The sequence below is a fragment of the Leptonychotes weddellii genome, chromosome 5 (genome assembly GCF_054177405.1).
Source record: "Leptonychotes weddellii isolate Sample4059 chromosome 5, ASM5417740v2, whole genome shotgun sequence".
NCBI classification, from domain to species: domain Eukaryota; kingdom Metazoa; phylum Chordata; class Mammalia; order Carnivora; family Phocidae; genus Leptonychotes; species Leptonychotes weddellii.
This window is the reverse complement of record NC_138373.1, coordinates 151,659,307-151,728,708: the sequence shown is the minus strand read 5'-3', so window position 1 is coordinate 151,728,708 and position 69,402 is coordinate 151,659,307. Positions and strand designations below refer to the sequence as shown.

The window sequence follows — 69,402 nt, the reverse complement described above, 5'->3', positions numbered from 1 at the left end:
CCCCTCCTCTCAGATGTCACCATCGCTTCAGTAGGGGAGTCAGTGTCCTTGCCAACTTGGCACAGCCTCAACTCCGGCCCTTGCTGGAAAGGTCTGCCATTCTAGCCACAGCAGACTACCAAACACAGTTTCCACCACCATATTTGCTTATTCTTGCCCATCTGCCTGGCAAGCTTTTCTCACTTGAGGCAGTCCTCAAACATCCCCTTTTCTACAGCCACCCATGATTCTCCTACCACCACCCAACTTCAGGCAGAATCCTGTCCTCATCCCCATCTCCAAGGGTCTTTATATGGCCCTCTAGTACGGAGCTGCTTTCACTGGGATTACTTCCTGTTGATCTCCACATTAGACTGACTCCCCTGATGGACCATATCATTCACCTTTATCCCAAGGCCTGCCAGAATGCCAGGGCCATAGAAGGCCCTCTGGAAAAGTTGCTGAAATAGATATACTCATTAGGTTAGAGCGGGACTTCTTGAGAACACTGCTATCAGGAGTAAACAGAGCTAACATACCACCTACTAAGCACCATTCCAAATGCTGTGTGTGCACGGTCTCATTTAATTTTCAAAATAACTGGACAAAGAAGGTACCATTCTCTCCACTTTACAAATGAGGAAATGGAGGCCTGGAAAAGTCTAGTGATTTACCCTAAGTCCCACAGCTATTAGCAGCAGTGCTGGGATTTGAACCCAGACACGGTCCTTTGCAGTCTACACACTATGCTTGCTTTATAGACTGTGCTGTAACAGAATCTAGTTATGTCTGGAGAATATGATCTGACCCACAAGGTAACTGAATCCACTGGAGAATGAGCCAGCCTAGAACTGAGCTCTAATAGTTTTAACCATTATCTTTTCTAACATTTTCGTATGTAAAATGTTCCATGAAATAAGATGGTGATAATAATTCTGTTCTGGTGGGGCTTGAAACTCAGGGCCTATTTTTTCTCAATAAGGAAACCTACTTCTGTTAACGTCTGTATTTCCTCCATTGATTTCTAGTGACTATGGTTCCCCTCTCCTGGTCCCCTACATCCAAAAAAAAAAAGAAACCTATAGGATTGTCTACCTACCTTAGGTTTCTTACTGCATCTGTGAGGTAGGAATGGGAAAGAGCAGGAGTGTCTACGGAAGACACCTTTGTTCTCTTTCCCTTGGAATTAGGATGAGAAGGGAAAGGAGGGGATCCTAAATAATGCCCCCCAATTTGCTGTGGAGGAAGACCAGGCCCTTTTCCAGCTGCCTCTCCCGGGCCTCAGGATCCTCTAGCTTCTGATTTTTCCGGAACTCACGGCGTATGGAGGCAAGGTAGAAGTCTCGGTCAGTGTAGCGAAGCTCTCGACCCTGGCGCAGCAGGGCCCGGTAGAGACTGAGCACCGCCTCTCGGCTCCATGGGGCCATGGGGGACAGGCAGGGGCTGGGCGTCAAGCTATAAGCAGAAGGGAAAAAACAGAAGCCTAGAATCAGAATTCATGATGGAAGGGGCCATAGAGACTATCTAAAATTCAGGAGTTCTTAATCTGGGTCTCAGAGACCCACCAAGGTCACACTATGACTTAGCGGCAGGTCTAGGAGTAGACCCCAGCCTCTCAATCCCCTCTTCTGGGAAAATACAGGTTATGTTGACGGGCCAGGGTTTCAATCTTGGCTCTGCATTTACCAGCCATATGACTTTGGGCAAAGTACTTAACCCTTCTGAGCACCAGCTTCCTCAGTTGTAAAATGGAGATGATATTATGTTAGAGTACCTACCTACCGCTTATGGTTATTTTGAGAACTGCGTGAGATAACCCATGTAAAGCATCTGTAATAGAACTTCACCACAAGGGGTGGTCTAGAGTGGTTGAAGGCAAGGACTCTCAGCCATACTTGAATCCTGGCACCACCACGCATGATGATTACCTTGAGCAAGTTTCTTAACCTCTGTGCTTACCTCAGTTCTCCATCTATAAAATGAGGATTAAGACTGTATTCTGCCCACATGGTTGGCATGAAAATTAAATAAGTTAATGTATATAAATGTGTTTAGAATAGTACTTGGTACATACTAAGCACTCGATCAGGGTTAGCTATTTCTAGTGGGGCCTAGCCTGGTTTGTAAGTACTCAATAAATACTAGATTTAGTTATACATAAACTGCCACCATCTCCTTTCAGTAACAATGAACCTTTACACAGGTACAGAGTGTCTTTTATAAAACGCTTTGTCATCCATTACTACATTTAAATTAAGGAACCCATGAGGTGGTCAGGGGTCCAAACAATGACAATGAACACTGACTGAGTGTATACTATATACCATTCAAGTTCCAAGCACATCCCACAGAATGTCCCATCTCACTCTATCAACAAACCCAGTGTCATTATCCCCATTTTAAGTGGAGGAAATTGAAGCTCCCAGAGGGAAGTAACTTGCCCACGGGCACACAGCTGGAAAGGAGGAGAGCTGCATTCCTGACCCCAACTCTGCCTGCCTCTCTAGGGATAGTTACCATTTGCTCGGGCCTTACCATGTAGAGCATGGGTGCTCTACAAACTTTCCCAGCACATATAAGGGCCCCCCAAAATAAGCTGGAGGAAAGAAACAACGTCCCTATGTGGAAGCAATGATCACCTCTATTTCAGATATAAAAAAATGAGACTGAATGGGGGAGGTCTTTGGTAAAAAGATCTGAACTTTGGGCCCAAAGTCAGTTAGCCATCAGCGTCTGGCCTAACTTCCTGCGCGAGCCTGAGCAAGCCACCGTCCCTGTCCTTTTTCCCTCAACTATAGAGGGGCTCCTCTCGGCCCCAAGGGCCCCCCGGAGTGGGGAGAGATGAATCCAGAAATCAACAGGAAAAGTGCTTTACGAGGTTTGAGGCGACTGTCACGCGAAGGCTGTTACTACAAGGTCGCTCGGCAATTGAGCGACTGAGCCCTGGTCGGTTCCCAGTTCCTGCCTCGACTCTGCGGGACGAGGCCGAGGCGGGATGGGGAGACCCCGGGCTAGGTGAGGCCGGATCGGGGGCCCCGGGAAGCCTCCGGAGGCTGGGGCGGGGCCACAGAGCGGCATTCCGGGGGAAAACCAGAGCGGTCTGGGGCGAGACCCCCGGTGGCCAGGTTGGGGGGCGCCGGCCGCGGCCCTGAGCGGAGGCTCGGCGAGCCCCGGGCCCCTGGCCCCGCTCCTCCCCTCACTCACCCGCGGACTGCGCGCGCTACCACTCCTCGGGATTCGCCTCTCGCCCGGTACCTCTCCCGGGGTCACCCACCAACATGGCCCCTTCACTTCCGGGACACGACCTTGCGCACGGAGTTGAGGGGAGGGACTGAAGGGAGCGTGGGGGCGGGCGGAGGCGGGAGGACTTCCGTTCTTCCCTGCGGCGACCTCTCTCGGGGCGGGGCCTGGAGTTTCATCGGGCCGCGCCCCCTCAGGCGGAGTCCGTCCCGCCTCCGTGCGTGACGTCACCAAGGACCGGCCTGCGGAGGCCGTTCGGGCCCTGCTCAACCGGAGAGCCGCGGTGCGGTGGGCGGGAGTGGACGGAGGGTCGAAGGACCCGGGTTGGCCGCTCAGTCCCGCGAGCCCGCTGTGTGGGGTAGGCCTCCACCTTCTGCCGGCCTCGTGGTCTGTCGGGGGGTCAGGCGAGACCCCAGCACCGACTGCCGAGCTCGGGCTGGGGCCGTGGGGCTACCTGGGGGATTCTGACACTAATAATATCCTCCGTCTTGGCTTTCACAGCTCCCCCAAATCCAGATCGCTTTCTCAGCTCGCTTTCTTTTTTCATCCCTCCGTGCTCTTCCTGCTCCCCAGGCCCTTTGGCTCCTGACAGACTCCTGCCCTTGAAGGTCCACCTCAAATATACCGTCCGGAAGTCATCAGGTGTCCGACAAGGGCGCCTCCTTAGGGCCGCGCAGAAATGTCTGCACACTGCCATTGGGGCTCCTAAGCCTTTCGATGACAAAATGTATTTATTGGCACCAGTTATTTGGGGCACTGTTACTTAATTTATCCATTTGCTTTTCTATCTCTCACTAGATTCGAGGGCAGAACCCATGTCTTACGGAATCCTTAAGTCCCCTCCCCACCGCATCTCCATGGTGCCCAGGGAGGCCAGGCAAGCAAGGTTTGGAGTCCGGCGCCGGGGGGCTCCCAGTTCCAGCTCCACCGCTTAAGGACTGCCCTCCGCCAAGTTCCCTAACCTCAGCCGGGGACTCTGAGAATTAAAAAGTATGTAGAGGAGCAGGTGGGCACTTAGGGAGCAATTGCCCAGCCACTTTATTGATTCCTGCAGCAAATCCTTATCAGGGGTCTCTAATGGGCCAGGCACTGCCTCAGGTATTGCGGGGCAAGGAATGATGGGGCCCTGTCTTCTAGCCAGGGCTGACACAGGAGGTGAGACCAGCTAGGAGGACCGCCGCTGGGTGACAGGATGGGGTGAGGGGAGTGTGGTGGGGCGGAGGGGGTGGCTGTCCTACATGGCGTGGGTGACATGTGGATCTTCCCTTTTTCTTGTGGCCGTGGACACCATTCAGTGCTGCCTTCTTGACCTTCAAAGCCTTTGCTATGGCTTCCACTTTAGGAGAACCAGGAGCTGTCTTCACTTTCAGCTCCATCTTCGTGCAAAGGGTCCCCGAGTTGCATTGCCAGAGGATCAGTCTGGCTGGAGGAGGACTGAATGCACCAAGGGCTAAAGCAGGGAGACTGGTCAGAAAGCTGTGGCAGAACCCTGGGGGGGACAGGATAGGGGCTCAAACCAGGGAGACGGCAGCGGAGGGAAGGAGTGGTCAGATCCTGGAAGTCTTTGGAGGGAAAGCCACTGCTTGTGTGGGGTGTGAGAGAGAAGGGTCACCGTGGCTTTGGGGTTCCACCTGAGCAACTGCCCTGCTGCCTCCCTCCACCAGCTTAGTTAGGAGCATATTCCAAGTGTTCCAAATTGCCAGCAGAAGGCTGTTTTCCAGGGGCCTCAGGTCTCCGCTTAGATAAGGGGCGACTTCCCTGTGTTGTAGGGAGCCCGGCAGCACTGGAGAGGCGGTGAACCCCTAGGGCTTCCGGGAAAGGGAGGGCCCAGTTGGGGGCCTCAAGGAGGGAGGCTTAAGACTTAGGAGCAATGATGGTGTGGAGTCAGGGCTCTTAGGCTAGGATCCCCCGGGGCCAGCTTGGCATGGGGAGACCAGGATGAGATTCAGCAATTCTCTCCCCTCACACTCACAGTGTGGGAGCACTGGGCACATACAGCCGCCTTTATGAAGCACTTCTTGTGTGTCAGACATCGGGACTGAATGCTTTACAAACATTGTATTATGTCTAATCCCAGCGGTCCTGCTTGGTAGGCATCTTTATCCCCATTTTATAGATGGGAAATCCAAGACTGAGAGAGGTTTGCCCATTTCTCTGACACTGAGCTAGGCAACTGAGAAACTCCCAGTAGAACTCATGTCTGTCTTACCCCAAAACGTGTGTTCTTTCCACCCTTCTGGGCTGCCCTACTTTGCTTGATAAAGAAATGTTTGTGACCCAAATAAATCTAATTGGTAACATTTCCAGCTGAAAGACCAGGTGACCTTTCATAGCCCTCCTGACCCTCCTGCTCTATAAAATATTATTTTTAGGAGGGGAGAGGCTCCCTGCGGGCCTGCCTTTCAGATCAGCTCCCCCTAGACTCTTCTGGGTCTTCTCTTTACTTCCAGACTCACAGCACTCATTCCTGCTCTCAGTCTCCCATGACAATGGGGGAGGGCAGTGAGGCAGGCATCTGGGACCCACGTACATCCATGGTGCCTTTGTAGGCCCAAGACCCCTGGCAAGGAGCACTGACCCAAATATCAGGGCCCCGCCGGGTTGATGAGACAAGGGGCCCTCTGGGATCTCTCAGATACTGCAGCTTTGACATAATCTGGACGTTGGCAATGGCGTCTTCTGGGGTCATGGATAGAGGGTGAGTGGGAAGCCCTTGTTCACCAGAGCGGTGACTCACACCAGTATTAAGTATTTAATTATGGAATGAGTGAACAAACAAATGAATGAATGAATGAATATTTCCCAGAAAGACAGGGCCTGGAAAAGTGGGACCATTTCCCCGAGTCAGGCCAGTCAAATCCAGTTGAATTGAAAGAGGCAGTGGGATGGTGGTGGGCATGGGGCAAGTGATTTAAGCTTCACGTGCCTTGGTTTCCTCATCTGTGAGCTGGAGATGGAGTTAAAGGAACTGCCTCCTTGGGCTGTTGAGGATTAAATGTGAGAGGGCGTGCAAGGGATCATCGGGAGCCTGACACCTGGTGAACGCACAGTAAGCAGAGACTTGTGTTATTATGAGGTCTCTCTCTCTCTCTATCTCTCTCTTTCTCGTGTGTGGATAGGGACATCGGAATATTGGCTCACAAACAGACTTTGAAAACGCAGGACACCAGTTCCAGGGCAGAAACTCGGGGAAGTCTCAAGCTATGGCTTTCTGGCCCTGGAAAGCCTCAGTGGTCAGGGGTCTGGGCCCCAGAGGGTGAAGGCAGGATACTGGAATGAAATGAACAAAAATATGAGCCATGAGGATTAACACTGTTGCTCCCAAGCAGTCTGTCGTTCAGCATGTAGTGAGCACCTAGCGTGAGCCAGGACTAGAGTGGGGAATGTAGAGGAAAACACACAGTTCCTGTCCTCAAGAGGGCCAGGGTCGGGGTGGGGGGGCAGACAGGTGCACAGACAGTCGCTTGGAGAGGAGCCTTCGCCAGTGCAGAACCAGGGTTGCATGGGCACCAGCTGGATAGGGAGGCGAAGGGATGAGACCCAAAGCTGGACGGCGAGCATGCCAAGGTTTCCCAGGGACGAGGTGATAGTCCGCAAGGTGTGCTCTGGGCTGTTAGACCTTCAGCAAGTTTCTGAACAGCTCTGAGTCTTGGTTTAAATGGGGATTAATTAAAGTACCTAAGCAATCTGACCTTGAAATTCACTCATGCTAACTAAGATAGAGGGAGAGTGAAGCAGTGTATATCGGTGTATGTATTAAGGGTATATCTGTAATGAGAAATAAAACTATGGCTGAGGCCTTAGGGAGTTCAGGTGATGGTATGGGGGCAGGAGTGGTCCCGGCAGAGGATGGGGTCTCTGCCCATTGCAGAGTTCAAAGAATGAGAGCGGGAGAACTCAGGAAGGAGAGGCCCGAGATGAGACTGGGGAGGAAGGCAGGGCCTAGCAGGCCACAGCCAGGACTTTGACCCTGAGCCAACAGCAAGAGGGAAGTTCGAGCTAGGCTCAGACTTCGTCTGGGAAAGAGATTCTTGGTCCCTTTACAGGGACTAGACTGATGGGCTGAGACCTGCAGGAGATCGGTCCCCAGGTCACTGTGGCGCCCCTTGAGAGCCATCAGCAGACAGCAGGAGTGAGCATGGCTCTTTGTGTGTTGACACTTGCACATACAGTCGCCTGACCCTCATCACAGCCATGTGGGGATAAGACTGTCACTGTCCCTGTTACATCCATCCAAGGAGGCAGGACCTCGAAGAGCCATAAGCGGCAGGACTAGGATCTGAACTCCGCTCTGGGGATTGAAGGGTCCCCTGGGATAGATGAAGTCACTCGGGGCAAGGGTGGAGAAGAGGACACGGAAGGGGAGATCTGGGGACACTGATGTCTAAGGCCGAGGAAGCAGAAGACACCGCAGGAGACAGGGGTGTCCTGGAGGCTTGGGGAGAGGAGGGTGTGGCCACAGAGGCCGGTGCTCCAGCCAGTCTGAGACCAGCTTTGCCCAATTAGGGGCTGGTCCCAGACTCTCTCACTTCAGTGAGAGCCCAGGGGTGAAAGAGTACACGCGAAGGTGGAAAGGGAGACAGTGACTTTGCTGGGAGGGGAAAGGGTGAGAGGAGAGGCCAGATGGAGGGAGGAAAAGTGGGCAGGGTGGGGTGGCGGTGGGCTGGTACGTGTTCCAGCCTGAGGAGGGGAGGAGAGGAGCCAGTCCAGGCAGAGGAGTTAAAAGCCCCAGAGACAGTGAGCGAAGTCACTTCACTGGAGTGAAGTCACAGATGCTGCTCACCCAGGGGGCAGGGGGAGGGAAAGCCCCAGGCTTCCCGACAAAAGGCAGAGAAGGTGAGTCCCTGCGACCAGGGTCTGACAAGTCTCATGCCCTTTACTCTGCCCAGCAGGATGCCTTATAAAATTGAGACCCTTTTACCTGGGCTGATGGAGTAATGGAGGAGTTGGCTGTAACCGGATCAGCAAAGCTCCGGGATGTGAGCTGGCCAGGGACCTGGAAATCACTCTCAGAGTGAGCGCCTCCCTCCTAATGGAGTTTGCTGTCATCTGAGGTCATCGATCCTGTATTCACCAGGCTAAAACCTGATATCCCTGGACAGGAGTGAGGTTCCCCCATTAGCCTGTGAATGCTTTGCTGCCCACGTTGTGCCAGGTGGTGCTGAACAGAGCGGAGGGTATTCAGTGAGCTCATTCACTGAATACCCTCCCTCTGGCAGGTGCAGGAGCGGGGCTCAGGGCTGGCAGATGCACAGGGGCTCTACCTCTGCCCATGTGTGCCCCCTCTGGGAGTACAGTGCCCTGCCCAGAGCAGTCACTCAGTGAATGTCCGTCATTGTCTCTTTCCGTCCTTTATTTATACCCACTGATCCCTACTACAGTCCTGCGAGGGCTGGGTAGCAGGGTACCCACTTTACAGATGAGGCAGCTCCACTCAGGCTGATTATAGCCTCCACCTCCTCTAGGGGTAAACTGGAGGCCTCCATGCTGGACTGGACCAAGAACTGTTCTCTTCACTCCACAAAGAGCTTTCCAAGACCCAGAAAATTATAAAAGACAGCTTTCCAGCTTTGCTCAAATATTCAATGATCTGGCAGCACTGGGTTCCCCACTTATGCTAAGGAGCAGCCACCACCTTTGGACAGAGTTTGAGCTCCCCAGTTCACCCCAATCCCCACCATGCCCTATTGTCTCATCCACTGGTGCTCCCTCATGTACATTACATTACCCATTGGGCTCCTGTGGTCTGCTGAGTCTGCTAAGACCTGAGGCCTCGTGAGGGTCACAGCTGTTAGACACTTGAGAGTTTATCCAGTTCAGCCCCTCCGTGCTGGTCCCAGGGTGCACGCACACATGTGCGCATACACACACACACACACACACACACACACACACACACCCGTACAGACACCCAGAGAGAGAAGAGACTGGCCAAATCATACTTCTTAAAAAATTTATAACTTTGGTGTATTCATCTGGAATTCACTCTGGTGTAAGGAGTGAGGTAGGGATTGTAGTCTTTCTTCTCAATGGCTGTCAGATATTTATGAAATAATCTTTCCTTCCCCCGGTATCATCTATATCATATACTAAATTCCTGTGTGTATTTAAGGACCCCATTTTCATGATACTTCAAATTTGCTGACTCCTGGGTCAGTGTGACCTCTTCCAAGTCACAGCTCTGATAGGGCTTCTTTGAGTTGTTGGGGGGTGAGAGCTCCACTGAAACCACCTCAGGTTGGGTTGGTCCTAAGGATGACCAGAGCCAGGTACTGGAGGCTGATCTCATGGCTGCTTCTCTCTGCACCTGTGTCATTTGCCCCCCTTCCAACCTGCTTCCTCTGATTGGCCCAGCTCACCTCTTCAAACCAAGCCATGTCATGAATAGTGCTGCTGAGCCTGTAGGTGAATTTCAGTAAGTTTTCTACCCCAGTCCAAGGAGGTGGGACACGGAAGATAGAAAGATAGCAAGACTCCCTGGAGCTACATCAAGAACTTTGACTTGCCACTGTAGGTGATGGGGAACCATAGACTATTTTAAAGTTGGGAGCAGGTGGTGATTGGATCAGATCTATAAGGTACAGGCAGGGCTGCTGGGTGTGGTGGTTCATGTTACACACTGCACAAGGGCACCACATCCAAGGGGCACCTTTCACATCATAGACCTTGTGGAGTTGTATGTTTCCTATGACATTTCTTTGGCAGAAGACAGTGAATTGTCTTTTTCTAATGAAATCAGTACCTTACGGCAATTTTCCAATAGGTGGAAATAAAATGTCTTGGGCGAAGGGATGCCTTTCTCAATTTGCACAGAAGCCTGCATGGGCTGGCAGTGACCCTACCTTAAAGGATGGATTGGCCAGGGAAAGGGAGAAGAGGGAGAGCAAGGCATGTCTGCATTTCCAGGTCAGAGTCTGGGGTGTATGGCAACACAGTAATTAAGACAAGATACATTCCAGAGGATGCACAGAGCTTGGGATGACCCTGAGTGCAGTTTAGAGGATGAGTTGTAATGTTTGTGCATGCTCTTGGTCCTTTGAGTCTTAGAACTTGACCCCCTGATGTCCTCGTGCTCACTGATCGGCAGAAGAGCCTCTCCTCCCCCAGGCGTCTCTGCAATCCCACAGCCCGGCACAGACTAGAGAATGGAGGAATCCTCTCTAGACATGGCTCCCTAACGGGAAAGCCATTCTCACCACCTTCTCATATCAGATGGGCAGGGGAGGAAACATCTACCCAGCTGGAAGGGCAGGCAGCCACAAGCAGACCTGAGGCCCCTCTTACCAGATCACTGAGGCAAAACCCAGCACCATCCTGGGCTGCGCTTGGTAACTTCTAAGGGTGTTGATGACACTGGCTGGCAAAGCCTCGCGTTGATGCAGAGCGGTGGGCCTCCATGCTCGGTGACTCGGAAGGGGGACAGATGAACCCTAAGGAAGGTGGCAGAGTGCAGGGGTCTTTGGGGCCCCACTGGGGTTGTGCCAGGGGGTGGATATCAACATCTATTAGTGCGAGTGGGGTCTGGGAGACAGCAGCTCCGAGGAAGGGTGAGTTGTTACGTGCACACCGTGTTGGGACAGTTCAGCAGGATTTGGTGAGAGCCGCCGGGCCTGGGCAGAGAGTGCTGGGGACACACAGGTGAGGAAGACATGCCCAGCCCGGCTGTGTAGGCAGCAGATGTTCCAGAGGTGTTCATCCTCCAAGCTCCACCACCTCCTGTGTGAGCTCTGGAACCTTCAGAGCTCCTCGACTGCAAAAGGGGAGAAGAAGAACACGTACCCCTTTGCCCTGCACGCCTTCAACACTTGCACGTTCCCCTAGCATTGCCTTCACCATTGTGCATTTTTCCTAGTCTTGGTTTTCTTTTTCCTTTGTAATTTTCTGTGAGTCTAATTAGCTATATACATCTTTCCATTTTTGTGGGGTGTACTTGGACACGCTGCCTCAAATCCCACCTGACGTCCAGTTGGAAGAGAGGGAAGAAGAGAAGGCAGGCCTGCACTGTTGGTTGTGGCCGTTCCTGGCTCTCCCACTAGGAGGCAGCACAGCACCGTGAGAAGGGGTGGCGGAAGCCCTGGTCCCAACTCCCACCGGAAGCTGTGTGCCTTTGAGCAATTTACTTATATCCTTAATCTCCCCAAATCCTAGCCTCCCCACCCCCACAATCTTGCAGGCTGGTAAGGGGGAAGAATCCCCCCCAAATACCGTTTATATTACATGAAGTAATGTATGCAAAGTGCCTGGCATGTATACAGTAGGGGTGCTCAATAGTTGTATACTCCTACGGTAGTGGTCCTTAACCACAAGAGTGATTTTATCCCCCCGGGGGGACATTTAACAATATCTGGGGACATATTTGGTTGTCACGCTTGGGGGAGTGGATTCATCTAATGAGTAGGGGTCAGGGATGCCGCTAACACCCTGCAATGCACAGGAGAGCCCCCCAATGCAGAATTATCTGGCCACGTTGTCACTAGTGCTGAGGTCGAGAAACCCGCAATCAGTTACTCACAATCGATTTTGAGCTCCTAGAGGGCAGAAAATGTGTCTTCATTTCTGTATCTTCCCTGAGGCCCATCACGGTGTGCAGTGAGTGAGTGAGTGCGGGGTTGAGCTGAAAAGTGAGCCGTGACAAGAAGTGGCATGGATACGGGGCGGGGGGGGGGGTGGGGCGGGAGGAGAACTGAGGGTGTCAGACCAAAAAGACTAATTCATAGAGTGGGGTCAAATGCCTAACTGCATTAGCCTGGGGGCTTCCTGAGAGATGAACTTAATTTGCAAAAACAAAATTGCTTCTAAGCATCCTCATCAGATTGCTTTAAATGCTGGTGATCAAGGGGACCCTTCGAGAGCTTTACAGAAGAACTGAGTGCCCCCCTTCGGAGCCCCTGCCCCAGGACGTCACAATGGGCTGGACTGGCTGAGTCAGGAAGTTCTCTGCCTCCTACAAATCTCAAGAATGTTGTGTGTTCTTCCCACCACCAACCTGCACCCCAGACCCTGGCCACTATTTGTAGAACCAAATGGTAAACAGTCTACAAGTCCCATTACTGGATCGCAGTGGACCGACTGGCAGAGCAGAACAGGGAATGGAGACAGTTATTTTTGACTATGTGATGGACAGTCATGTGGACGAGGGCCTGGCCTTGTCCCACGTGAACTTCTAGAAGGCAGAGCATCCAAACAGGCCTGGTGTGAGGCATGCTGGGTGTTCAGAAAGGCTGCCCAGCAGGACACACCAAAGGTTCTCATTATACCATGGGCACTGATGCAGTGTGATACTCGACAGAAGTGGCAAGTCTTGGCCAGGCTGGGCCAGTAACTGAGCTGGGGGTGGGAGGGCAGCTAATCCTGTGGGCAAGGCCCTACAGAAGAGGAAGTTTGGGTCATAGAATACCTACTGTCCTCAGGTGGGCAGGTAGGTTGTATGCGATAGAAGTCAGGCAGAGTGGGACATTCAGGGAGCAGGGTATCTGGGAAGTGGGGGTTATTGGACAGCATAGGAGACGGTCCTGGGTTCAAATCTCAGTGCCTCTACTTACTAGCCGCATCCATTCCATAAATAGCTGTTGAGTTGTGCCAGGAACTATTTGCTCACAAGTGTGGGAGACAGACACAAAAGCAGACCATCCTAAAACCATGTGGAAAGGGCCGTGCTGGAGACGTTCGAGACATAACGGGAGCTCAGAGGATCAGCACCTACCCTGGGCGTGGGGAGGCAGAGGTGGAGGCCTTCCCAGCAAGGCCTCCTGGAGAACCTGACACACGAGTGGAGCCTGAAAGAGTGAGTAAGAGTTAGGTACAAAATGGCGGCAGAAGGTTCTGGGCCAAGAGAATAGTGTGCATGAACTCAGGAAGGTTTTCTTTAGAGGAGCGAGAAGGCTTTTGGTTATAAGTAGCAGAAAACCCAGCTCCAAGTGTCTCTCACAAAGGGAATTTATGGGCTCACATAACTGAGAAGTCCTAACTGCGGGTTTTGGGTGAGGCTCTACCCGCAGCCAATGCTAGAAGCTATATACTCCTCCCTCTTATTTCTGGTGGTGGGGGCTCTTTCCCCATCATTCTTGAAGAACTTCTTTTCCAGGAGCTTCCAGCAATTTTTTCTTCTGTATCACTAACCTGGATTGTCCATCCCTAAAGTAATCGCCCTGACCAGGCAGTGGGTGTACCAACTGGTGTAGCCATTCAGGGCTACCCCAAGAGCTGGGTGTGTGCATGTGTGAGTGTGCACATTTGTGCGTGTGCGTCAATCTCACCCAAATGCACGATTAAGAAGTTCTGGTAGGAAGAGATCCTGAGAAGAGCGACTGCAAATGTCCACTACAGCCAGCATTTACTGAGTGCCTACTGCATGCCCAGCTCTGTGCTAGCTGCTTTTCATGCATCCTTTAAGCCCCTCGATGCTTTGAGGTGGGACTCATCATCTCCACTTTACAAACGCTGAAATGAGGGCTTAAGTCTGAGGAACACATCCAGGGTCAGGTGATTAGCAAGTGGGGACCTGGGATTTGGACCCCGGGTGGTCATCTAACACAGTCTCCGGCACACAGTAGGCACTAAATAAATAGTAGCTACTGTTAGGAAGAATTCAAGGATGACTCCCAGATTTCCAGCTGTTGCATGGGTAGATGAGGGGTCATCAGTGGGATGGAGAATACAGAACAGAGAGAACAGCCCTGGGCAGGGGTGGGGGGGGGAAGCTGAGTTCATTTGGTCGCATGGTGTTTGAGGCGACCTTGACCTTGAGGACTAATCCAACAAGCTGTTGGATCCACGGGCTGGATGCCCAGGAGGGAGGACTCCGTGGAGAGACTGATCCAGCACCACCTGGGCAAGAATCAAGAAGAGTAGGCAGAGCAGTGGGTCCAGGATTAAGTCCTGGGGAGCCCCCTTATTGAAGGGGTACACGGAATAAAAGGATCCCAGGAAGGAACATCAGGAAGGAGGAAGAGGAAGTCACAGAGGCTGAGGGAGGGAGTGCGGAGACGGAAAGTGTGACCCTGCGTCAGACACACCACATGAGGGAATGGAGGGTGAGGCCGTGGTCATGATGGTGATGGCTCACACTTTTGAGGCTCTCCCGATGCTCTGGGCTCTGTTCCAAGTTCTGAGCACACTCACAACCACTCCGGAGGCCTGTCCCATGAAGATCTTCATTTTGCAGATGAGCATGCTGGAGAAGGACTTGGCCAAGGGCTGGTGAAAGACCTGATGGAGGCAGCTGAGGTTGTGCAGGTGGTGACCTCTGCAACCCACATTTCTTTGGGGCATCCTCCTTCCTCTGGAAGATCTAAGCTGATCAGCATATTCTACCCATCCCCCCCTCCAGTCTCACCAATTGGCCCAGGGATGATCACATGACTTTATTTCTCTAAGTCACTGAGACACAGGCCCAGGACTTTTACGGAGAGGAGCTCTGTTTCTTCTGTGCTAAGTTCACAAGATGAGATGCTGTGAGGCCTGGAGCTGCTGCAGCCATCTTGCAGGCATGAGGATTAAGGCTGTCTGGGAACGGAGACAACACGAGATAGGAAGTGGAGCTGAGCTGAGCCACAGAGAGAGCTGGATGACAACATGACAGTGAGCTCCACCTCAAGCTGTACCTGAAGCCTTTGCTGTGACTAAAGTAACCTGTTAGCAAGCCGATAAATTTCTTCTCTGCTTTACTCATTTGGGTTGGCTTTTCTGTCATTAGCTGAAAGCAAACTGTGTCAGTCATCTTATGGCCACAATTAGGCTGTGTAACAAACCACCCCAGTGGCCAGAGCAATTGAGCTCACAAGACTGGATTAATGTTTAGGCTGAACTCGGCGAGGAAGCTCTCCTGGTCTTGGCTAGGCTCACACACCGTGGTGGTCGGCTGCGATGATGGGAACCACCAAACCACATGCCGAGGCCACAGTGGCAATGACTGGTGCCACTGTTGATGGTTTGTCTCTAGAAGCTTTCAGCAGTCTAGGATAGGTGTTTGCAAGGTGGTTTGTGGTACCAATGTGGGGTTGGACTTTTTCTGCCAAAGGACAGGGTTACAGGAAATCAGGAGCACGGGGGAGGTCAGGTTTGGGGGCAGATTGTACCTCAACTTGAGTTTGTGTGATGCTTCCTTGAGATTAGGTTCAAGTCATGTTTTTTTGGCGGGAGACCTCAGAGGTGACGTGAGGTCCTTCTCAGAGTCTCACCTCAGTGGGTCCGTGAGGCCAGGGGGGGCCTGTGTGTGTTAATGTCCCCCTTGTCTGGTGCACAGTCACTGACTGGTTGACCGCCTCGTTCTTTTGTGCCTTATCCCTTCCTTTGTCACCAGTAATCCAGGTCAGGCCTGAGCAGGTGGGCACATCCTTGCAGTGACTGCCCTCGTGCAACTGGGCAGAAGAACCCAACCATTCAGTTGAGCCCGGATCGAAATATGGAACTGTCGGCAAATAATTTGCTGTTTTATCTATTAAATTTCAGGGTGATTTGTGTTGAAGCAATAAATATTTGATAAAGTAAACTAAAACATAAAACTTTAACAATTATTGTAATTTAAAGGAGTGAGTTTCCTGCTGTAACTGAGCGTCTGGGAATTCACTAGAACGGCACATGAGGGGCCAAGGATGCTGCCCAGGGGGCTGGCCCCGGGCAAGGCTTTTCACTGCTTTGAACTGTAACCAGAGATTTGTAGACGTTCCATGATTTGGGGTGCCTGGGTGGGGGCTTCCAGTGGGCTCCAGGATGACGGGCCTTGAGGATGTGGGGGTTTTAATTGCCCACAGCTCAAGCCCCAACCCGGAAAGCAACCACACGAGTGCCTCGCTGATTGCTGCCCTTGTCTCCCCGACCTGATGGGGCTTTCCAGGCTGCGGAGCATGTCCCTGTATTTTATGTTATCCTCTGGATGTTAAGTTCTGAAAGCTTTCTATGGACCAATTTTGTAGACAGGAGATTGAACCTGGAGGGAATATGCATCCCCTCCAAGGCCACGGAGCCTGCCATCAAATATTTATTGCTTCAACACAAACCATCCTGAAATTTAATAGATAAAACAGCAAATTATTTGCCGACAGTTCCATATTTCGATCCGGGCTCAACTGAATGGTTGGGTTCTTCTGCCCAGTTGCACGTGGGCAGTCACTGCAAGGATGTGCCCACCTGCTCAGGCCTGACCTGGACCTGACTCCCCACCCCACCTACCCCAAGCACCTGCAGCAGGTGCCTTCCTGGGCTTTGGGAGTGTGGCCAGAGTCCAGGTGTCTGAGTCAGGCATGTGGGTGCTCAGGGGACATTAGCCCCTGCTATAGCCACCAACACTGGCTCTCCTCCCTGTCTCCAGCCTCGGTCTCCCCATCTAACGGGGTGGTTGCCCAGCCACCCCACAGGGGACGGAGGCAGAGTTCAAAGTGTGCCCACTCCCACCATCTCTGAGACTTTCCTTAGAAAATACCCAGAGGGTTCCTTCCCTAGGACAATACCATCATCCACGGGCCCAGAGAAAGCCTCCAGGAAGCCCCCTCACCTTCCACGGCCCCAGGCGCCATCAGAGCACAAGTCCACAGGAGAGACGCTGCCATCCTCACCTGCCCCCAAAGGGCCGGTGACAGGATCAGTGCTGGAGCTCCAGGTGCGGTCCCTCTTCTGCCAGCCAGTAGCTGTGTGACCTTTGAACCTGTGATGGGGGAGCCTGGCTGGTTCAGTAGGTGGATCATGGGACTCTTGATCTTGGGGTTGTAGGTTCAAACCCCATGTTGGGTGTAGAGATTACTTAAAAAATCAGATGGCTCAGATGGTTAAGCGTCTGCCTTCGGCTCAGGTCATGATCCCGGGGTCCTGGGATCGAGCCCCACGTCAGGCTCCTGACTCAGCGGGGAGTCTGCTTCTTCCTCTCCCTCTCCCTCTCCCTCTGCCTCTCCCACTGCTCATGCTCTCTCTCTCTCTGTATCTCTGTGTCTCAAATGAATAAATAAAATCTTTAGGGCGCCTGGGTGGCTCAGTTGGTTAAGCGACTGCCTTCGGCTCAGGTCATGATCCTGGAGTCCCTGGATCGAGTCCCGCATCGGGCTCCCTGCTCAGCGGGGAGTCTGCTTCTCCCTCTGACCCTGCCCCCCTCTCATGTGCTCTCTCTCTCTCAAATAAATAAATAAAATCTTTAAAAAAAATAATAATAAAATAAAATCTTTAAAAAAAAAAGAATAAAATCTTAAAAGAAAAAAAAAAGGGAACCTGTGACAGGTATAGAGGGGAAGAGCACTGAGGCGCGAGTGTTTGGATGACCCGAGAGCAGGACTGGGGGGATGTCTCCCCTCTGGGCAGAGACAGCAGGGGTACCGGCCCACCCGGGAGGGTGAATGTCGCCAGTCCTGGGCCCACTTCTTCTTTCTGTGGCCCTCCTTCCAACACTTTCCCCTGTCCGGCGTTTCCACCAGGTGTGGGTGGGGTGGGGCAGGAAGTTCCCCTGGCGGCGTGCGTGTGTGTATGCGTGTGTGTGTGTGTGTGTGCGTGCGCATGTGTGACTGCATCCCTCCGTGAAGGGGCTCTGCGTGTCCCCCTTCTCCCCAGCAGCCACCCGGTTCATGGGGAGGCTCGCACCCCACTGGCCCAGCCCTGGCAGTGAGGAGGTCTTTAAGAAGACCAGAACCACTCCCTTGCACCCCTCCCTGACCCAGAGCACCCCCAAACTGGCCCCACACGCGTACCTTTCAGACTTTGTAGCTGTTTTTATTATTAATATTATCTTTTCCTTTAAGCATCCCTTTAAGGGTGAAATGAAATCCAACCATTTACAGAGAAAATGATTTCAGAATGTACATATTGATTTTCCCTTACAAAAAAAATAATACTATTATCATTGGCGTCCTTAAATTATGCATTTCCCAGGGCCCTGCCTTCCACTTGGAGAAGTCCTGTCTCCCCTCCCCGCCTGCCACCTTTGCCCCCAAAGCTCTCCCATGTCCACCGCTGCAAACCTGCCCCCGTGAACTGACATGACCTGTGGGTGGGCTGAGCCTCCTGATTCTGGAGGTCATAGGGCCAGTGGTTCCCAGGGAAAGACACCTAGTGACGGTGACAGGGCCAGCAGCGTGCCCGCACTCCCATTCACAGTTTGGTTTCCTTTCATATTGGGGGAGTGGCCCAGGGCTCCCCTGCCCCCCCAAATTCCCAGTGTATGATGTGAGTGTAAGTGAAACTCTTCAACCCCACACCTCGGTCCCCCCACCCCTCTGATGGCCGCCCTCTCCACCCAATGGCCAGGTCTCCCCTTGGCAGCGACCACAAACATGCTCTGGGTCTGAGAGGGAAGGTGGGGCCTGGCAGGTCTGAGCTCCCCGCCTTTTCCTTCCCCTGCCCTGGAGCTGGTGAACTGGAGGCCAGGGACCCCCGCCAGCCTGGGGAGGGGGCGTCCCCACAGCAGCTGAGTGTGCCGGGGGCATGGGATGAGGAAGCCCACCCTGGGCTAGGGCTCAGGCATGATTCAGGAGCCCCCAGAGACCGCCGGTCCAGGAGGTGAGCAGAGGTGGCTGGGAAGGCAGGCCCTGGCCTGAGTTGGCCCAGAGCCACAGGGACATTCTGACCTCTTTCGCCACTTCTCAGCTCCAAGAGGGACTGGGAGAGCAGCTGTTATAACTCCAAGGGAGGGGTTCCCTCGGGGCACGCCACGGACTCCCTTGGGGAGGGACAGTGGAGGCCAGAGAGCCCCCTCCGCCTGCTTCATGCCTGCCCACCAGAGGCTGTTCTGCGGCCAGCTCCCCAGACCATGCCCACGCCAGACATTTCCTTGGACGGAGCTGTGGCAAAGGAGACGCCCTTCTCTCCTGGCCCATCAGGAAACCCCAATAAGACATCCAGAGAAAGTCCAGGCTCTACGCTGGGTGGGACCAGATGGAAGGATATGGTTGGAACCAAGACGGGCTGGAGAAGTAGTGAGCTCTCAGATGTTCAGCCCTCAAGTCAGGAGGATTCTCATTCCTTGGACTGAAAGACGGATGGACAGACAGACCCCGCACCCCCTTTAGCCTTGCTTTCTAGGCTCCCCAAGGGCTTTCTGCCTCAGTTACTTTGTGGGAGCCGCAAGGAGGTGTGGCCACAGGCTCCAGGTCCTGGGGAAGGGGAGGCCTGGGCCCTGCCCCCACATCCATACAGAAGCATATATTTACAGGGACACCCCAATACAGACACGTACAAGTACACACCAAGCATGCACACATGCCCATAAATATACACACACACACACACGCACAAACATGTACCGTCCCACAGGCAGGCTCTGCATCCTGGCATCACTGGGTGAACATCTACGGGGCCTCGGGAGGGGGGGTGTTATCACCCCTCCTACAACTACAGGCTCTAACTGCCCCCCAACCCTGGGCTGGCAGTGAGTGGGGGCAGGAGCAGGTGCTTCTAGGAGTTCTGAATGTGAGAGTAGGATCCTAGGACTCCGTTAGTCATTCCTACGCTCTCTCTCCCCATTCCCCTCCCTCTGTGCCAGAGACGCTCTTGTCTCCTGTCTCCATTCTCTCCTCCTTCCTTTACTAAGAGAACTGTCAGGCTGAGGCTGGGCATGTGGCTGAAGACTACCTTTCCCAGCTTCCCTTGCAGCTACTTGTGGCCATGTGACTAAGACCTGGCCTGTGAGATGTGATCAGAAGTGAACTTGCCGGTTCGGGCTCAATGCCCTTATAAGGAAAGGGCATGTACTTCTCTTGCCGTTCTCTGCTTCCCCTGGGCTGGGATGCACATGTGATGGTGGGAGCTGAAGCAACCACTCTATCCAGAATTGGACGGTGCATATGAAGGAAAGCAGAGCTGCCTTACCAGATCTGGACCGTCTCTCTCTAGACAAGGTAAGCTAGAAACAAGCTTGTCTTGCTTAAACCACTGTATTTTGGGGCTTCTTAATTAGAGCAGCTTAGAATCTAACCAATACATCCCCTGCCCTCATGAGGCAAAGAGGAATGAGATGACATACAGCTGGCTTTCAAGTCCCTCCTGGGTCCAGGGCAGCCCCGTGGGCCCTTCCTGGCTCTAGCCAGCCCCAGGAAGGGGCGCAAGGGTGACTCTACCAGAGACGGTGGGGAGCTGGGGATGGGGTAATGGGGAACCGCCTCCTCCCCCACGCCCCCTCCCAGGCCCGACCTGTGAGGCTGGTAGATGGTCCAGCCTCTGGCTCCCATCCCACCCTGAGAACTGGACTCTTGGCCTTGCAAGGACTGAGTGGGCAGCCCACAAGACAGCAATATAAAAGAAAGAAGGAATGTCAAGGCCAGGTTTGGAACCAAAAGGAAGACTCCTTGGACTTCCGCAGACCCCTGCCTACCCCAAAGGTGCTATCCAGCACAGGGGTGGCCTATGGGGCAGAGTTCTCAGCTCCCTCTGGCTCAGCTCTTCTGAGGACACTGCAGTTCTTCCCAGCTGGCTGCTGTTTTTCATCCCCTCCCATCTTGGTGTCCCCTTTTCCTCCTGGACCCCAAAGCATCTATTTACAGAGCCCCAGGCCCTCCTGACACGTCCACTTTTCCGCTGCCGGTCCAAAGCCCCAGGAGGCCAAATGGTAGGCTTCTTCCTGGCAGGGGCCGCAGCTCCCACCTGGTGGCCCTGGGGAGCTCCTGCAGGTTCCCTTCCCCACCCTGCCCGCCCTCCCTTGCTACCCGGTAACCATCATGCACTCTCGGCTGGCACTCCCCCCTGCCACAGGGCTCTTGGTGGTCGGAAGGGCTGGACTCCCCTCTCCTGATGAGGAAGGATGTTTTGTGAGCTCACAGGCCTGACCCTTGATTCACGAGGGCCTGAGTAGGGACGACTCCTCCACCCCTCCACTCCTGGTCTTCTCAAGAACCAGCCAGAGGGCAGAGGGAGGCAGGAAAATACCAGGAGGGGCAGCCGCCGCCCCCCGCCCTGCCACTGGCCCTCTGAGATCACGCAGCCTTAGCCTTCAACCACATCCAATTTGCCCCTGGCGGGTGGCCTTCCCTCGGGACCCCTGCTCCGCCGCCCACCGGCCGCTGTGCTCTTGGGCTCCTGGTAGGGGTTGTCCAGCAGGTAGCGGAACTGTGCGTAGTTGTTGAGCAGGTACTTGGGGGCGTACATGTGTTCACTGGGGTCGGCCGGCGGGTACTCCTGCTGCGTGCCGTCAAACCAGCCCCCGGTGCGGATCAAGCTCCGGATGTAATTGAGGTCCCGCTTGTCCTCGTAGTCGCCCCAGCGGGGGAAGTCGCCGTTCTGGGCGGACACGAGCTTGAAGTAGATGCCCTCGGGCGTGAAGCACCAGGAGCAGTGCCAGCCGGCGAAGTGCAGCGGGCTGCCGAGCGACCACTGCACCAGGATGTGGCCCGTGCGGTTCTCGTAGTGCCGGAAGTTGGGCAAGGTGTAGTATTGACGGCGCCGCAGGCGGATGCCGTCCAGCCCGTACACCGTCTGCAGCATGTCCACCGTGCAGCCCGACACCACCTCCAGGGTGCCCGGCTGCTTCCAGAAGAAGCCGTACAGCGACTTGCGCATGTGGAAGGCGAACGGCTCGGTCCAGCCGTCGAAGAGCTTGAGGAAGAGCACGCCGTCGCGCGCGGGGATCTCGTCGGCGTCGTCGATGATGAAGACGTCGTCGGGCCGCAGGTTGCGCAGGCGCGACACGCCGTCCTGTGTCAGGAAGGTGCGCAGGTAGTCGTCGGCGATCCAGCCGTCCTGCCGCCCGCCCAGCGGGAAGTGGTCCAGGAAGACGTAGAGCACCTTGTGCCGGATGTACTCGAAGGTGCCGTTGGTGAGCATCTCGCGGAACTTGAGCGGCCGCGGCTCCCCGTAGGCCGTGAAGTTGGACTCGCACACCACGAAGGCGTCCACCACGTCGCCCAGCTCGTGGAAGCGCACGTCCAGCAGGTCGAACTCGTGGTTGATGTTGATGGCGTTGATGACCCGCCGCGGCACCTCGCGGGGCACCAGGCGCTCCTTGGTGGGCAGGTTGGAGTACTGCACCACGGTGGGCACGCCGCAGCTGGGCCCGTGCCAGCCCGGGAGGCACACGCACTCCACCCACTTGCGCCGTGGGCCGCGGGCCCCCGGGCGCTCGCGGGCGCTCAGCAGGTGCCGGGCCGGGCCCCGGGCCGAGGAGCCGTCGGCCCCCTCGGCCTTCTCCTCGGGCCGCCCCGAGAGGGGCTTCTCCAGCATCTTGGTGCCTGGTTTGAAGCAGACGCCTCCCGCCTTGGTGCGGACGAAATACTCGGTGGTGTCCTCGGGGAGCACGAAGTCCATCCGGTGGAGCTCTTCGGTGGCCTTGCTTGGTGACAGCGGCTGGAGCAGGGGCGAGTGGGAATAGAGCGGCGTTCGCAGCAGGTCGGGGCTGCCCGGCTCCGGGCTGGCCTGGGGCGTGACGGGCGCATTGTTCCAGAAGAAGCTGGACACGAGGTTCGGGCTGAGGAAGGCCAGTTCTCGAGGGAAGGTGACATAGGACAGGGTCTTAAAGAAGTGCAGGAAGGAGATGAGGCACAGGCCGGCCATACAGAACATGAGAAAGAGCTTGTAGCGTCTCATCTTCATCCTGCAGTAAAGAGGGATAGAGCGGACGGGTCAGGGGTCTGCAGACCTGGGTGAGGACAGCCTGAGGCCCCTCTCCTAAGGGAGGGACCCCAGGGAGGCCTTTGCAGCCACCGTGTCTGTGAACGTCCTGGCCAGTGCCTGGCGCCCCTGCAGGAAGTCACCTCCTGGCCCCCACGAGTCCAGCCTGTGAGTCCCAACTCGCTGTACCAAGTACCCCTGGAAGGCGAGGCAACAAGGAAATTCCCCTCCTGGCTCAGGACCTCCTCCCTTCCCCTCAGAGAGCACCAGGTCACCACACCCACCCACACCCACCCCTGCTGCAGCCTGATCCTCCACCTGGCCTGCTTCCCCTGACCAGAACGGCTTCGGCTTCACCGCTAGGCTTTGCTCTAGGAACAATGCAGCCTGGGAAAAGCTCAACTCTGCAGTGCAGAACCTGCCCCAAGGGAGGGGCAGAGGGGGCTGCAGGCTGCCAACGTGGGTCCGTCCCCTCCCTGCCCTGCCCTGCCCTGCCCAGGGTGCTTTCCTCTCTTTTCTTTTCATTTCTTTCTTTCTTTCTTTTGTGGATATGTTGACAAATCTTTTTTTTTTTCTTTACGATTTTATTTATTTATTTGAGAGAGAGTGAGAGCGCATGAGCAGGGGGAGGGGCAGAGGGAGAAGCAGACTCCCAGCTGAGCAGGGAGCGCGATGATGCGGGGCTCTACCCCAGGACTCCAGGATCAAGACGCGAGCCAAAGGCAGATGCCTAACCGACTGAGCCACCCAGATGCGCTTGACTTATCTTTTTAATTCCTTTTCACTGAAAAAATTCACAGGTCTCAAGGAAACACATTTTATTCTAACATATTTAAAAGAATAAGTAAAAGTTCCCCTTCATTACCCCTTTACTAGACCAATCTCCAGGCATAAACAGTTTGATCTGTTTGAGGTGTGTTGCTGGTTTTATATGCAGTATTTGTTTTTGATGTCCTATTTTTCATAAATATTATCATATTGGATATTAAGTACAATCAAGTTGTTTTCCTCAATCAATGATAAAGAGATTTTCGTATCAGTGGTAATAAATCTACCATTTCCTTTTAAATCCCACACAATATTCCATGGTTATTTTGAATGAATCACTCTCTATTCATGAGTGACTCATGAGTATAACCATTCTTTCTATTCACTTACACAGTTCGATTTATCAATTAGCTTATGGCTGTGGAATGGAGAGCCTTGTATATTGTTTTTTACAATTTAAGTAAACTTTCTATTGCAGAATATTTGTAGCGTATGGGAAAAGTTGCAAAGATGGTACAGAGGGTTCCCTTACACTCCTCGCTCGGTCTCCCCCGTGGTTAATGTCTTACACCACCATGATACATTTGTCATAACTCGAAAATTGAAATGGCCACATTACTATTAACTGAAGTCCATACTTCATTCAGATGTGCTATTTATCTCATGAATGAACCTGCGGAGCAAGAACACACTTCTGACCATAATCCTCCAGCTTGTTTTGTCCTAGAGCCCAGGGAGGTGGGCAGGCAGGCTGGGAGGCTACACTCCCTGGGCCAAGTAGGACCAACGATGGTTGGATGATCTATCGAGTCTCGGGAGGGGCTAGGACAGAAACTGGCCTTTGGCATCTGGTGTTTGCATTTTCCCTTCCATAGATCCCCATGAGTGAGGCACTGTCCCTCCACGTAGAACATTCTTTCCCTTCAAATGTTCCTTTCTGTGGCTTCTCCTTACTTCTCTGGGTCATTTGGGTGCCTTGCTGCCATACACTCCCCTCCACTTCCTAACTCTGAGGACAGCAGGGGAGAGTGGAAAGATGCACACTTGGCTTCAAACTTCTGTGATCTTAAGCAAGGCTCCTCGCCATTCTAAACCTCAGTTTCTACACCTGTGAAATGGGTACAGCGTTCCCGGTGGGCAGCAGGTGCTCAATAAACTTCCGTCCTTTCAAGGCTGGCAGATTCCAACATACTTTTCTCTAAGCTATGTGGTCATAAGGCACAGAATCATGAAATGTTTGATCTAGAACAAATTTTAAGAACCACCTCCTCCAACCTTCTAATTTTACAGAGGAGGAAACCAGGACCCAGGGGGCTTCAGGGACCCGCCTGATGTTACAAAGCTGGGGCAGGAACCTGGGTGGCTTGCCTCCTGTTCCACCCCCTTCCCAGCCTCACGTTGGTGAGGCGTCCTGAGCAGGGTGGTGAGGAACAGTGGAGTGGCTGCCAAGTCCCCTGGCCGGGGTACTTGCACTATCAGGTCCAAGGGGACCCACCTCCTCCAGTTTGAATGCCCAGCCCTCCTGGAGCCTGCCCAAGGGTGGCTGGCACAGCTGACTGCCGGCAGTCGGGTAGGACAGTTGGGGCGGAGGACCTGGCCTCTGCTAAATGTCAGCTGTCCCAGGGCGGGGGCGGTTTGCTGCTGGTCTCCACTGGCTTTTGGGAAGGTGGGAGGGAGGGGCTGCTCCTTGGCAACATTTGGAAGTAGGTCTTCTGGGCTCCTCTCTCTCTAAGGGATCCCAGCCCTACTCTGGCAAAGTGAGACCAGGCAGACCAGGCCAGCAGGGTGAGTGGCGGGGCAGAGGGGTGAGGCCCGATAAAGACGGGTAGATAGGAGTTCCTGCTGTGGCAGAGGCCAGGCATCAGGCAACACTGCAGATGGGAGGTCAGCACAGCAGAAGCCTCCAGACTGACCCGCCAGAGGGCCCTGAGGACCTAGTAAGGCAGCCCTGATCCTTCTGGCAGGCTCTTCTTTCCCACTTGGAACCAGCCTCTATGGAGCACACCCCAATCCTGGCCCTTGTTGGACTGAACTAGCCCATGAGCTGTGGAGGGCGGGGCCAGGCTGCCGCTCCCGCTCATTCCCCCAGCAGCAGTGGCCCTGCTGGGCGCGAAGGGCCCCTACAGCCTCGCCAGGGTCACCCTGGCCCAGCTGCCCCTCGGCTCCCCGGCCAGGCTGGCTTTCAGGACCTGGTCACACCTGGCCAGATGTGCCCTTCGGAGGACAGACTCACCAGTGCTTGGGATCCCCCTTTCACTGGGGCTTTCAGAGTGAGGCCCCTTGATGAGGCTCCAGCCTGGCTTGCTGCAGAGAATCAAAGAAGTGTGTGTGGCTAATTTCATTACTTGGGCTGCTTAGAGAATGCCGAAGCACACGGTGGTCGGCCTGGAGCAAGTCAGTGCCTCACAGACCAGATTTTCTGGGACACCTTCACTTTCAGCTTCACTCTTACTCCTCCTTCACTCTTACTCCCCGATCCCTTTTTATCTTATCTTCATGTATTTCTTTAATAAATGCTTGAAATATTTTTTTCCCCACTGAGTGGCATCTAAATAGGAAACTGAATAAATAAGGCATGGGCTCCTGAGGTCTCATGCAAATCTCATGCACCCTGGGAGGTTACTGTAACCACCCATTTTACAGATGGGGAAACGGAGATTCAGAAAGCTGACAAGGCTTTTCCCAAAGGCCATTAGGACAGTTCTGTTCCCGTGTCAGCACCTCCCTCCCTCCTTACAGCTGAGATGAGCCCTCCAGGTGGCCCAGCTGTGGGCTAAATCCGCAGAACCAAATTAGGCCCCAGCTGGCAGAATTTCTACCTCCGTTATAAAGCTTCGTTGAGAACCCATCAGGTATCACAGCAAAGCTGACGGTCTTTGACGCTCACAAACCAGTGACTGTCCCAAGCACATTCCACACTAGACCTCATTGAATCTTCTCAACACGAAGCAGGCCCCGTTGTCATCCCCATCTTACAGATGAGGACACCGAGGCCAGAAAATGACATAACTTACCCAGTGTCACACAATTAGTAAGGGTCAGACTCTGTGGGGTCCAGTGGTAAATCTGTCTTTCCATCTGCCACATTCAACCCAAGTAGGGTGACACCCATGAAGAGTTTACTGGGGACCAGTGAAGACAAGCCAGGGGATGGAAGAGCCACCATCACATTTGACCCACACAATACCCCACAGGGTGCCCACCTGACCCATATCACCCACCCACGAGGCAACTACTTATCAAGAGCTCGCTGTGTGCCAGGCACTGTGCTAGGCCCTGGGAGCCCAGGAGACAAGGAAAACGAGGACCCCACCTCCATGCAGCATACCCAGGGGTGAACAGGACAAGGGACTGCAGTAAATTAGAAATAAATGAGTCAAGTAATACTGCGCATTAGAAAGAGTCATGCTCCAGAGAAAAAGCTGGGTAAAGGCAAGGAGGTAGAGTGGGCTCGGTGACAAACAGGGTGCTCAGTGCAGGCCTAACTGAGAAGATGGAGACTTGACAAAGACGAGGGGGCAGAGGAAGAAGGTTCTGGGAAAAAGGAACAGCCGGTGCTCAGGAGGGAGGCGGACAGGATGGGCCCAGATCACACGGCGCCTGGGGTCACAGCAGGAAATGTGGCTTTCACAGGAGGATTCTGGGCAGAGGAGGAACATGACCTGACTTTGGTCTGCACAGACTCACTCGGGCTGCTCTGTTGAGAGGACACGGTTGGCTGCAGGGTGGAGCAGGGAGTGCGGCGAGGAGACCTCAGCACCATCCAGGTGTGACGGGGGCGGCTTGAACCACGGTGAGAGCCGTGCAGAAAGCGCTTAGGTTCTGTTGGATTTGCTGAAGACCTGGATGTGAAGTGTGAGCAAGGAGTCTGGACCGAGAAGGACGGAGAAGCCTTTGACTGGGGTGGGGGCCACCCCTCAACAGCCTTCACGGAGATGGGTGAACAGCAGAGCTGGGCTTTGAGTCAGGCCGTCTCTGCAGGTCCTCGCTCTCACCCTCAAGCAGCATCCCTCCCAGCAGATGCAAACACTGAGGCTGAGTGAGGGGCGTGGCCAGTCGCTTCGCCGGCTAATGGCAGAGCCTGGCTGTTGACTTTGGTCTCTGGATCCAAATCTCATGTCCTTTCCACAGTATGCTTGGTCTAGAAGCTTCACAGGGTAGATGGGGGTGGGGTGAGCAATGCTTTGGATCTGACGTCCCCCTGTGGGCTCTGGGAGGAGGAGCTGGGTTGGGGAGCATTGTCCAGCTCACCATTCTCCACTCCCTACTCCTGCTGGCTGGCATGCATTAGCTTGAGCCCCTCTGGGAACTCAGGACCCCAGGTGGGGTGCAGTGGCCAGGACCTGCCTGGAGAAGAAAGTTAGCTGAGGAAGGACTTGGGGTCTCTAATGGGCTGGCCCATTGCCCTCCAAGGCCTACTAGGCAGGCAGTTCCCTAAGGACAAAACCCCCGTCTGGGTCCCTCCTGCTGCTGAGTATGACCTTAGGCAGCTCAGAGGCCATACATAGGCCCTTACTCATTTCAGTAAAATTCACTGGATATTTCTCCAGTGCTTGCTTTGTGTCAGGGCCGGCCTCTCTTGAAACCAAGTGGCTTCTGCCCCGGTTTAGGACCTGGAAGAACCATACGGAGTTCTGCCAACCCTCCTCCTGACTCCCTGCATCAGCCTCTGGGTTTATATAGCCACTGTCAATCTGAGTCTCAAGAATGCTTGGCCTCTCTGAGCTTCAACTCCCCCATCTATAAAATGGATATAATCATTCCTGTCCTGCCTATTTTATATGAGACACCGAATCAGAGAGACCAGTCCATAGCCCTGCCCTGTTGCCAATGCTCACCATGCTGAGCTCACCTTCCCTGACCTCTGTCTCCCCAGCTGGGCTACCAGCAACCTGGGGCAGGGAGCTGTACACAGAAGGTGCTCAACAAAAGCACCCTGCATTGCCCTGGGCCTCCTCAATGTGCTCACCATCACTTCCATACACACAGACTCTGGAACAAGACTCCAAATCCTGGCTCTGCCATCTCCTGTGTAGCCTTGGGCAAGTTCACAACTTTCCTCCTTTTTTTCCATCTATAAAATGAGGGTTCAATAATCCATATAAAGTGCCTGGCGCATAGTGAGTACGAAATACACTATAACTCTTCTTACTCCTGTTGCTATATCCCAGCCTGGCAGAGAGAACCTTTGGGTGGGGGCACGGCAAGAGTAAAAGCTTGGAGGTGAGCCCCTGGCAAAGCCTGGGCCTTGGTGGGTGCTGTCCCGTCTCAGAGGAGCAAGGAGCAGAGCAGGGGCTCAGCAAGTGAAGCCTAGGCAGAAACTGAGCCGGATGGTGGAAGGGCTGGGGAAGGGCGCCCTGCTTCCTGGGGAGCCGGGGAAAGGAGGAATTTCAGGCTCTCTAAGAGCCTCCCCAGCACCCCCACCCAACATACACACACCCAGGGGCCTGGGTCTCCTGAGTGAAGGTGGGGGTGGGGTGCTGGGTGCTTCCTGGTAGCAGATAATCAGGGATGGGGGAGGCTAAGGCTGACCCTGACCCAGAATGGTGGCAGGATCAGCCCACCCTGGGCCTCCTCTTCTTGTGCTGACTTGCGGCTGTGGCCATGCCCCAGAAGGTGCCCTTGGGCAGGTTTCCTTCCTTCCCTCCTCTTCCTACTCTTTCCTTCTCCTCCTTGTGCCCTCTTTCTCTGGCCTCTGCTTAGAAGGTTGACTGGGTAAGGGAAGAAAGCAGATGAGCCCAAACCCCACAACCCATCCATAATCTCAGGGTCAGGGCTCAGGCTGTCTGGGGGGTGGCTCTTGGGCAGAGAGGGCAGGTGCTCCCTGGAGACCACAGGCTATGACTGTGGGCCTGGCCAGGCTGACAGTAGCCTCATGGATGCAGACATACCCTGACAGCTGTCATCTGAGTGACGGGAGTCTCCTGTGGAGCTCTCCATGGTCCTGAGCTCGCCTGCGCTGACCACGGTTCTAGCTCAGCCCTGGGAATGGCCTCCACCAGCCTCTCACTGGCCCCTGCCAGCCTCCTCCGTGGTTCAGTGGCTCATGTCTTAATGGCCACTTCCCCTGCCCACCATTCTCTGGCCCCCTTCCCTGCCTGCCTCATGACACCTGATCCCCGGTGTCCTCAGTTCTGGAGCAGCCACGGGGCACTCAACTCCTACACTGGGTGAAGGGATCAGCTGTGTTCTGCGTCCAGCAGCAAAGAGGTTTGACACCTAGTAGGTGCTCAGGACGCTCTGGAAATGCCATGAGGGGAAATCTTGGGAGGTTGCACAGCTCACCTCATCTCCACTCTTGGGCAGGAAATGGCCCATCTACAAACCCCACCTGGGAGCACCTCTGAATGCACCCCACATTCGAGCCCCTCATCGGGCTCCCTGCTCCACAGGAAGCCTGCTTCTCCCTCTCCCACTCCCCCCGCTTGTGTTCCCTCTTCGCTGTGTCTCTCTCTGTCAAATAAATAGATTAATCTTAAAAAAAAAAAAAAAGAAAGGGCATCTTGATTTTGAGTTGAAGTCCGCCTCCCTGTGCTCACCTCCACCCCATTCCAGTCTTACCCTATGTGACCCAAGGGCTCTGCCCATCTCCATGAGGGAGGCAGGAGGTGTATCTTGGCAGCAAACTCTGCCTAAGACACAGGGTAGGCACAGTGGTTGTGACGTCAGATCTGAACACTGCCCCTGACCTTGGCAAGTTATCCTACCTTTCCCGGCCTCAGTTCCCCTTCTCTGTAAAATGGAGGTATAACAAATGCCTTAATCCATGCAAAGGACTAGTAACTGTGTCTATGCATCAAGTAGGTGTTCAGTGAACATTGACCTTCATTGTCACTGGAAATCAGGAAGATTTGGCTTGAACCCCAGTGCTGTAATTTACTGTGTGCCCTCAGGCAAGTTACTTAGCCTCTCTGAGCCTCAGTCTTAGCCGTAGGAGGAAGATATCCTCTCCCTTGCAGTCCTGTCGGGAGATCTGGTTGAGCCGTGGTATCAAAGCATCCTGCATGGAGCCCAGCACTTGGTAGATGCTCTAAAAATGCCTGTTTCTTTCCTTCCATTTGCCTTTCCTGCCAGGCAACCAAATGCAGATGACATGACTAAACACGCCAGGCTTGCTCCTGGCCGGCTTTGTTAAAGGACTGAGCCAGTTGGAAGGCTGCTTACTACTGACTGGCACCCAACACCCTACCGGGCAATCTCAGTGACTCATCTGGCTTTCGGAGCCCAGGGAACCTGGAGCCCCACAGAGGTTCCAGACTCCTCTCCCGGGGTCTGAAGGGCCCCGGAGTAAGAATATTGTCCAAACCCTCACCCCAGGCCAGTGCTCCTGCCAAGTGCCCATCTGGCCTCTGCTTGTCCAATTCTTAGCGCCACCCATTCCAAGCACGTTGGGCTGGTAGAAATTCTTCCTCCTGGGGCGCCTGGGTGGCTCAGTTGGTTGGGCGACTGCCTTTGGCTCAGGTCATGATCCTGGAGTCCCGGGATCGAGTCCCACATCGGGCTCCCTGCTCAGCAGGGAGTCTGCTTCTCCCTCTGACCCTCCTCCCTCTCATGCTCTCTGTCTCTCATTCTCTCTCGCAAATAAATAAAATCTTAAAAAAAAAAAAGAAAGAAAGAAAGAAATTCTTCCTCCTATTGACCTAAATCAGCCTCCCTGGGGCTTCTGCAACTGCTTCCGGGTCCTTCCTTGGGATTAGGCAGAGCAAGGCAGCGCCTGAGGAATCAGAAGACTCCGAGGCAAAAAAAAAAAGTCCTTCTAATGTGAGGTTCCACGATCCTACACGGAGAGACGGGCAGAGGAGGCAGCTACGGAGTCCGACAAATTCCAGAATTCTGGCAAGATGCGAGAAACAACTGACGCTCTGTTTATTTCTTTAGCTTTCATCATTTTACTCATTCCTTCAGCTCCTATCCATCAGGCAGAGCTCCGGAAGGGTCAAGCCTACACGCGGGGGTCACCCCACAGCCAGCGCATCATCCAGGCTACTGGTGGACATTTCCCAAGACCCTGCAGTGTGCCAGGCGCTGCCCTTGCAACAGCTGGAGAAATTAGGGGCCCTTCCTGGGGCCCACCCTGGAGGAAGGTATGTGAGTCTCCATTTTATAAATGAGGAAATGGACGCTTCAAGGTTAAGCTACTTGCTCAGCCATACAGGGCTTGTGGGAATGAAGCAGATGGGAACCAAGATTCCCCAAGCACGCTGCACCTGCCGACAGGTAGACCTGGGGCCCAGCGGGGCTGCATATTTGGGGGTTCTGTCTGAGGCTAAACACGAACAGCTTAGCTAAGGGAGGGTCTGATGTACCCTGATCCCCAGTCCCCAGTCCCCAGGACTTCTACTCCCCAGCACTCCCCAGAGAGAAGTCGGCTCAAAGGGCCAGCCCTGGCCAAGGACCCCAGCTGCCCAGGAACTGGAAAGTCCTGGCAAACCCTGTTCACCATGAGGCAGGTGGGAGAACTGCTGCTGCTCCCATCCACAGATAAGAAAAAAGGCCCAAAAGAGAGGCACAGCTACACTGGGAGCCATTCCTGGACCAGCCAGATGGGGTGCCCAGGCCACTCCCCTGGGCACAAGAATCTGGGCCCTACTCTTTCTTGCTGGCTTAGCTCCAGGGCAGGGGGCTGGCTGAAGCTTCAGCCCAATGCTCATGCTCAGGAGCCCTTTCCATGGTGAATCCCACCCGTCCCCCTCCCCCACAACCAGCCCATGTGCCCTGGCCCTCTCTCCTTGCTCCAAACCCCTTCCCACTCGGCCTGATTCCAGCGCCCTGCCAGACGCCTGAGAACTTTCCCACAGAGTGGTTGTTAGCATGTGCCTGAGAAAGTGGTTCCCAAGGCTGGGACCTGCCCTCAGCTCCCCGGGGCCTTCTCCTCTTTCCCCACTGGTCATTGGCCCACCGAGGACATCAGTGTCTGGTCCCCAGAGGCCCGTGGGTAGTGAAGACAAAGAACATTTCCACCAGCTCAGAATGTTCTATTGGACAGTGCTGGAGGCTAAACAGATTAGTCATGCTCAGGCTCAGAAGCCTGCAGTGGCTCCCACTGTCCCGCACTCAGGCTCATGGCTGTTGTGACCCCTGCCTCCTGACACCTGGCCCTACCTTGCCTTATTCATGTTAAGGTCATGGCCACCACTCATCACACGCTTAGATATGCACCAGCTGTCGGCATATGTTTTACATACACTTGACCCTCCCAGCCACCCTTGGAGGTAGGACTTATTATCCCCACTTTACAGATGAGGAAACCGAAGCTCAGAGGGCAAAGCAACTTGCAGAGCATTCCTCTGCTCACCTGTGCACACCCACGCGGCCTCCACTTACGGGGGGTGGTGCCATTGGCCTGAGCCCCAGACCCCTGAAGGCTCTGGGCGGAGCAACCCCTGTGCCCGAGGGTGACCAGTAGCGGCTTCCAGAGCGACCCAGCAGCACTCTCCGTGACAGTGGAAACAGCCAGGCTACGCTGTCCAACACACCAGCCGCTAGCCCCACGTGGCTACCGAGCACTTGAAATTGACTGGGAGACGGAGGAACTAATTTATAATTTAACTTAATTTGAATTTTAGTCTAGTAGCCACATGTGCTAGCTGCTATGGAATTGGAGCGCACAGGTTTAGACGGGACTGGGGAGGATGGGGCAGGGGGCTGGGCTGACCGCACCAGCCCTGGGGGAATGGTGGGGCTGGGCTTGGGAGGAGGCAGCAGGAGCAGAGGGGAGGGTACAGGAGGCAAGGAGGCAGCCTGGGGCATCCAGCCTGGGACCTAGGGCCAGGGTGGGGAGTGGCGCTGAGCGGTGAGCAGCTGGGGTGACAGAGGGAGGGAGCAGGAGGAGGGTTCCAGCCTCAGGGGAAGACGTGGGCTGGAGGTGGGACCTGGGAAAGTCTGGGAAGGAGGAAGGGGAGGAGCAGAGCCACAGAGGAGCTGAGCCCAAGCCCGGGGAGGGGGGGCACCTAAGGGTGCAGGGGGCTGGGCCTCATTGTGCAGAGGCAGCAAGGTGGGGCCACGGTGTTCAGGTCACAGGGCTGTGGTGAGGATTTCATGTATTTAAAGTGTTTGGAACACTGAGAGAGCGACCACCCGGTAGGGATGAAACAATATCTGGTGAGGGGCGGGTGAATGTTTGCCACAGGAGGGAGACTGCAGCATCTGAGGAGGAAGCAGGGACTCCTGGTGGGTGGCTTTGGGGAGGGGAAGAGGGGGCTCAATGCAGACACAGACCAACATCCCACAGAAAGGGCTCTGTGGGCACTGAGAACAGGTGTCCCCAAACCAGGTTCTGGGGAATCCCCAGGGTGCTCCTGGGACCAGATGATGACGGGGAGAGGTAACGAAGCCGGGGACAGCCCGCCAGAAACAATCAAGAAGATGCTCTCTCAGCTTTTCAATTTCATACATTAGAGTTTCTCCTAAGATTTCGTTTGCAGAAAAACTTCTATACTAAAAAAAGGTCTAAAACCCCCAGCCGGGCAGAGGTGGACGTCCATCTCAGAAGGGCTGCAAGGGCTCTTGATGGCCACACTCACAGTCGGGGCCTTGGGGAACAGCCATGCCAGGAGCTGGCCGTGCCTCTCTCCAGAGAGGGTATGTGGATGCATCCCAGCAGGGGTGCCAGGGCTGCTGGGGCAGAGGTGGGAGGAGAGGGTGGCAGCCACCCAAGCGTGACCGGCGGCCACTGAGCCGGAGATCATGTCTCTCCCAACCCCTACTTCTGCCCTGTCACAGTAAACCTCAGCAGCGACTGGCCTTGTCCCCGGCCCTGTTCATTCCATTCCCACACTGTGATTCTCCAAGTCAGGCTGACCCTGTGTTCCCGGAGCCCAGCATGGGGCCCGGCCCAGACATTCAGTGAATGTCTGGGACAAGCCAAAGGGATGAGCACTAAGGTGGAATTTCAGGCACAGGGATCTGACTGTGTCCCCGTCAGCAGGGCCACATATAATCATGGATTTGCTGGATGAAGAATCAAGAGACGCAGCTGCCCTGCTCGGGGATGGGCCCTGCGGGGAGGGAAGGCACCCAGGGGCTGGGGCGGCGGGGGGGCGGGGGGGGAATGTGAGGCTCACAGGTCACTGGTGCCTCTGCCCTGCCTGAGGTGGGTGGAGAGAGCAAGATCAGGCCTGGTTTGGAGCTGGGGGTGCAGCAGGGAACAAGATGCATAAATGAGGTCCTCCCCTAGAGCCCAGTCCAGGGGAGGGACAGAGGACAAATGAGAAAACGGGCCAACAGAGGATGCCAGGGGTCAGGGTGGGCCTCCCAAAGAGAGGACATTTCAGCTGAGACCCGAGAAGGAGCCACCTCACAGAGGAGGAAACCCCCAGTGTGGTGACAGCAAAGGGAGGGGCGGGGGGCGCGTCTGAGTCTGTGAAGGGCCTGTGGAGCCTAGCGGGGCTGGCGAGGACACCCCACACTTCAGGGGCTGCTTGGGCAGAAGCCTGGGCCCCCCATTTCAGTGGCCACCCTCCCGAGTCAGTAATCCGGATGCAGCTAAACCCTCTAACTGAGCAGGGCTGGACCGGTCTGGGGAGCAAGTGGGTCTGGAACATTCCTCCCAGAAGGCGGCGCCTCCATCATCTTCACCTTCCGGCACTTCCTGAACGGCCTGGCTGCCAGATGCTGTATGCCTTACTCCATTTATCCTCACAGCCATCAGGGGGTGAAGAGACGGGCTGAGGGACCTGCCTGGGACTCACATCTACTCACCACTTCTAGGGGTCCTCATTCAGGGGGCAAGTTCTCGGCTACTGCCTTCAGCCTTGCCCAGGGCAAGGGCTTTCCCCCACCTCCACCCTGGCCCCCAGCAGGAGCCCGAGGGCTTGCCATTTGCAGGTCACATACCTCCCTGGTTCCAGCAGGTGACCAATCACAAGAGCCCTGTGCTCAGGAGAGCTGCACAGCCAAAATCCCCTGTCGGAGGCTCCCCTCCACCTGTAATGGTGTGAGCCCCCCAGGGCAGCGCTCTGTGAGGCCAGACTACGGTGAAGTAAAACCATGTTTCACAAAGCCCAGGGCTCCCGAAAGGCCGCAGGAACTGATCACCCTGGATGGGGTGATGCTGGGATCTGCGGTACCCTGAAGATTCAGGGTCTGGTGTTCTAAGAAGTCAGGAAACCTCCCTGCCCTGGTGAGGCCTGGACTTCAGGAGGCTCCAGGGGGCCTGAAGTCCATTGGGGAACCTGGCTCATGCCCGTACTGCCCTCCTTGAGCCCATATTTCTTCCCCAGCTCTGCTGGATCTGAACTCTGAGATGAGCAAGGCGTGGTCCCACACCAACTGCACCCACCGTTTGGCGGGGGGTGGTTCTGGGTACTTGCTGTCAGCCTGACCCTGGCTTCCAGCCAGTTGGGCCCAGCTGCATGGCCTGGGGATGCCAAATGCCCCCGCCCACAGCTGCCCCTCGTCAGCCTGTCACCAAATGGGGGAAGAGGAGGGCGTGCTGGAGGCCTGTCCCACAGCTGCCCTCTGGTAGGGGGCTAACTGCCTCAGCTCCCTTCTCTAATTCCATCCCTATGCCGGCCCCCTTCGTTGTTACAGATGAGGAGACAGTTCAGGGATCCGAGTGACCAGCCTGGCTCACCCTGAAAGTGGTGTCTGATGCAATCCTAGGGCCTCCCACTCCCTACCACTCCACCCTGCCTTGGTATCCCCCCGGCTCCTCTGTGCCTGGACCCCCGCATGCCCACTTCCCCTCACCTGACCCACTACCTGCCTCGGGTCCCCGCAGTGGCAGCCCACAGTGTCCCTTCCCCGCTGCTGCAACCCCGTGTCTGGCTTTTATGACTCCATGACAGGGGCTTCCTCCCCGGAGGCTGTCTCCTGCCCCCCCCCCCCCAGGTGGCAGGCAGCGGGCTACTTGGGCAGCCCGGCCTGGCCTGGGGCCCGCTCTGGCCTTCACCTGGGCAGGTCTCCTGGTCCCACCGCTTCCTAGCTGAGTCACCTCACCTCCCAGGGCTGCAGTCTCCTCGTCTGTCCCAGGTAGAAACAGGCAGCCTAGTGGCAGTGACGGCAGCCCCACCCGGCTGGGGCTGCTCCTTGGGGCCAGGTGCTGGGGACGTGGGTGTGCGTGCATGCAGTTTCCAGGTGAGGCGCCCGGTGCCAGGTGTGGGGACGTGGGTGTGTGCGCACACACGAGCCGTTTCCAGGTGAGGGGCCTGTCAGTGCCTGGCGCTCGGTAAACCACGTGCCCATCTCCTCTTGGAGCCTCGCCTCCTCCCTCGCTGGGTGGAAGGTCACCGTGAACTGTTCCCAGACTCCCAAGGGACCGCTGGGCGTTTCCGCTGGGTCATGGATGGGAAATAGAGGAGCGTGGTACCAGCGGAAAAAGCTGGGAAGTAGTCTCTGCTGGTGGGACCCAGTGTCTCACACAAAGTGGGGACTTGCAAGGCCGCGAGAGGAGCCTGAATCCTGACTGCCCCTCAAGAGACCCTGCACGGTAAAAAAAAAAAAAAGAGACCCTGCACAGTTCATTTGTAAGTGGGCTCCATACTCAACAGCCCCGGGGCGGGGTGGGGGCACAGTTGGGGGTGAAGGGCTCTCTGGGAGTGGAAGTAGAGGCTGGACTCTGTGTGGCTGACCACGGATGAGAAACTGGGGGCCCAGAAGAGACCCCCCCCCCAAACAGCTGTACTGTACTGTACTGCCTGGCTCCATGCCCAAGTCCACCATGAGAAAGGCATTCATTCCTTGTGGTGGGAATTACCCTCTCCGGGCTCCTTCTTAAGAGGGTGAAGACAAATCAAACCCCGGCAGAGAAGAAGGCTGGGGGGCAGAGCTTCCAGCATCCGTACTGCTGGGTCGGGGGATGCATGCGGGGTTTCTGGGGGACTCCTCTCTCACACCCAGCTTAGCTCTAGCCTCCCCTGGGGAGCTGCCCTCCCCACCCCAGCCCACTCAGAAGCCCCCTCTCAGCCTGGAGAGAAACTTCCTGGCGGCCAGTCGGCCTGCCCTGCAGGCTGTGGGCACCTGAGTCCTGCTCCTGGTGCTGGACAGTGAACGTCAGTGTGGTGAAGGCGTGAGTGCCTGATTGTCTGCATCTGTCAGGTGGGACAGACGCCACCCGGGAGGGCTGCTGAAGGCCCAAGTGAGCAGGACTAAAGGACTTCCTAAGGGCACGGGGCCCCCTGTCATCTCTGCGGGGGTGCGGGCTGGGGTCTATGGCTGGGAGGGGGGCAGGGCTGGGTCTGGGGTGCCAGGAGGGAGAAGGAAGGAGAAAGAGGAGGGTAGGGTCCAGCCAGTGTGGGGCCGAGGAAGCAGGAGGGGCCGCAGGAGCCAGTGATAATCGGGCAGATTATTAATCATTGACGGGCAGATTATTAATCATTGACGTGCAGCCAATGTAGAGGAAAGAGAAGAACCTAACCTCTTCCAACTCATAAAAGAATATGCCACCAGTCCTTCAACCAAGTTGTCTGGCCCTCCCCATGCAGGCTTATCGCTCACATACCCACCCACCCACCCCGGAACCCCCCGAGGTTCCCCAGAGACTCCGGTACTTCCAGACCCAAATAACCCACCCTGCCCACCAGGAGCAGAGCAGGAAGGGAGAGGAGACAAGCCCAGGGGGCAGGGCGGAGAGCCGCTCTGCCCAGCCTCAGCTGTCACATCTGTGGAAAATGGAGATCACCTTGAAGAAAGCAAGGCCCGTAAGGTTGGGCTGAGTGCTTTCTGGTCACTTACTATACCTGGGTTTCAAAGTCGCCATCTGAACTGTGGGACCATCTCAACCCCTCACCCCATGAGGGGTAAAGAGGGCCGCATCCAAAAAGCCTCGACATAGACCAGTCCTCTGAGATCCTGAGTTCATCCCCTGCCGCTCCCCGAGGCGGGGGGCACAGCAAGGCCTGTTGGCACCTCCTTCCAAAACGCTCCCAGGATCCAGCCCCATGCCTCCTCCTCCTCACTGGCCTGCCTCCTTTTTTTTTTCTTCTTCCTGTCTTGACATTCTTACTTTTTGAACAAGGGGCGCTACATTTTCATTTGGCACTGGGCCCCACAAATTCTGTCACTGCAAAGTCCCCATCAGGCCACATGTCCCCCATCTCCAGCTCACCCCCCTCCCACAAGACCCTATGCCCTCCCAACCCACCCCCCCCAGTCTGGCTCAGAATGAAACTCAAGCTCCTCTCTGGGCCCACAGGCCCTGCCAATCTGGTCCCTGAATCTTCGCTGCCCTCTCCTCCCTCGTCCACTGGGCTCTGGCCACAGTCCCCACTTTTCATCCTCAGGGTCCTCCCCCTGGCTTTTCCTCTGTCTGGAATGTGGCTGCCTGCTCGGAGGGGCCCTCCAGCCCCAGCAGCTAGAGTGGCTGTCCCCTCCCCAGGTCATCTGCCCCCCCCCGTCCCCCCCACCACCCCACCCCCCCCGCAACCACTGCGGAAGCAAGCTGTCTCTTTGTTTACGTGTTAGTGGTCTGTCTCACCCACCCACACCCTGGCGCTCGGAACGTCAACGGTAGGAGAGCAGGGTCATCATGAGCCTCAGTCACCGGTCACCGGGCTCGGCGGCTCCCCACCCCCTTGGACAAAGCCTGGCCCAGAGAAGGCGCTCCAGAAACAGCTGTTGCGTGACGACCGAACTCTGAAGAGAAATGATGACAGACTCTGAGTGACAAGTATCATCTAGTTTGGGGGGCCTGGGGCAGCAGGCCTGGCCAGTGCGTACCCATACCTAGCAGGGTGCTCTGTCCTGCTCCCGGGGCCCAGAGAAAGCCCCCCCACCCCCACCTCGCTCCTCAGCCCTGCTGAGATCAGCGAAGGGTGTCGGGCAGTGCCGGCCCCGCCCACCAGGCTCCCCCAGCCTCCAGGGGTACAATGTACAAAGGGCCACTTCAGTGCGGAGCTTCAGCTCCATCTCCAGCCCAGAGGCCTGCGGGTGGGGGAAGGGTGGGGAGGATGCGCGCCTCGTCTGTCTTCATGGGGCCTTTGCACAGGGCCAGGAGGGCCACAGATTCAAGCCACAGCGTGGACAGGCTCTGTTCCATGAGCTGCACCTTGGGGAGTGGTGGGGGGGAATGCCCCTGCACGGGGCGGTGGGGGGGGGCGGTGCCCTTGCAGAGGTCAGTCCCGTGTACCCAGGCAGGAGCAGAGGTGCTCCCATGGGCACTTCCCCCTGGGCACAGGGCACAGGCAGGGGGGTGCAATTGTCCTCAAGAGGCTAGAGTGCGGTGGGGTTAAGGGACAGAGAGGAGCAGACCCGGTGGGTCCATGGCTGCAAAACCAGGCACAAAGAACTCACTCAAACAGTTGTCCCAACAACCTGAGCTGATAACCTGTGACCTGAGCCTGGCACCCAGGGACACCGGGACGACTTCAGGCATTCCCAACATTCCTCCTCCTGGGCCTCGACGTGACGTGACCGTCCACCCATCTGCCCAGGCCAGGAGCCCAGGAGCCATCCTCAATCCTCCCCCTTGCGGACTCCGCACGTCTTTCACCAAGCGCGTCTATTCCATGCCCCAATACTTCTCATCCCACCTGTCCCGCTGTGCCACTGTCCGTGCTGGTTGCATCACCATCAGCACTCACCTGGACAAGAGCAGTGGCTTCCCGGGGGCCCCCTGGCCTGGTCCCCGTGAACCAAACAAAAGCCACAATCCAATGCTGCCCCTCCCAGGCTGGAACTCCTGCCCTCAGGAAAAAGTCCAGATCCTGCAGGAGGCTCCGAGTTCCTGTGTAATCTTTCACACGCCCAGTCTCCAGGTGGGCTCAGCTGAACCGCACTTCCCCCCGGGCGCCCCTGGCCTGCCCCCCAGGGCTCCTCACTCCACACTGGGCGGTGCTGCCCGGCTCCCCTGGGGGCCCCAGCTCCGGGCCTGATGCAAAGAAGGTCCTGACCTTGGCTTGCTGAATGAAGACATGACCCTCCCCCGCAAACCCACACACCTGCACCTGCAGTCAGCACTGCTGGGCTCTGAGGCCTGGAATGGGGCTTGGAAAAGTCTAGATCGGCCTGGGCAGAGCATACCCGGATGAGGTGGCTCATCTCCATGAACCGGACGGGGTCGCTTGCCATGGGAGGGCAGTGGTGGAGAGGGGGGACACGGGAAAGGACTCCAGCCTTCAGAGCAACATGATGGCTGATGAGCTGGAGGAGGCCCAGGAAGGAAGAAGGCAAAAAACGAAGTGAGTGCGGTTCACCACCGGGCGCTCAGTGGCTAGCACCATGCCTGGCGTGCAGCAGGGGCTCGACCAGCTGCTGCGGCGGGAAGAATGGGCTGGAACCCTGGCTCTGCCACCCACAGCTCTGGGACCCTACTCTCCCCAAGGCATTAAGGGGAGGCCGCTGACACCCCCTGCAGGGTCCTCGCAGGGATCTGGGGAGGTGACGCGGCTGCTCCTGGCTCGGAGCCTGCAGCTCCAGGGCCCCGGGAACCCGAGCAGCCCAAGCCCCCTCCTGCGGGAGTGGCGGGGCCGGAGCAGGTGCACAGCTGGTTGGCTCTGCCACCCTGGGCACCTGGGGAGCCCCTGCGAAGCTGCAACAATAAGCTCTTTCTCTTTTTCCTCCCCAGTTAATCTCAGCCCACCCCTGCCGGCGAGGAGCCATGGCCCCCTTGGATTAGGCCCTGACCGTCTCCGCTGGGGACACTCAGGAAGCCCCCACCAAAGGGCAGGGGACACCATGCAGGGCTGCAGGCACTGGGCCCCTGCTCCTTAATATGGAGCCACCAATCTGTTCCTGCTCCTTTAATCACTCAGTCCTTCCCACCTCCTAGATCCAAAGACCATTCCAAGAAAGGCCAGCAAGTGCCCAAACGTCCCACTGAGTGTGGGGAAGAAGACAGAACAACAGCAGTGAGCAGACCATCACCACCAGGGGACAGGGTCCTTCCAGGAGGCAGGTGGCCAGGGTCCAGGCCTCAGCCACACCACGAACCGCCCAGGAGAGCTTGGGCACCAAGGGCAGCACTCCTTCCCAAGTGAAGTGCTCCATCTCAGCTCACTGTCACACAGCCATCATGCGGAAACTGAGGCTTGGAGAAGGGACAGGCCTTGCCCAAGGTCAGGCAGCAGCAAGCTGTGGGGAGGGCCCGGCTCAGCAGAGACCACGAGCATGCGCACCAACGCTCACCCAGGCTCCAGACCTCCCTATCCCTGGACCACCTCGTTTTCCCCAATGACCACTGGGGGACTTGATCCTCCAGCATCTGTGCTCCTGGTTCTGGAAGGGCTGCATTCTAGGTCTGCTGCTCCGTTCTCCTCCTCTGAGTTCCGTGACCCAGCTTCTCTGGTCTGAATCGAGGGGTGCTACTCAATGCTGTGTTCTGGGGTCTGGTCCCCAGGTTCTCCTTCAGAAAGTTCTGCAGCCCAGGTCCTCCTGCTTGCCGGCGGAGGCAGGAGGACTCACAGCCCCGGGGCCCGTGCTCCAGCTCCGTCGGCCCTCGGGGCTGCTTTGGAGAAGCAAAAGCAGCAAGGAGGGCCAGCACAGTGTTCCCAGGCCCCGGATTCCAGGGCCGCGGGGATCGGAGCGCATACCCACAGCTGGGCAGGAACGCCCTTCCCCACCCGGCCCCCCGTCTCTCCAGGACCACGCTTCTGACCACCCCTGGCCCCGCTGGCCTCGGCCCTCACCAGTCTGCACTGCAACAGACCCCAAGACGGCACTTCCCAAGGACAGAGACCTTGGGTCACGTTTCTTTGGGGTCAGGGCCTGGTACCTCCTTAGTGGGTATCTGATAAACAGCTGCTGAATGAATTAACCGGGTGGGCCGGAGGTACCGGCAAGATTCTATACCGGCACAGCCGAAAGGACGACAGGTCATGTACGATGGAGCTGTTCCTGCTGTGTGTAGGCGAAGGGGACGTGCACAAAACCTACGCGCAAAGATACACATGGGGTCACACCCTGAAGTCAGCAGATCGGTGCCCCTGGCACCTAGCCTGGGCCCGGGCACTTGTTGGACAACAGCTGGACGAATGAATGAGAGCTCTGTGCCGGGCACAGGGGCAGGGGCCTGGGGGAGACAGAGACGGCATCCTCACCCAGGATCAAGGCTCAGCCGTGAGGACAAATACCATTTCCGCCAGGCAGAACTTGACTACGTTGCAGGAGGACCCCTGGAAAGGCACTTCGGGGTAGGAGTCAGTAAGGAAGGCAGTCAACAGTGATGCACACCCACTGGGGTGAAGCAAACAGCCCCGCGGGCCACCTCTGGCTGGAAGAGGCGGATGGCAGCACCTGGGGGTGGGGGGGTCGAGTGGGCCGGCTTTCCAGGTGGAGGTGGGAAGGCAAGGGCTCCAAGGCACTGCAGGAAGGGGGTCAGAGGTTTGAATGGGAATTTCGGGGTGCCACATCCCAGCAGCCCCACACCGGGGACTCTCTCACTGACCCCATTTGCAAGAAGGAGAGAAACACAAGCTATTTACCACAGGTGCCTGCACCTGTTCTGGGGGATGTGCCTGGGGCCAGGCAGCCCCCACTGGTCCCCCTGGAAGCCGCCCACAGGTGGTGACCCCAGAATCAAACACATGGGGAGCTCGCTGTTCTCAGGGCATCTTTTCTTAGACCTCTCTCCTTTAGATTGTAACTTCATTTTTCTGATGATAAAAGGTGCCGCATACGTTCTAGAAAATGTGAAAATCACAGCGAAAGCAACAGGACAGTATCAGCCACCATCGTACCATCCCCCGAGCTAACCTCTTGGTCTCAGTTCTCACCGACTTTTTTTCCTACACATCTTTTTGCTGAAATGAACCATCCCTGTGGATTTCCTGCCAGCTTTGGGACGGCAAGCATTTCCTCTAAGGAGCTTTCTCCTCTCCACACGGGAGGACCGAGTGCACACCTGAGCCCTGGGGTCTCCGCTCTCCTGGGCTTCTTCCCAGCTCCCCAGACCTGACCTGGATCCTGTAGAGAAACGCTCCAGCTTGGGGAGAGTGGGAGGGGTGCAGCCACACAGCCCTGGGCTCACCTACAAGCCACAAAGGGACTAACAGCCACTCTCCGTGGTACCCTAGGTCAGTCCCAAGCACCTCAGGCCTCCAATGTTCCCTCCGTGAAATGGGCGTGTTTGGCTGGCTGCATGGCCTCTAGGCTCCCCAGCCTGGTCCCCTGTCTGGGCTGAGGTGACAGTCACCTGAGCTGGGCTGCACCTTAGAGTTGCTTTCTCTGCCCACTCCACTGGCATCTCGCTCAAGGCCCTGCATTGTAACCAGGCCCTCGGTAGACCTGCCCTGCCCTTAGGGTTCTCTTTCTCAGCATCCTGTGGAGCAGACAGATGGAAATTCTGGCAGGGAGAATCAGCCCTGTCCTTGGGGTGGGGGTCAGGGAGGGCTTCCTGGGCAGGGGGGTCGGGTCTCAAGGGATGAGCCAGCCCCTGCCAGGAGAGGAGGGGAAGGCCCTTCCAGACGAGGGACAGCATCTACAAAGGCCAGGAAAGCTAACCCCTGGATTCCCAGTCTAGATGGGGTGCCAATGCCTGGAGGCAGGGACCACGAATTCTGTTACCTCCCCGCCCAGCGGCGGGTACAGGGCCACTGCCCATACCAAGGGGTGGCCCCAAACATTTCTAACAGCAGTGACATGCCAGGCCCCAGTAGCAGCCCTCGACACCCCTGCGAGGGGGTTTGCCTGGGGTCCCTTTGGGACCAGTCCCTCCTGCACAGCCAGAATCCGCCTGCCCCACTCCCAGACCCCCCAGCCCTGGTGGAGCCTCAACAGCTCTGCTCTTCACCTTGGGTTATGGCGGGTGTGTGACCTTGAACCGGTCGCCCATACTCTGTGGGCCTCGGCTCAAAGACTGAAGCCTGTCTTGGGCTGTTCCAAGGACCAGATGGGACCAAAGGCCTGGCTCTGCCTCTCCAAAGGGGATCCCAAACACCTACTGTGTGCCAGAGCCCCCAACACATGCCTCTTTGTTTCTCTCTTCCGCCAGCCTGGAAGAGGGGTCTCTTCCCACCACTATCCCTTAGAGACGCAGAAGGCCCCTCGGGGGCAGGTTTTCTGACTCCGGGATATGGGCGTAGTTGAAAACCTACACCAAACCTCTGAGCCACTGCTAGAACCAAACGAGATAATGTGTTGGGTGCCTTGTACATGACGGAGTGCTGCACAGAGTCATTGGTTCTTTTGCCCAAAGGGCAAGGCTCTGGACTGCAGAACCACCTCCTGGCTGTGAGCCCGGCAAGTCGCCTGCCCTGCCCAGGACTCAGTTTCCATAGAATGCAATGAGGATTACTTGAGCACCACTGCCCAGGGATCCTGTGATACTGAAATGAAATCATGCAAGAGAGCACCAGCATCTCGCTCCCATTCGAGCCATCAGTGAGTTCCGACCATTCACCATCACCGTCCTAGGAGATGACTGGGAAGGCGTCCCCCTCAGTCTTTCTCCCAAACCCGCCAACCTGCGCGGCTTCCCGCCCCTCTCACCATCACCATTCAACAAATACTTAAGAGATATTTATCAAATGCCTCTTCCACGTCAGGCAAGGGGCCAGCCCCCGGAGACTGCCTGTGTAGCCCAGCCTGGAAGCCCAGCTCCTCCCCGGCCATCGGCAACCCTCCCTGTTCCCCCTTCCCTGGCCACCCTCACTCACCCAGCACGATGCACCCAGGCTGTGTGCCAGGCCCGGGGTAGCCAGAGTGGGGCCCTGAGCGATTGTTAAGCAAGCTACGTGGGGTCCACGGCCAGCTGGGACCTGTTTCCAGAAGGAAACAGCAACAGCAGGTGTCTGGATAAAGGGGTGGGGGAGTCAGCATGGTGCGTGCAGAGCTGGGTTAGGGTAGGAGAGAGCAGAGGCCGAGAATGCAGGTGGGGGAGCAGGGTCCCAGGGATGTGGGTTGAGGGCAAGGGGGTCTCTTGAGGCGGCCTGGACTCCACTGGGCTGGGCAGGCCTTCTTGGAGCCCACAGGCCTCGTAGCCCCAGGACATTATTTTAAAAACCGGGTTTGCAGCCCTCTCTCCCACAGTGGGATTCTGACTCAGTGGGGTGGGGTGGGGCCTGGGAAATATGTATTTTCCCCAAGCGTCCCAGGTGAGGCTAAGCAGGGCTTCCAGAGACAGCCCCAGGACGATGGGAAAGAAGGGAGTGACCCCAGGGCTACGAGGAGGATGGCCTGGAGGCCAGGACACCAGTGAAGTCGCGGTCTTGGGCATCCAAGCTTCAGAGACCACTCTCCTCTGAGTGACTGAGGGGCCTAGACTCGGAGCCCCATCAGGCGCTGGGGTCCTACAGGCTGGATACGATCCCAGCCCTGCCCCTTCCTGGCCCTGAGCCCTGGGCCCCAGGCACCCTCAAACTGCCAAATGGGAATAATAATAGTACCTACTTCGAGGGAAGTTAGCAGGCGTCGCCGGGATAATGCAGACAAAGTGTTTGGCCCAGCGCCCGGCACATAGTAAGTGCTCGATAAATAGCAGCAAATGATTATGACTCAGAGGTCAAGGTGGGGTAGAACAGCCTGGGAAGTCATCCATCACGGGGCTCTGTCAACCAGAATCCTGGAGATTGCCTCTGGCCGCCCTCCCTCGCTCAGACCCCCATCTGGGCTGCTCCTTCTGGGAAGTTCCCAGCCTGCCCGGAGAGGGCAGCTGGAGGGCAGACCCAGAGGAGACCCCAGTGTCAGCAGGGCTCCGGCCTCCCGTCCTGGCCCTCATCCTGCCCCTCCCCAGGGATTCCTACTTCAGTGGGAACCACAGTCTTGAGCCAAATAAGCTCTAATTTCGTAAAACAATGGAGCAATGAGGTGCGTGAACGATTCTTATTGTTCCAAATTTATTTGTATGAAAAAGACGAAAATAAGTGAGCCCACAGGGGACTTTCCACTTGAGGCGGTGCAAGAAAAAGTATTTGGGGACCCTGATCACTTCCTGGATTCCTGGCAGGGCCATGGGCCCATGTGGCCCCGTTCAAGACCACAGGAGGGTGGTCTACTACCCTCCACCACACTGCTTCCGGCCCGACCCAGGGCCTCACTTCCCCTTCCAGGAGGTGTTGGATAAACAGGGTCCCTGTGACCATCCCTCTGTGGTCTGAGGCTGCCCTCCTGAGGGTCAGTCTCCTCCAACAGGGATGAAGAAGGGGGAAGGATGGGGAAAAGGACAAGGCCACTCCCTGGGGCAGACGATCATTAATTCACTTCATCATCCATCCATCCATCCATCCATCCATCCATCCATCCATCCATCCGAGCTCCTAGAGGACGCGGAACACGCGATAGCAAACACGTTAACGAGACAGACGTGGTACTCCGCCGGTCCACAGCAAGGAGCTTCCCTGCACGACTGACGCTCAGCTCGGATGGAGAGGACGGGTCATCACTAACAAGACACTGTGCCTCCATTTCCCCATCTGCAAAGGGGATGATCATGGTACCTCAGTCATGGGTTGCTCTGGAGACGCAACAAATGTCAGGTATTGATATTTTGATGGGCAGGCAGTGTGCCCAAGAAGCTGTAAGGCTGCGGGTGATGGCAGAAGGGGAGAAGGGTCTGTGCGATTCGGGGTTGAGGGCTGGCACAGAGTTTCAGGGGACATTGGACGAGGTGGGTGGAACAGACATTCAGGCGGAGGGAAGAGCATAAGCAAGGGAATAGAATTTGACATTTGAGGCCTATCTGGACCATATCTCAGAGCTCTGTCAGGCGGAAGCTTGGGATCCAGCTGGGTCATTCTGTGCAAGACAGCCCAAACCAGGCCACGGTCAAGGGGAGCTAGAGCTGGAGTGAGGCAGGGTCCGAGGTGTGGAGGCTCCCAGGAAGGGAGGCACCAGCCCTCCTCTCCCCCTGCCCTGCATCTCACTGTGGGTACTTATTCAGAGTGATCTGGTCCTGCCCTCAACCTGTCCAATGTCCCCCGCTCCTCCCAGCTACAGCACGGCCTCGCCGCTCCCCAAGTCTACCCGACCAACAGGCTCTGGAGCCTTCTCTTCTCATTCAGCTGCCATTTATTAAACACCTACTGAATGCCTGGGTGCCGAAGTAGGCTTGTACCAGCTCCCACTGTGACATGGATGAGCTGTTGGTATAGCTTCAAATGGGCCTTGCTGGAAGATTTACACCACAGAAACCTGCCAACACTGTTCACCGGGACCTTTTTTCTCCCAGAGAGACTGCTGCCAACATACCATTGTCCCTGCCCCAGCAATGGACACAGAAAGGCAGGCCTCTGCCTATAGGGACTCACAACAGCGACGTAGACACCTTATCTAGAGGAGGAGGCTGCATCGTCTCCAAGGAGGCAGGGGATGAACCAAGAGACTCATTCTGAAAGCGGGGGCGTGAATGCTCACTAGAAATGGAACCAAGCTGTTCAAATAGCACTAGTGTGCATCATTCCCATTTTAGAGGCAAGGAAACCGAGGCCCAGAGAGGCAGAGTCACACTAGTCCACAGCTGCACGGGAAGAAGTGGCAGAGTCGAGATTCAAACCTGGGCCACTGGATTGGAATCCTTGCTTTTAACTTCTGCACTTGACTGTCCCACGGTGCAATTATTGCCACCCTCCCCCTGCCCCTAAGCAGCCAGCACAGGGCTAGGCAAGACCACGGATGCCCAGGACTATTTGCTGCCCAACTAGATTCCATCCTCCTGGGGGCAAAGTCTGTGTCCTCTCCACCTGGCTGCCCACGACAGTGCCCCTCACAGGAGGTCATTGTGTTTGTTGGTCTCAGTGTCTGGAGAACCTTCTGGAAGGGAGCCCTGGTCCCCATGTGCAGGGCTAGAGCTGGCTAGCAGGAGGGTTGCAGCGTGGAGAACAAAGAGGCTTTGGCCTTGGGGAACACAGCAGGGTCTGCTGAATGTCATGGCTAAGGTGCCTGTGGGGGCAAGAACAGGCTGTCTATGCAGACCACCCGGCTCCTGCCACTGCCCCCTGCTCTTCTCTTCTCCCAGAATAACGTGAGGACGTGGACATGCAATTCCCCCCCGCCCTTGGCTCCCCCCGGGGTCACATCCAGCCCTCACATGATCCTTATCACCACCGGTATGAGGTGAGCCAGTAAAGTGAGCCTGGCCCACCAGCTGACATCAGTGTCCCTGCTTTCCAGGTAATGATCCTGACACAGCAGACAGGGATTTCCCGACTACTTCTCAGGTGCTGGGCACCCTAAACTCATCATCTCATTCAGACCTCTCCACAACCCTGTGGCGGACTCTCCCCATTTGACAGATGTGGAAACTGAGCCTCAGAAAGCGGACTTGCTTGCGGCGGCCCAGCCACCACAGTAAGAGGGATCCCAGATGTGGGTCAGGCAGCCCTGACCGCAACAGGGGCCCTGGGCAGACTCAGGAGGGGGGGTCCCGAGGCAGATGGCAGCACTCCCAGCCCCATCTGCTCCTCACTGTCCTCAGAAGCTAGTGCCAGCTCCCTGGTAGGGCCTGCCACCTCACCTCCACCTGGTCCTCCTTCCCGTCAGCCTGGGCACTCCTCTCTTCACCCTGCCCTGCTTGACCAGCACCCCCCTCCAGCTCTCCACTGGTACCAGGCACTCCCATCTCGGAGCTTCTGCTCCTGCCATTCCCTCTACCTAGAGTGCCCATTCCTCCTCTCCTGAGCAAGCCAACTCTTCCAGCAAGTTCTCTCTCCTCCTTGGGCTGTGGCGGCACCTCTTTCAAACTTTCAGAGGACCCTGTGCCTATCTCCCTAGCCCTCGGAGGCCCCCTGCCTGGATCTTTAGTAACTGCCCCGGGAGGTGAGGCGCCAGCGCCCACAGCTCCCCATCGGGGCAGATCTGGACTGGTGTCCCAGGAGTGAGGAGGAGTACCATCGGGATGGGGGCAGTGCTGGTTCTGGGGGACCATGGAGGGGTCTCTCTGGGGTAGTATTCCTGCGCACACCCCTTCTAGGGAGTCTTCCAGAGCTGGGAGAGTCACCTGACCTCAGGCCACCAGGGCTGGCTGAGACCCGTCTCTGCTTCTCACGGCACCCCAGCTCAGGCTCCACCATTCCCACTTACACCCAAGCGCGCTCCCCTCCCCACCCCCGGTTCCAGAACTCACTATTTGCAGATATTTATAGCGCCCTCCCCCAGCCAGGTTCCCTCCCCCGCCCTGGGCAGTGCAGTGAAAAGAGCGGGAGCCCCCCGCAAAGAACCGGGGGTGCTCTTCCCACTCCCCTCTGCCTGGTCGCCGCGAGCAGCCCCAGTCCCAGCCCCCGCACCCGCCCTGCTCCCGGACCGCGCCTGGGCCTCCGCCGCCGCAGCCCCGGGTCGGGGGGTGGGGAAGGCGGGCGCTGAGGCCTCCCACCCCCAGCCCCGCGCCGCGCGGGAGGTTTGGGGGGGGGTGGCACGGCGCACAAAGCGCCGCTCGAGCCCCGCGCCTCGGGGACGCCCCCCGCCCAGGCCGGGGGAGGGGATCGGAGGGATGAGGCTTTGCCCTCCGGGGCCGGGTAAAGCTCCGCGGAGCAGCCGGGTTGGGGGAGGGGGCGCCGGAGCTGAGTAGCCTCCCAGGCATCCCCCCCATCTCGGCCCCCCCAGCACCCTCCCCCCGGCCCCGTGCTCCCGCCCCCGCCCCTAGGGTCACGCTCCGGGAGGGGGCCGTGGGAGCCGTGACGGGGGGCGCCGCGAGCGCGGAGGAGGCGGCGCGGAGACGGAGGCGGAGGGCCGGGAGTGCGGGGATGGCGGGGCTGCGGCGCGGGCCCCCGGGACGCCAGGGTCAACTCACCCATCGCCCGCTGGGTCTCAGCAGCGGCGGCAGCAGCGGCGGCGGCGGCTCCGCGGCCCCCGGGGCCCCCGGCGGGGAGATGCTGGCGTCCGCCGCAGCCTCTCGCCCCATCCCGGGCTCCGGCGGCGGCTGCGGTGGGCGCCCGGCATCGCGGGCGGCGCGGCCCGGCCCCGATCCCCGCCCCCCGCCCCCACCTCCACCTCCACCCCGTCCCGCGGGCCCGGCGCGGCCGCCTGGCTGCACCCCGGGGCCGCGGCTGGGGGCCGGCGAGCGGACGGGCGCGGGGGAGGGCCCCCCCGGGAGGCGCGCGGGGGGTGGGGGTGCGGAGGCGAGGCCCGAGCGCGGCGCGCAGAGGTGCCCGCTCCCGCCCGGCTCGGCGGCTCCGGCCCCCGCCCCACCCCCACCGGAGCCCCCTCCCCTCCGCTCGCCGCGCCGCGCTGGGCCGCGGGGCGCCTCGGGCCGCAGTCTCGGGCCGCCGCCGCTCCGCGCCTCCCGCGTGTGCGATCAAATGTGTGTGTGTGCGCGCCCCTGCCTGTGACCGTGCGTGCGCCGGCCCACGGCCCGGTGCGTCCTGGGCGGCTGTGTGTGCGATGGGAGGCGGGGCGGGTCAGAGAGTGTGTGTCTGCCTGGTGTGTGCATGGGTCTGCGCGTCCCGTTCTGTGTGCGTCTGTGTTTTGCAGTGTGCATGGGACCGTGTGACCTGCAGTTCCCGGGAGAGCCTGGGCGTGCACAGCTGCGTTATGGTGTGTGCGTGGATCCGGCGGCTGTGCCTGCGTGTTCCTGGACCGTGATCGTGTGCACGTCTCTGTGACCGTGTAGAGGGGCCTCTAGGGCTCGTGTGTGTGCGTGACTCTGGGCAGCTGTGCTTATATGGACACCCATCGAGGATCGTGTGCAGAGGCCTGGTCTTCTGTTGCGGTGCGCGCATACCGTTAGGCCTTTGACCGAGTCTACGCAGGTCTGTGTGTCTGCGTGCGTGCGTGGCCAGTGTATACCAACCCCGGGGTCCACGGGCCTTTGTCTGCCTGTATTCTTCCGACACCCTCCTGTACGTGTACATATACGTAGGTGCCAGGGCCACTGTGCGCTCCCTCCCCAGGCCCTACCGCGCTCTCTCTCCCCCAGCCCTGTCCCTGACTCCTGTCCTGGGGCTCCTGGGCATAAACCTCCCCTCCCCCACGCCCTTCAGCGAAACTCAAGGCCCCAAGGTCCGCGCCCTGCCTACCTCTTGAGCCTCCTCTCCTGCCATGGGGCCACCAGTGGTTCTCCGAGCGCCCACCACTTCATACCCTGGCTTCTCATGATCTTGCTTGGGGCTCCGAGGTGGCGTCCACGTGCTTCCCACCCTTCTGGCAGTTCCTTCCGCTCAGGGACTCCCGGGTGAAGCAGTCACTTCCGCCCCGTATGCGGGTCACCCTGGGTATACAGTGAGCACGGCTCTGAACTATAGGCGAAGGTGCGTGGGGAGGGCTGCGAGACGCCTCAAGGCTAGGTCCCAGCAAATGTCCTCAAGGGGGGATCCCACTGGCCTTTGCTAGGCCTTTGGAGCTGCCTCTGGCTGGACTTCCTGCTCCATGTGCCCCCAGCCCACCTTCATCTATCTTTGCCAAGCAGTCAGTGACCCTTCTCCAGCCGTCATCTGAGCTGGTCACTCTCCCCCCTGACTCCTCAATGGCTCCCACTTGCCCTCAGCTTAAGCTCAGTGCCTGGGCAGGGCAGGAGGCCCTGGTGACCTGGCTCCATCTCTTCTCCAGCCTCACTCCCACCCCTCCTCTCTGTGGAGACTCCCTCTAAGCCAAGAGTAGGCAAACTATTTTGTGTAAGGGCCAGCTAGTCAATATTTTAGGCTTTGCTGCCTGTAGGGTTTCTGTCTCAACTACTCAATTTTGCCACTGTAGTATAAAATCAGCCATAGACAACATGTGAAGGAATGAGCATGGCTGTGTTCCAATAAAACTTTATTTATGGACACTAAAGTGTAAATTTTATGTAATTTTCTTGTGTGTGAAACCTTATTCTTCTTTCTTTTTTTTTCTCCCCTAATCTTTGAAAATGTAAAAATCATTCCCAGCTGGCATCACTCTAAGCACATCCCTGTTCCCTTTGTAACATCCTCATGACTCACTTGCTTCAGGTGTCCTGTCATTCCCTGCAAATCCCATCTATTCTACCCCAAAAGGTCAGCATCCTCTTCCCTACCTGCTCCTCCAGCTGACTCTCTGCCATTCTCTTTCCATTGTGGGAAAGGTTCCCAGTGGAACCCTCACACAGGCTCACCTCCGTCTCTCCCGCCTCTCCCCGTGCCTCTGCCTGCGTACTCTTGTCACCTGGAAAGGGCCTTCTCAGAGACAGAGACACTTTCCTTGCCCCTGACTTCCCCAGGAGAATCTGCTCTTCCTCCCCTGGCCTCTCCTGCAGCAACTTGGGCATCCTTTGGCCCATGAGAAAGGCACTGTTTCAGGTCTGGCTTGCTCTGGGCGTCTTGGAAACCTCAAAGCTGGCCCATTAGCACCAAGCTGGGAACAAAATATTGTATCCCTCCATGTTCACAGCTCCCACCAAAGGGTGCCCAAGGTAACAAGACTGGGGGGCCCTGGAGCCTGGACTCAAACCCGGGTTTGCGGGACTCTCTCATTCATTCTCCATGCTGGGGTGCTTACAGGGAGCAGCCAATGGCAGTCATCTCTCACCAAGTGTGTGCTCTTTCTCCCTGTGACAAGCTCCGGCTCCCAAGGCTATGAGCCAAGAAGGTCCAGATCAAGGCCTGAGCCACAAATATGCCTTTTTCATCCCTTGAAATTTTTTAATTGATTTGGGTGAACAGATAATAGCTACACACAGCACAAATTTGAAAATTATTGGAAGATGTCCAGTGGAAAGGAAGCTCCCAGCCCCAGCCCCAGCCACCCAATTTCCTTCATGACATCTTTTTTTTTTTTTTTTTTTTGGATGCAGTTCATTTGATGTGAAGCCATTTTGTTGTGACCTAAAAACCAATCCATTACATTTATAGCTTGTCTCCCTTTTGGTTTTTTAAAATAAGGTGTGAGGGGCGCCTGGGTGGCTCAGTCGTTAAGCGTCTGCCTTCAGCTCAGGTCATGATCCCAGGGTCCTGGGATTGAGCCCCGCATTGGGCTCCCTGCTCCTCGGAAGGCCCGCTTCTCCCTCTCCCACTCCCCCTGCTTGTGTTCCCTCTTCTCGCTGTGTCTCTCTCTGTCAAATAAATAAATAAAATCTTAAAATAAATAAATAAATAATAAATAAAATAAAATAAGGTGTGAAACCGATGTTTTCTCCTGTCCTTGAGCCTCCAGGCCACGCCCGTGGTATGGACTGAAAAGTAAGGATCCGTGGGGAGGGTCCCACTGTTCGGGGATAAGCGGGTTCAGGAACCAGAGAGATCTGACTTGGGTCTGGGTCTTCATGTGAGTGGCTTAGCTCTTAGTTTCCTCATCTGTGAAATGGGGATAAGGAAGCTTCCCTCCTCAAGCGCCTCAGAGGGTGAAATGGGTCCCCGTACATAAGGTGCCCCCCTCAGGGCGTGCCAGCCAGATTGTCCAACTGGCACAGTGACCGCGGGGACACTGTCTCCTGAGCACCCTTAGCTGGGTCTGGGGGAGACACCCAATAAGTATTTGCCAGGGAAAAAAAAATGATTAATGCCATTTGTGTGCATATTACCTGTCATTAAAAAAAGCAGGGGCGCCTGGGTGGCTCAGTCGTTAAGCGTCTGCCTTCGGCTCAGGTCATGATCCCAGGGTCCTGGGATCGAGCCCCACATCGGGCTCTCTGCTCAGCGAGAAGCCTGCTTCTCTCTCACCCTCTGCCTGCCGCTCTGCCTACTTGTGCTCTCTCTCTGTCAAATAAATAGATAAAATCTTTAAAAAAAAAAAAAAAAAAGCAGTGATTGTTCATCTTGACCTGTCTGAAAATGGCCACTTGAGGAAAGCTGTGTTCCCAAGGCCCTGCTTCAGGAGGCTATACCCTGGATCCCTCACGAGAGCACCCGCACCCACATGTGGGTGCCCCTAAGTCCATGCAGGGGTAAGGCACCCGCCAGGGCAGCTGGGTAGAGGAACAAGTGTGGGATTGCCCTGCCCTGCCTGGAGCTAGCTGGGTCAGACTCCGGGGGCCTGCTCACTGTGCTCCATCCTCCCCCCACCACTCCGGTCTTTGTTCTCCTGACCTTTCTGGATTCCAAGCTTCTTGTGAGGCCGCAAGGGAGTCAGCCTTGGTGGGGCCATACCCAAGTCAGCCTCCGCCTGCCCAGTGTACTCTGGCAGTCTCGACGAGTGGTGGGGGCTGTGTGTGGCCAGCCTGCCCTCCAGCCCCTCCGAGATGACTAGTGACTTGCTCAGTCACACGCAGAGCCAGCCCACCAGGCCCCACCTCTCTACCCTCCCAACCGCGGGAGCCCACCTCTACGAGAGCTGGCCAGGAAGGAAGAGAAGCCTATGTTTCTTCTCCAGCATTTAGAAAGGTTGGCATACAGCAGGTGCTCAACAGGTGGAGAAGCTGAACACCAGCGTGACTGATGAATCCAGCTCCCCTGTGTGTCCCAGTCACTTCGAGGCCCTAAGCCTCAGTTTCCTCATCTGTAAAATGGGAGTAATCACTGCCCAACATCACGCTGGAATCTGGACCTTTCCAACATCTCCCTCCTCACTCACTTCTTGTCCTAGCTCTAAGCCACCAAAGAGGATGTAGGGGAGAGTTGGGGGCAGGGTGGAGGGCTTGGTAGGTGGCCCTCCTTCCCCGGCCCCTCCTCTAGGGCCTGACAAGGAAGCTGTGCAAGCCTGAAAGCTGAAAGAAGCCCAGATACAAGATTAGCCAGCCCAAGGCGGTGTCACCTTACAGCTCGGCAGTCCTCTTTCACCTGGGGCCCATTTGGCTCTGTGAACAATTGCTAGGTCTGTTGCCCCTTCCCGCAGCTGCCGCCTGGCCTGCGGGAGCCACATTCCTCCCGCCCTGGGTCATCTCCCTCCTGGCCCTGGGTCCCCGAGGTGAGGAGTCCCTGACCCCTGCCGAGGGCCAAGCTCCAGCCCTGCCAAGGCTCCTGGCAGGCAGGGAGCGCGGCGTGAGCTGGCTCCTAGCCTTCGGTGTCTTCATCTGCAGAATGGGCTCGAGGCTGGCTGCCTGACTGCATGTGGGTTGCCAGCAGGGCTATTCAATAAACGTCAGGTTCGCTTCCTTCTTTCTCCCCTGCTGGATGAAGTCACCAGACCGGCAGCCTGCCCTGCCCTCCCCCACCTGCACTCCCTCCACTCATCCATGAATGAGCCCTTCCCAGAAGCACACCGCAGGCAGCCCTCAGAAATGCTTGCCATTTCTCCAACCTTTCTCAGCCCTGACCCTTGGCGTATCTTAGTCTTTCTGCCCAGAAAGCCTTTCTGGCAAATCTTCTACTCATCCTTCAAGACCCAACCCAGTGTGCCCTCCCCCCAGAGGCCACTGCGACTTCCGGGTCCCAGAGGGCTTGCTCACGCCCCATTGGGAGAGTACCCCCGTCAGGGCCTTTGCTGTCCCTGGTCTCTGCCTGCAGTGCCCTTCCCAGCCCGTCCGCCCATCTCTAAGTACTCATTCCACCCATCCCAGGGTCCAGGGCAAACCCCATCTCATCCTGTGCCCAAGTGCTTCCAGAAAGGCCCCGAAGGGAGGCCAGGATACCAGGCAGGAAGTGCTCAGGATCCCAGCCTCCCGGCTGGGCCTCTTCAACACAAGAATGAGATGGGGTTTGCCCTGATGCCTCGCTCAGTGCTGGGAGACAGAGGGCTCTAAGGCAGGGGTCCCTAATGGCTCCAGGTTTGTCTGGGCCAGGTCCCGTTGCCTGGGTGACCTTGGACAAGTCTTCTCTCTACAAGCCTCAGTTTCCACATGTGTTAAGTAGAGGGGATGGATTAGACAGGGGCCAGGAATCTCCTGAAATTCCCTGTCACATGGCATGTGAACGCGTGAGCATGTGGGAGTGCGCATCACACACATAAACATGGGTGTTAGTCTGCGTACGCTTGGATGTGATCATGCACTTGCTTGTGTGAACGTGTGTGTGAGTGTGTATGTGCGTGTGCGTGCACATGCATGGTTCTCTGGGAGAGGGTCTCTGCTTGTTATTGGATTCTCAAAGGGTTCAGGCCCCGGGTGAAGGACTGCCAAGTTCTCCTGCACAATTCCTTGGTGTTCCTCCCTCAGTGGGGACTCCGGTCAGCCCTCCACGGCTCCGCCTCTGTCCTTGCAGTAGCTTCCCTGTTCCTGCTTCTGCTCCCTTCCCACAGAAGCGAATGGTCAATGTGACTCTGGAAGGCACAAGTCAGATCACCTCCCACCTCCGCTCAAATCGCGCTGTGGCTCCCACTCAGCCAAAGTGAGGTCAGAGTGCTATGGGGGGGGGGTGTCACGAGTCCCCGCCTGGTCTAGGTTGGTGCCTCCCTGGCCCCCTTCCTCCACACTGTCCCGGTGCTCATCAACCTGCTATGTGGTGGCTGTCTCTTCCATCCAGACCTCTCTTCCCCCCAGGTACCCATGGGGCTCCTCCTTTTTCCAGTGTCAGTGCAAATGCAGGGCCTCCCCCAGCACCCTTTAGGGTACGGCTCCCGATCCCTTTGTCTACTCTCCTTTCTCCATAACACTTTTTTTTTTTAAAGATTTTATTTATTTATTTAACTGGCAGAGAGAGAGAGAGACAGAGAAAGAACCCAAGCAGGGGGAGTGGGAGAGGGAGAAGCAGGCTTCCCACCAAGCAGGGAGCCTGATGCGGGGCTCGATCCCAGGACCCCGGGATCATGACCTGAGCTGAAGGCAGCCGCTTAACCAACTGAGCCACCCAGGCGCCCCTCTCCGTAACACTTCTGACCACCTAGCCTACAAGTTAACTTCCTATGCTTCTTGTTCTTTTGCTTGTCTCCCCCCACCCCTGCTCCCCAGAACATAACCCCTACCAGGACAGGGATCTGTCTGTCCTGCCCCCGCTGCTGTCACCCCAGCACCTAGCACAGCCTAGCACATAGTAGGTGCTCAATAAATACTGTCGCATAAGCTTCAGACCACCTCCTTCCCTGGCCCTCATGCGCAGTGTCTACTGTGGGGGGGCAAGGGATGGCGGAAACCCAGAGAGAACAGCACTGGCCTTCCAGGCAGGGGAGACCTTGAGACTGAAACAGTCCTCCTGTTAGGGCTGGGACCGCTGCGTGGATGCAAATGGATGTGACCCAGGACGCCAATCGCTCTTGGTACCATGAGCTGCACACTTAGCTGGGCCCTGGTAGCCACTCCTTGAAACTCGGGAGCCTGCTGTCCGCAAGCCCTCCTCCTTCCCCGGGCAGCCCCCACCAGCCCCACGTGCTGGATCCCCATGTGAGGAACAGAGCCCACCCGATGGCTGAGAGGCAGAGCCGGGACCTGGACCCCAGAGCCCAGTGCTCCGGCCAGCAGGCGCCAGATTCCCTCTGCATCTTCTCCCTCATGGCAGCCAACCCCACAGAGAGAGGAAGGCGAGCACATGTGGGGCGGGGTTATAGCCACTCACTGATTGGGAGCCTACTGTATGCCCGCCTCTGGGCTCCAGGCTGCGGCGGAGCAGAGAGGAACCAGACTCTCTTCCCTGCCCCCAGGGGGACCCCGACCAGTGGATGAGCCAGAAAGACAGCAGGGAGGCGGCCACACGGTCCAGCTAGGGGGCTGGGAGGGTGGAGGCAGCATCGGCTGGGCCTCAGAGGCTGGGGCAGATTTGGAAACACAGCAAAAGAGGGGAAAGGGCATCCAGGCTGAGGATGGATGGGTAAGGAACTAGTCATAGCTAGAAAGTGGGGGCGCAGGGTGCGTGGAGGGAGTAATTCAGCCTAAGGAACCCCCACAAGCTCCAAGGGCACCACAGGTGCTGAGGGAGGGCTTGGCAGTGACACCCACTGCAGCCCACGGCCAGCCCAGGAGGGGGGCCTGCAGGAGTGAGGCTCGGGGGCTGGGTCGCAACCAGAGGTCACACCAGGGGGAGAAGTAGACACACCCACACCCGTAGGTGTGTGCACACACCGACGCATGCATGGAGCAGGCCCCCATCTGCTGGTGAGAGCACCCGCTGGGAGACTCCCTCCCCTTGTGTCTCACGCACATGCACCCCGGAGCCTGGTGCACACAGATCCACAGACACACTCCCTGTGCACACACACAGAACATGCGTCTACACCCACAAGCTCTGCTGGGCACTCCCCACAAACTCACAGGAGAACATTCCACAGGGCCACCGCAGGGAGGGCAGGGCAAAGCATGGCCCCCCCAGAACCGCCCTCCTGCCTCCCAACACCCTGCGTCACCCGGCCAGCACCTGCCTTGGCGAAGGGGCCTCGAAACACCATCAACAGAGCTGAGGCATGAGCGGAGCGATGCTGAGTCCCACCCTGTCCATCCTCCAGCGGCCTTGGCTTCTGGGGCCCTTCAGTGGGGCTCCATCCTCACGGCTGCTGAGCCAAGTCCCTGCCTGCACTAGGGGTCTTGGAGGTGCCTTGGGTCAGCAGGTTCTCTTGTCCTTGTGACAGCCAGGAATCGGAGTAACAGGGTGCTGCTGGGAGTCTTGCTCAAGGTCCAGGCTGTGCGCTGGGGCGGGGCTGATGGGCGGAACTAGAGGAAGGGAGAAGTTCACCCACGAAAGGGAGCTACTGTCAAGGCCTGAGGCTGTCGGAACTGCCCCGATGGGGCGGATTGAGCCTCACGCCCGTGACCTAGGAGGGGCCCCAAGGGCATCTCCTGCGGCACCCAGTGCCCTCATGCCTGTGGGGGGGGCCCTCGCGGCACCGCGGCAGCAGGGATCCCAGGACAGCTTCGGTGGCTGCGAGAGATCCGGGCGGTGGGCTGGGAACCGGTCAGAACAAGCCAGTTTCTTCAACGGCACCACGGCCCTGCCGTGGCTCCACCACTGCTCTCAGGTTCTTTAGCGACTCCTCCTGGGATGGACGTTCCAGACCTTTCCATGCCAGCCGCGCTCCCTTTGGCCCGCTGTCCCCCCGTCGCCGGGGCCTGACTAACACACACACCGGAGTCCTCTCGCGGCCCCCGACGGGCCGTCCTCCAGTTTATGCAACCGGCTTTTGCGGTGGGGCTTCTGGCGCTGTTGCTCGCTTCCTATGAGCTGCTGCGCTCGCAGCTTGGAGAGGCTCAGGTGCTCAAAAAATTCTGGTGTAAAGAAAGCTCAGCCATGTCATGGGCTAAGACCGTGGATTAGAACACGGATGAAGACAGCAGGGCTTGAGTTCTGCTATCGTCGCTGCTTTGGGCCATTTTCATCTCCCTATGCCTCAATTTGTCCTTTTGTACCAGGGGAGGAAAAAGTGTATCTACTGCGTGGGATTATTGTCAGGAGTAAGTTCAGACATGTTCAGTGCTTGGGACATAGTGAGTGCCATTATTACCACATACCACTATTACTGCTGCTCATAGGTGGTCAGTGCTCAGAAACTGGCTGTTCAGAGTCCCCCCGCCCCCACCATGACTTCCTTCTGGAATCTTCTAGTTGGGAGGGGTCTTTGAAAGCCCTGGAGTTCCAGCCCAGTCCATTGCACAGTGAGAAAACAGGGACCAGAGAGGGGCTGGGGCCTGCCCAGGGCCATAAGAAGCTAGCTGCTAGCACAAGCCCATAACCATGGCCTTCAACCATGGCAGTGCACATGGCCCAAGGCCCTGAGGCCCAGACCACTTGCCTTGGCTGGGCACTCCCGCTCTTCAGGATGTTTGACCGCTGCCTCTGGCCGGGACTGGGGCCGAAGAGGTCTGGGCCCCATGATGTGAAGAGGCCCTGCCAGGGTTGGGGCCTGTGCAGAAGAGACACCCTGCTTCTGGTACCTTCTCTGGAGGTCAGAGCACCCACCCTCAGCTTAGGATCAGGATCTTCAATGAGTCTAGACTTTGTAGGGCCTGCTGGCTTTATACCTTCTCGGGGGGATGTTGGTGGCATGAGCAGGCTGTGGAGAGAGTTGGGGTGGGAGTCAGGAGCCAGGGTTCTAGAACAGTCCACACCCCTTGACTCACTGAGTCACTTGTACAATGAGGGGCTTGGCCTTGGGAATTCCTCAAAGTTAGATGGGCACCTCTCCCAGGTCACAAAGTCAATTCTCTGAACTTGTCCCCACAAGGCATGTCACTCCTGGCAGGGGACGAGGTAACTCAGGCCAGGGAAGGGGGATCATCGGGTGGGGGATGGTAGAGGCCATGCAACAGGTCAGGAAGGGGCCCAGCTGAGCAGGGAGCCTCCTGCCCAAGGGTCTGACTCTCCTAAGGCCTTAAGTCTGCCAGTGCAGACACATGACCCACACTGGCCCCTTTCATCCCTTCTGCCCCAGGGTGGCCTGTCCTGGCAGAGGGTGGGTAGGGAAGGCCGGAGCCCGGGGACGGAGGCCAGGGCTCAGTGTCCATGGGAGGGGATGCGCGGGCCAGACTGTCTTGGTGCCCACCAGGATTCCCAGCACCACTGCCCTGCCCTGCATGCCCCCCAGGAACTGCCGGACCACCTCCAGCCCTGCAAGGCCCCCACCAGGGCTGCCAATGCTCCCTGGGGCTTGGAGTTTCCCCGGAGTACAAGAAAGAATCAGGATCCCCTGTGCCTTGCCGGAGGGAAGGTAACAATAGTGCAGCTGCTGGGGAAAACAGTATGGCAGTTCCTCAAAAAATAAGACACGGACTTACCATGTGATTCAGCAATTCCACTTCTGGGTACATAGACCCCAAAACTGAAAGCAGGGATTTGAACAAATATTGATGCACCCATGTTCATAGTATTTTTATTCACAATAGCCAAAAGGTGGAAGCAGCCCAAGGGTCCACTGATGAATGAACGGTCTGTGCATACATCGGAATATTATTCAGCCTTCAAAAGAACGGAAATCCTGACGCATGCTGCCCTATGGGTGAACCTTGAAGACGTTATACAAAGCGAAATGAGCCAGTCACAAAAGGACAAATACTGTATGACTCCACTTACACGAGGTACCTAGAGGAGTCAAGTTCATAGAGACAGGAAGAACGGCGATTGCCAGGGAATGGGGAATTACTTTAAACGGAATAGTTTCAGGGACACTGGGTGGCTCCGTCAGTTGAGTATCGGACTCTTGATCTGAGCTCGAGTCATGATCTCGGGGTCCTGGGATCAAGTCCCACGTTGGGCTCCGTGCTCAGCAGGGAGTCTGCTTCTCCCTCCCTCTCCTTCTGCTCCTCCCCTCGTGCTCTCTCTCTCTCTTTCTCTCCCTGAAATAAATAAATAAATAAAATCTTAAAAAAAAATTCAGGGTACAGTTTCAGTCGGGGAAGATGGAGAGCTCTGGAGAGGGATGCTGGCGAAGAGAGCCCGACACGTGAAGGCACAGCGTGCCACAGAACTGCGCAAGGTCGAGTTCGTGTGATGTACATTTTACCATAACGATTAGGAAAAGGAATTAGGAGGTGGGGAGCAGGCCCCGGGGGATGGGTAGAGCATGATTAACTCTGTGACCCCAGGCAAGGCCCTTGACCTCTCTGTGCCTTCAACTCCTTCCCTGTTGAGTGAAAGAGGAGAGGCGTGTGCACCCTGGCCCCGGGTTGTCAGGAGGGTTTTGTGTGAGGGGCTGGACGGAAAGCGCTTAGAGCACGGCCCGCGCGGAGTGGTCACGCCTGCCTTGCTCTTTCCCCATTTCTCAGATGAGCAAACTGAGGCACAGAGAGGTAAGGAACTTTCCCAAGCTCACACACCTCATGAGGGGCAGGCCAAGAACTGAACTCCAGAGTCCGTGCTGGGTGAACACTGTCCCATTCCTGAGGACTTCGGAGGGTGGAGGGAAGGATTTGCATGGCTTCCTCCCCAACAACCAGTGAACCTTGCTATCTGGAGCCAACGTTTTTTCAGAACCTGTGAGGCCAGGCTGAGGTAGGGCTGCTGGGAGGAAGTTTCTCGGCTTCAGGAAGGCCCAGGGCAGGGCCGGCGGGGGGCAAGGGCCAGGCATTGTTCACTGCCCGCCCAACACCTCAGCAAAGCCTGGGCAGGGCCTGTCGAGAGTTGTCACCAACAAGAGGAGCAGGCCCGGCCTCATTCCCCACTGGGGCTCAACCACCTTACCCTCGGGCGCTGGGGAGCAGGGCAGCTGGGGCCGGGGAGGAAAAGACCCAGATGCCTGAAGAGAGAGAGAGGGCTCTGAGGCCTTTGGGCCCCTGGGCCTGGCCAGGGCCAGCTTCGCCTTCTCATCCCCCTGCAGCCAGGCCCTGGAGCTTCCTGGGCCCTCCCTCCTCTGCATCCCCGGGGGTCACCATCAACTGTCCCACGCCTGTCACACAGGAGTCCGACGGCAGGCAGTGGCCCACTCTAAGGGCAGGATCCTTGGGTGGAAGAATGGCTGCCAACAATTCCTCCCATCCCGGTAACTCGGCCACACAGTCCACCATCTTGCCTCCCCTGGCGTCTGGGTAGCCTGTGTGTGGGATGTGCGTTGACCAACAGGATGACTTGGAAGTGACTGAGAGATTTCAGGCCTAGGCCTTAAAAGGCTTTACAGTATCCATTTCCTCCAGCTTCGAAGCCAGAGCCACATAAGAAAGAGGAGGACCCCACTAGAGAAAGGCCATGTGGAAGAAGCCCTAGAAACCATGAAGGGAGGAGAGAGGCCCTGCCCACCCCTGGCTGCCCAGCCAGCCCTGCTGCAGCCCCAGACCCATGAGGGAGGCTGGTTGGGCGCCCCATAGGACAATGCATGCAGTAGAGAAGAGGGGTCCCTGCCCAGCCCTGCCCAAACTGCAGAATCGTGAGCAAATCCATGCTGGTAGTTGCTTTGAGGCACTGGGCTTGGGGGTTGTTTGTTACTCGGCAATAGTTACCTGATACACTTCAAGTCATGAAATCTTGTTTCTGAAATCTTAGGATCATGGAGCCTGTCAGACCAGGTTCAAGTCTTGCTTCCACTGGTGGTCTGGGCAAGGAACATCGCTTCTCTGGGACTCGGTTTCCCCCCAAACAGGGATACCTACTTGCACGGAATGGGGAGAGGACACAGAGGGAATGAGCGTGGAGAATGGAACACGGGTTGGCCCAGAGGTGTTGGTCCTTTCTGCTCTGGGACAATCTGATACAGATGAGTCAGTGGCCACCAGCCGAGGCCGAGAGGCTAACTGGGGGGATGGCACAGGGCATCTGCTGCCACATCTCTGCCAGTGCCCCCAAACCCCTGCTGCCCACCTGTCCCCAGCTGGGGTCACCCACTGGGGTCACCTTCGTGGGGCAAGGTGTGGGCAGGCTCCACAAGCCCACAGAACCCAGGGTAGTGGGAGCCTGCCAGGCCAGAGCAGAGTGCTACCCAACTCCCCAGCTCCCCCCCTCTCACTGGGCTCTCCCCCTCCTCCCACCAGCCCATTTCTGGCTTTCCTGTTGGAGAAATTGCCAGAAAGTGGCGCGTGCAGTCCACCCCCAGGGGACTGTGGGACCAAATTTCTACACAGGAAGGGCTTGTGCAGGGTGGGGTGATCTTAAGGAAGGGATGTCTTTTTCTTTTAAGTAAGCTCTACGTACCACGTGGGGCTTGAACTCATGACCCCGAGATCAAGAGTCCATGTTCTACCGACTGAGCCAGCCAGGCGCCCCAGGAAGGGATGTATCTTAAACTGCCCCCTGTAGCGAGCAGGTCTACTTGGGGCTGATGGAGACCGGGGGGTTACCAAGACCCCCGAAGACCACCCTGGAGCAGCCACCACTGCTATTCACAGATGGTCTGTCCCCAGTGGGCGGCCCACATCAACCTGCGTGCCCAGCTTTGCCCTCCCCATCCCCCTCCCCTCCTTCCTGTTGGCCAGGACACGCATGCTGCTCGCTGTCTCCTGGAAGCCTTGTCCCCACATGCTGGCCTCGCTTTATCTCGTGGGTCATCTCTGCACAGGAAGGAGCCTGGGTGGGTGCCAGGGCTGCCTAAGCAGATTATGTCATTCACCCCAGGGGGGTGGGTGGTTCAAAGCAACTGGGTCCTCAGGCTAGCCCCTAGGGGGCCCCGGGGCCCTGAGCTATCTTCACAACCAGACCCCAAAGAGGAAGCAGAGGCCCAGAGATGGGGAGTGGCCTCCCCACGCCACACAGCAGGGAAGAGATGGAGCTGAGCCTAGAATCCCCTTCCAGCTATCCCCACCCCCCCCACCCCCCCGCCCCCAGAGCTGCTTCCTGATCACATTCGCGGCAGCTCACAGGAAATGGCTTCTCTGGAGCTTAAGGGAGGATGTGACATGGCCCCAACTCCCCACACCCCATTTCCAGGGACCACTTCTCCTCTGCCACCGAGATTATCACCAACTTAAAGAACACTCATACCCATGGAGGACAGGTTCCCCACCACGATCTGCTCCTCCTAACACCTTGGGAGGGACCATCTCCACTTCATAGGTGTGGAAACTGAGGCACAGAGAGGTTCGGAGGACCTGGAGCTAGCGCGTATGGAGCCAGCCCTGATCTTCATATTGCCTGCTTTCTTTCTTCCTTTCTCTCTCTCTCTCTTTTTTTTTTAAAGATTTTATTTATTTATTTGAGAGAGAGAGAGCACGAGCAGTGGGGAGGGGCAGAGGGAGAGGGAGAAGCAGACTCCCCGCCGAGCAGGGAACCCGATGCGGGGCTCCATCCCAGGACCCGGAGATCATGACCTGAGCCAAAGGCAGACGCTTAACCGACTGAGCCACCCAGGCGCCCCAGATCTCCTGCTTTCCTGCCCCGTTCCCTCCAGCACCCAGCTCAGAGCAGGGAGTTTCTGCGAGCCATGAAGCCAGCCTTGTCTGTCCCCTCCACCTCCAGTCCTCCAGGCACTAGGCCCCGGCCCTGGGGGCAGGAGGAGGCACCGAGGGTCACATGGCAGACCCTGAGGCCACAGAGGAACTGTTACCTGGACCCCTGGCTCACAGGGAGGTGGGCACGGGCGAGGCCTCCTACCTTTGGGTTTGCAAACACCTGTGAGATTTGGGTCTCCGGGGCTGGAGCTGGGATGACAGCCGCCTCGTTCCAGCTGCCCCAGGGGATTCTGGGCCCTGCTGATCCCTGCAGTGTTCTCTCCCATAACCTTGAGCCCGTCCTGCAGGAGGAGACGCTGAGGCTCCAAAGCCACACCGTGTAATGTGACGCCCAAGTGGGGACAGAGACCTGGGCACACGCCCCAGGAACACCCCTCCAAGCTGCATAACGCTTGCCCTCCCTGAGGCTCCCTTCCCCTGCGGCCACACTGAGCGTGGCTTTCTTCTCACCCAGGCTGCCGGGTGGGCGCGGTATGAGGCTCATGGCAGGCCCGACCAGGCCCTCCTGAAGTGGGGCAGCCATCCCGGGAGGGGCCTGGATTGTGGACTTAGCTGAGGGCCCAGAGAAGGTGGCACAAGGACCCCTCCCCTGATTTCTTTCGTTTTCCGCCCGTCGCTTACTGCTGCTTGCTGTCATATGGGATACTCACTATTTCCTTGTTTGCTGTCTATCTCTCCCGGGGCAGGGCCGCAGCTTTGGTCCTCATCTGTGCGGTCCTAATGAGGAACTGTGCATCGGGTGAATGAGTGGCCATGGAGTAGGGCAGCGGGAGGCCAGTCCCAGAGGTGATGGAGGCAGGGCCAGGTGGGGTGGGGCTGGAAGAGGACGGATTCTGTCCAGGTGTGGGGGAGGAGGAAGGAGCTGGGGGGCCAATTCCCCAGTGGAATGTTTGATGGGGAAGGCGGTCCCCTTGGCCCACCACCCCTGACAGCTGGGCTCAGGCTGGGTCCCAGGTGTGACATCGCCGCTGGGCAGGGCTGGGGCCATGTCTCATCCCCTCAATATCTTCTGGGGCCAGGGCTGGTGCTTAGCCCTGAGATATGCCTGCCCCGCCCCATCTTCCACTCCTCAAACTCCAATCCCCCTTCCCCCTCCTCCTGGACGACTTCCTGGATTCTCCTGCTCCCCGCAACCTCCTGCCCACGAATTCCTCTTTCCTCTGTGCTTGTATGCACTCACTCGCTCACTCAGTTCTGAGACTGGCCCGGGTGATGGCCCCATGGGGATGCAAAGATGACCTCAAGAGACACAAACCTAGAAGCCAAGTCACAGCATTACTCAAAACCAGGCAATGCGTGAACGCTCTTTTAAAGAAAGTATTTCTCATGGATCCTGGGGTTGTCTTCAATCACTTTTATTATAACATTTCTTAGTTATGCATAGACACAGAACCAGAAAGGCTCTCATGCTCATTTTGGCCTCCAACAGGAAACCAAAGGAAAGTTATAGAACCGAATATAAAGAAGAGTAGCAGAAGCAACACAAATTCAAATTGACAACAGGAAAGGACCCTGCTGGCTTTCAGCACAGATGGGGCTGGTTCTCGGGGAGGGGTGGCGGGGGGGGTCCTCATGCCTCCCTGAGACTCCTCTGGTCACCTCCCTGTCCCCCACCCTGCAGGGCCCCAGCTGGGTCAGCGCCTGTGCAGTCCCCTCAGCTGCGCACTGTCCCCCCCCTTCCCTCCCCAGTGACTACAGTCTCAACCACCCTGGCCAACAGGAACCCAAACACACTGGGCGGGTGGCGGGATGTATTTGTTTTAATTATGGTAGAATATACACAAGATAAAATTTACCATTTTAACCATTTCTACGGGTACAGTTCAGCAGCATCAAGTACATGACAGCGCTGTGCGACCAACACCACCACCCGTCTCCAAAACTTGTCCATCCCAGTCACTCCCCGTGCTCCTCCCCCAGCTTCAGGCGACCACCATTCTACTTCCTGTTTCCGTGAACTTGACTCCTCCAGGTTCTGCATATGAGGGAACCATACAGTATTTGTCCTTTTGCAACGGGCCTTATTTCGTTTACTCTAATACCCTCAAAGTTCGCATGTTGTAGCAAGGTCAGAGTTGCCTTTTATTTTACTTTTTTTAAACTATACTCCTAATGTGGGGCTCAAATCCACGACTTCAAGATCAAGAGTCGCATGCTCCACCCACTGAGCCAGCCCGGTGCCCCTGGATTTCCTTCCTTTTTAAGGCTGAATAACATCCTATTGTATGTGTACACCACATTTTGCTCTTCCATTCATTCATTCCTCCACGGGCATCAGTGAGTGGTTGCTTCCATCTTTCCGCTATTGTGAATAATGCTGCTGTGAACATTAGTGTATGAATATCTCTTCTGTTCTTACTTCTTTTGGGTGTATACGCAGATATGCGATTGCTGAATCACACTGTAATTGTGTGTTTGATTTAGGACTTATTTCTAATGTGATTGTTCAGATGACCCTAAATAGGATTACAGCCAATTTATTTTTAATTCATAGATTCAACACCCACAAAATTTTATTTTATTTTTTAAAGATTTTATTTATTTATTTGACAGAGAGAGAAAGAGAACACAAAGCAGGGAGAGCAGCAGAGAGAGAGGGAGAAGCAGACTCCCCACTGAGCAGGGAGCCCGATGCGTGTCTCCATCCCAGGACCCCGGGATCATGACCTGAGCCGAAGGCAGATGCTTAACTGAGCCACCCAGGCGCCCCGACACCCACAAAATTTTAAGAGCTCATACTCTGCAGCTTCTGTCCCGAGACTCCAGTGTGAGACACCCTAGAGCTGCCCCATCCAGTGGGGTGAGCACGAGCCACGAGCCCCAGGACGGGGCTGGCTGCGTTCCGATGTCCAACACGGGGGAAATACACCCGTATTTCAAAGACTTAATATGAAGGAGAGATCTTGTTAGTAGTATCTATGTTGATTACATGTTGAAATGATAATGTTTTGGCTATACCGGGTTCATGAAACAATAGCATTAAAATTAATTTCACTTGTTCCTTTTTCCTTTTTAAAATGTGACTGCTAGAGAATCTAACTTGGCATTTCTGGCTCGCATTGTCTTTGTGTTGGATGCTTAACCTAGCAGGTTAATCCAGGTGCTTTCCAAGCCTAGAGGAGCCGCCTAGAGCTTGGAAGCCTTGGCTTTCTCATATTTATTTTTAATTGAGGTGAAGCTCACATAACATACAATTACCCATTTCCAAGTGTACAGTTCCAAGGGGCACTGAGTGCTTTCACAGTGCTGCGCACCCACCACCTCCGTCTAGATTCCGAGCCTCTCATCGCCCCAGAAACATGCGCCCATTAAGTAATCACTCGTAATTGCCCCCTCCCCTGCCCCTGGCAACCACTGATCTGCTTCCAGTCTCTATGGATTTGCCTATTCCAGACGTTTCATTTAAAAGGAATAACACAATATGTGACCTTGGACGTCTGCCTTCTCTCACTGAACACAATGTCCTCAAGGCTCATCCCTGTTGTGGCAGGTGTCAGAGCCTCATTTGTTTTATGGTCGAAGACTACCCCGTCGTGCGGGTACCCTGCCACTTGCCGACCCCGTGGACGAACAGTTGGGTCGTCTCCGCCTTGGCTCCCTGCGTGACGCCGCCGCCATTTGTGTATACGTTCTGTGTAGTTGTATGTTTTCATTTCCTGGGACTGGAACTGCTGAGTCACATGGTAATGGCTGGTTCTTTTCATCGTTTTAACATTCGCCTTACTCATGTCTCAGAGTTCTGGACACACATCGTTACAGAGTCACCTGGGTCCTCAGGGTGCGTTAGGATAGACACCTGAGCGCCACTGAAGGGAGCTTGGGGTAGGGGGGGACTTGTTGGGGACCCTCCATGTCAGTATTTTTTTTAAAGATTTTATTCATTTATTTGAGGGGGCGGGGGCGGAGAGGAGCAGAGGGAGAGGGACAAGCAGACTCCATGCTGAGTGCAGAGCCCCACGTGGGGCCTGATCCCACAACCCTGAGATCATGACCCCAGCTGAAATCAAGAGTCAGAGGCTCAACTGACTGAGCCACTCGGGCACCCCAGCATGTCAGTATTTTTAAGACTTTATTCTTGGGAGGACCTGACTCTCTGGAGAGGACCTTCAGTGTTCTGCCTGGGGGGTAAAGGCCTGGCTGCCGCTGGGAGTAGGGCAGGGGACAGGGGGAAGGGGACAGGGTCCCCAGCACGCAGAAGGCCCTGGCACTTGGCTCCCTGTTTTCAGAATGATGCCCCACCCCCAGGCCAGGGACAGCTGGTTTACCATCAGCAGACATAACTCCAGTTTTCTGCTGGGGTTGGGGTGGGTGACCACCTAGCCGTCACCTTCTGGAAGGGGATTGGGGAGTCTGACTGCTCCTTACTTTGCCCCCACCCAATATCCCCACCTGGGGCTGAGCCCTTGCTGGCTGTGTGGGGGTCCTCACGCTGGGGCTGAGCCCCGCCTGCCCCAACTGACTTGGGACATGGCTCTTCTGAGCCCCTAACTCAGCCCCCTCTACACTCACTTCACTCCCCAGCTTCAGGGCTGCACGGATAT

General features: G+C 56.7%; 2 protein-coding genes and 1 long non-coding RNA gene across 6 annotated transcripts; all 3 read right to left on the bottom strand.

Moving 5' to 3' along the window:
- Window positions 1-1,193: 1,193 nt before the first annotated feature.
- Window positions 1,194-1,406, bottom strand: MIURF (mitochondrial elongation factor 1 upstream open reading frame). The gene has a single exon (XM_081822518.1). The coding sequence runs from the start codon at window positions 1,404-1,406 to the stop codon at window positions 1,194-1,196; it is 213 nt and encodes a 70-aa protein (XP_081678644.1).
- Window positions 1,407-17,889: 16,483 nt separating this feature from the next.
- MGAT3 (beta-1,4-mannosyl-glycoprotein 4-beta-N-acetylglucosaminyltransferase) lies at window positions 17,890-50,295 on the bottom strand. Of its 3 annotated transcripts, none has more exons than XM_081822514.1 (2): window positions 50,099-50,295; window positions 17,890-22,717 (listed from the first exon to the last, which is right to left on the bottom strand). In XM_081822514.1, exon 2 carries the CDS (start codon window positions 22,714-22,716, stop codon window positions 21,115-21,117), a length of 1,602 nt encoding a protein of 533 aa, XP_081678640.1. In that variant the 5' UTR covers window position 22,717; window positions 50,099-50,295; the 3' UTR covers window positions 17,890-21,114. The 3 variants fall into 3 exon arrangements, with proteins under 3 accessions (XP_081678640.1, XP_081678641.1, XP_030878630.2); XM_081822515.1 differs by lacking the exon at window positions 50,099-50,295 and adding an exon at window positions 36,442-37,904; XM_031022770.2 differs by lacking the exon at window positions 50,099-50,295 and adding an exon at window positions 27,190-36,141.
- A 10,550-nt stretch (window positions 50,296-60,845) lies between these two features.
- On the bottom strand, window positions 60,846-66,132 carry LOC145721457 (uncharacterized). Of its 2 annotated transcripts, XR_014145132.1 has the most exons (4): window positions 65,512-66,132; window positions 62,921-63,066; window positions 61,805-62,223; window positions 60,846-61,324 (listed from the first exon to the last, which is right to left on the bottom strand). It is a non-coding gene; the product is annotated as an uncharacterized LOC145721457 (long non-coding RNA). The 2 variants fall into 2 exon arrangements; XR_014145133.1 differs by lacking the exon at window positions 61,805-62,223.
- Window positions 66,133-69,402: the final 3,270 nt, after the last annotated feature.

Excerpts from the sequence above, each read along its gene's own strand:
- MIURF (XM_081822518.1), bottom strand. The coding sequence starts at position 1,406 with ATGGCCCCATGGAGCCGAGAGGCGGTGCTCAGTCTCTACCGGGCCCTG.
- MGAT3 (XM_081822514.1), bottom strand. The coding sequence starts at position 22,716 with ATGAAGATGAGACGCTACAAGCTCTTTCTCATGTTCTGTATGGCCGGC.